Consider the following 72,089-nt stretch of genomic DNA (forward strand, 5'->3'; position numbering starts at 1 on the left):
TTTTGATATCTGTCCTCTGGCCTGTTTCGTCGAGCCCTTAAGGTTGTTTCTCTTGTTTCTCTGTCTTCTAAAAAGACATTGAGTACATACAGGTTTGGTTCTTAAGCTTTGCTTTTTGTATATTTATTCACGAGCATATTTGTGTTTAACATGCTATGCCTTTTTGTTTCTATTGCTTGTGTTAGAGATTCACCTGGCGGGGATAACTTTTATTTACACTGTCCCGTATCTTTGGAACATGGTGGGGGTAAGAGTGAGGTTGGGTGCGCACCATAAACCGGTTTAAACTCCCAAGTGGTGTTTTTGCCACTGACCTTTCCAAGGCGGTGCGTGCCACACTGTGTTCCCTTGTTTGTTCGTTTTGTGTGTGAGTGTGAGTGTGTGTGATTGTGAGTGGTGTACACGTAGACGTGTTGTGGGTTTCGTTTTGTGTAGGCTGCGTTTAGGTACGTGACATTCCCCGTTTGATATTTGTCTTGTTTGTTTTAGAAATAGTAGGATATAGGTCTGTCAGTCGTTCTTTTTGCGGAGAAATGTTCACTTCTAAAATCGACCAATATCTCTCCTACAGAAATCATGCATAATTTCCTATTTCATACTTACAACCTGTCACTTTACGTTTTCCTCTTTACTGTTTTCCCACGACGACAAGCTCAACAAGCAGTTCTAGAACATAAACAACTGAGTTCATATCTTGACCAAAGCAACTTAGAGCAAAACCAGAAGCAATTTAATTGTCACTCGCAGAGTCTACGACCTGGACATGACATTTTGAGCACTTATTGTTTACAAGCAAGTACATATATTTTTGAAATTGTATCGAGCAGAGCTAAAAACCTGGACTTCCAACGTTTTGCTGATATTGGAGGATTGCGCTACTCTCTAAGATCCTTGGAGAAATATGCAAAATGGATACGTCACGTGTTTGTTGTAACGAATGGTCAAGTACCAAACTGGCTGAATTTAGAGAACCCAAGAGTAACTATAATAACTCATGAGGTAGGTAAAAGCTTTGGAAAACCTGAAAATAGTGATCATGTCTGTTATAACCTAGGCGCTTGTTTGTCGCAACTTTTGAAATGTTAATTTAAAACCGACACGAAACAAATTTAAGTTTTATATGACTTTAAACAATTTTTATCACAAAAAAAGGGGTTTCAATTGTGTGAGCTAATAAGCATAACGATTCATGATTTGCTTGATGTTATCAGGTGAATATAAAAAAGCTGGCATAGAGCTTGATAACTATAATGTTAAAACATTGTTTTAGCAATTCATAATGTATGAAATGAAATTTCATATATAAGCTGCATATCTACATTAACAAATGATTTGTATCCTTATATTAGTCGAAACGTATAATTCTCTTAACAATGTTTCATATATAGGAAATATTTGATTATCCCGACGACCTCCCAACATTTTCTTCACCCGCGATTGAACACAACATTTACAAAATCCGTGGACTCTCCGAAAGGTTTATTTATATGAATGATGATGTTTTCTTTGGACGGAATGTTGCATTGGAAGACTTTTACACAGATAAAAATGGAACAAAGGTGACTTATATCTAGAATACTGATAGACATTGTATTTAGTAAATCATTTTGTTCAAATTAATAGTCGGTATTGATAGAGCTGACGTTAGAATTAATGATTCTGTCACTGAAAAATTTGTAATTTGTTTATTCTGTCAATCATACTAGTACCAAACTGTTCAAATTTCCAACATCTTGTAGAACTGTAGTTTCACCAGTATATACATGACATGTTGGTGTAATGCTTAGTAACAAAGATATAATATGTTAAGTGCAAAAGAAAATAATCGTTTACAAAAATGATAAAATATGATATACAATTTTATGCAGCTTCAATATATATAACTTTGTTCTATGTATAAAGGCAATTATGTTGTGACATGACGAACACTATCATTCTTATCACATTCCAGAAGGCTTTGCCTTATCTCAGAGATAATACAATAATTACAAAATATGACCGATTAGTCTTATTTTAGTAGAATAATGTAATTTAAAATATCGAAGATCCAGTATAGTTTATAGTATACCACAAAAGTTATATGTGCACATGCCCAGCCATAAGAAAATGTGCGTTTACGACAACATTTACGACAAACTAAATGTGTTTGTATATCTTCTGAACAGATACATAACACTCTCTCCGATGTCATGCTGAATGGTCTAATTAAACTGAATTAATGAATAAATCATATCAGGAAAATTGACAAACATTACTGTAAATGACGTCATAAAATTCATAACATTACATGTCAATAACCGCGCAAAGTTGATAGAGTTAATCTTGAAACTACACCATTTAGCAATTTTATTAAAGCTTACTTTGAACAACTATTATTTACCAAAATATTTATCATGCATCTTCTGTTTTGAATAATATTCTACAGTTTGTAGCTTTTAGTACTTTAGGTCTTTAATGACTGATGTTTTAAGTATCCCGGTCCGTTCCAATTAAAATGGAAAGTTTGTTTTTAATGCCTATTTTTCTTTGTAATTTTTCATTGATAATACGGAATCACTCCCTATACATCATTCTTAATAGTATCCGCCGCCAGTACGATATAAGAGAAAGAGAGAGGCCAGTCTTCTTTTAATGCTATTTGTCACGATTCGAATGATGCAGCCAGGGAACGAACCTACGAGGTCCCGAGATTGAAAATACAATGTATAAGCTTAACAGGTGTTTTAATGTGATATTGACAGTGATATATTCTTTCATTATATACCTTTATAAATTCTGTTAAAATATCGGCAGAAAATATGAACAGGCAGAAAGAAATTCGTATTGTACCTTTTGTATTGTATGTCACCGGACTACTTTTATTAATATGCATGGCCTGACACATTTCTATAAAAAGCGCACGTAAAACTTTACTTAGTTACATTACAATAACAAAGCACCAAGCAAAGAGGTGGAGGTACATAATAAAAAGGTCATTACTATAGTAGCTAGATATGGGATTTTGTATTCGGCTCTCGTGGATTTTGCAAGTTCGGATCGATATCACTCTCGAGCTGAATACAGCATCCCCAGATCAAGCTATGTTTATAATAACCCTACTGTATGCGTTTGTCATAGATGTACAATCCAACAGGTTTATTAAGCATCGCCTGTATCAACGCAATGCGGTGACAAATGCAAAATTGAGATGATAAAGAATGATGCATGTGATGAAGTATGCAATTACGACCACTGCGCATGGCATGGAGGTAATTGTAATGGCTTTCCAGAGCGGCTGAGGCCGAGGGACATAGACAAAGCTCATATGGATTACGTCACTTCAATCTTCTACACAAATGCAGTATATAACAGGGCGTTTAGGCAAAAGAAAAGAAGACAGTAGTTAAAGACTTGTTTGTTCTGAGCCAATCTGACCCCATTTGACCTTTTGACCCTTGGTCAGGACTGGTCAATGCCGGACAATTTAAAATACTTTAAAAACCACAGATTTTAAACCAACTAAAATTTTTTAAACATATATAATATAAGATGAGTTTACAAAATAAAATATATTGTTTGAAAGAAAGAAAATTTACAGATAATGTAAATCCTCACTATGTTACAACAAAAAACAGGAGGTTAATGATAAAAGCAAAATGTAAATCTTGCGGAAAAACGAAATCAAAATTTGTTAAAAGTACTATCAAAGCAGGTAATTTAGATATTCACAAAGCAATGTTACCTTTATTACCTAAGAAAGGTTTAACACTTCCAGGATATAACTATTGTGGACCAGGAAATCCTTAGATAATGGACCTCCTGTCAACGAACTGGATGCAGTATGTATGGACCATGATTTTTGCTATGACAGTGATGTAAAAAAGGGTACATGTGATAAGCAAATCTTTCCAATTTAAATAAAACTAAATCAAAAACATTTGGAGAAAAGATTGCAAAACATTTAGTTGTAAAACCACCATCAAAACGAAATACACACTTGGTCTCGACAAAAACAAAAATCAAAAAACGGGAAAAGGGGGTAGAGTATCCCCCCGGAATCACTGTACCAAGCTACCACTGGAGTGATGAATTAGCAGAAGAATACACAAACCAATTAAAAGAAAATTTAGGAAACGAAGAGTGATAGTTAATGATATTGATGATACTTGGTCAGCTGATTTAGTTGACATGCAAGCTTTTTCAAAATATAATAAAGGAGTAAAGTACTTTTTAACCGTTATTGATATATTTAGTAAATATGCTTGGGTTATTCCATTAAAGAATAAAACCGGAGATCTGTTACAGAACATTTGAAAAAAAATTTTAAAAGGGCGATTACCAGTAAATTTATGGGTAATAGAAAAAGAATTTTATAATAAAAAGTTTGAATCATTTTGAATAAAAATAAGATTAACAGTACCATACATTTAATGAAGGAAAGGCTGTAGTAATAGAAAGATTTAATAGAAGTTTAAAAAGATAAGTGGAAATATTTTACAGTCAAATAATACTTATACTTATTTAGATAATTTGCGGATATGGTTGATAAATATAACAAAACAAAACATTCTAGTATAAAAATGACACCACCGAAGCCAGTAAAAACTAAATAAAGTACTGTTATACTTTAATTTATATGGGTGATTAAAGATACCAAAGAGCAAAGCAAAATTAAAATTGGTGATCGAGTTCGCTTAAGCAAACTTAAAAGACATTTCGAAAAAGGATATACACCAAACTGGACAGAGGAAATATTTATAATTTATGAAATTAATAATACAAATCCCAGAACATACTCTATTAAAGATTTAAATAATGAAATAGTTCAAGGTTCATTTTACGGACAAGAACTTTTACCTACTACACAAGAAGTTTTTAGAATTGAAAAAGTTATTAGACGAGACTATAAGAAAAAACAAGCTTTAGTAAAATGGAAGGGTTATAGCGAAAAATTTAATAGTTGGGTTCCGTTTAGCGATCTTGAACAAATTTAATTTGGAAAATAAAAAAGTTTAATTATATAAATGAGTAATAAAAATCTTATTTCTAATAATAATGGAATAGAAACAATAGATCAATTAATTATTCACTTAACTAAACTAGCTGCTGCTTACAGAAAAAGTTATAAATTTTGTGGGAGAGTAAGTACCGGATTATATATTACAGCAGGTATTTTTGGTTGTTCAGCTGCATTAGCACTTGTTCCAGCTATTCCTGTATTTGTAGCAGTTGCTGGTGCTGTTCCATCAGTAATTACCATATTTACTAACAGACTAAAACTTGACGACAAGAAATTTATTTTAAAAACACATCATCACAAAATAAAACAACTTATAACAAAAGCACGGATTGGAAAAGTAAATAAAGAAGATCCAAATAAAGTTATTCAGGATATTTTTACAATACTATTAGAAATGCAGAAAGAAAAAAATTATTCAACACCTCTTGAAATGCACATGAAGGAATTTAAACTTAACGGATATAAAAGTAAAAAAGAAGAAGAGTTGTATTAACTTTAATTAAAGATTTTTTCTATAAGTATTTTATATAAATGAGAAAATTATATCAGTTGAATGTAATATTGCATCAGCACAAAGTACGTTGTTAGTTATTATTAAAGAATATAACCCTAATTTTAATATAATTCCAGAACCAATTCACGAATGGCAAAATGTTATGGATCCACGTGCAACCGAAGGTTCCAGCTTCGCAAGTTATAATTCATATAACCTTTTTGAACTTGCTGCTCAAGAACCTTCAAAATATTATTTCCTTTTCAGTTAACAACTTTAAACAGTCATATAAAAAGTTATCTTCTGCTAACAGTTTGATGGTGTTTCTGTCCTTGAACGTTGTTATTTAACTAACAGTAACGTTTTTACAAAACAACATCACGACAATGGGTTATAAATGACCCCGAGTGGGCAGTATACAATCTTTTCTTAACTGATCATATTATAAAACCGTACGGAAAAAAATCCAATTGATGGATTTGTTTATGTTAAAACCGACCCAGAAATATGTTTTAAAAGACTTCAAAAAAGAAACAGAACGGAAGAAAACAAAGTTGGTTTAGATTATTTAGAAAAAGTACACAAATTACACGAAGAATGGTTAAACAGAATGTTTCAAGAAGGTATTAAAATTTTAACAGTTGATAACAATTTAGAAAAAATGACTTTAAAATCTTATTCAAAAGATATAGATAATATAAACAAATTTCTCAAATCAATATAATTTCATTAGGTGCGTTTTTAAAGATTTTTTCTATAAGTATATTATATATAGATGGTTAATAGAAAGGTAGATAGAATGATTATGTCAAAATTATCTAGCACTTTAGGAGAAATAATGAATCCAGATAAAAGTTCATATAAGAAAGTTCTTAAAAGAAGAAATGTTATAAATCAAACTTGATCAAATAGTTAGCGATGAATATAAAAATCACGTTATTGATAAATTACAAAATGTTATAGATCCTTATCTTCGTAAAAGAACTTATTTGAATGGGACTGTGGTTGTCTATTAACTGAAGAAGAAAATGATGAAAGATTATGTGATTGTCCCAGACCAAATAATTATCGAAACAATCCTAAAAATGTTATTGTAACCGATTGTGATACTAATGAAGAAAAAATATATAGAAGCACTTACAAAGCATCTAAAGAATTTGGTATTAATGCTGGGTTAATAAAAATGTGTTGTGAAGGGACAAACCGAGTAAAATGTGGAATATCAAAAGTTAATGGAAAAAGATATAAATTTAAATATTTTATTTCTTCTAAAAGATAATTTAAAACTTTATTTATTTTATTATTTTTTTAATTATTTTTAATTCTTTTTGCCTGAAGATTTTTTTTCTAAATATATATATAAGATGGAAATCGAGAGATCTACAAAACAATATTATAAGAAAATTTGAAATTAAAATTACATATAGACAAGATCCAAAGAATCAATTATATTTAACTATAAACGACTCTTATGAAATACTTAAATCTGAACTTAAACTTAAAAGGTATAAAAATAAACGTTGTTTAAAAATAACTTTTGCAAAAATGGATAAAACTGATACAATATATAAATCAGCTTATTTTCAATCAAAGGCTTTAGAAATAATTAATACAAATGAAATAAAAAAAACTTTAACATCAAGCTTTTGATGAAATAATAAATAGAATAGTAATTGATTTTGAAGGAAGCGGCTGGAGAATAGAGTCAGTTGATGCTCATTATATAAATAGATATAAGTATAGTCCATTGGCTTGCTTCAAGTTATTTAGAATTACCAAAACCATTACAAAATCCAAAGAAAGGATTGATAAATATAAAGAATGATGATAATGAATGTTTTAGATGGTGTCATTTAGCTTACAAATTTCCTGTAACAAACATTCTGAAAGAGTTTCAAATTATAAAAACCATATAAACGATCTTGATTATACTGGAATTAAATTTCCTGTTACATTAAATCAAATACCTAAAATAGAAGTTTAAATGAAATATCATTTAATATATTTGGATATGAAGAACCTACGGGAATTATCCATTGTACATATCAAAATATCAATACGAAGAACACTGTGACATGTTGCTAATTACTAATGATAAAATAAATGATAAAATAAATGATAAAATAACTGATGATGACTGTAAACCCTCAAGAACTGTAGTCCCAACATTATGTTTGGATAAAAGACTTATAATAGATTAATGAATAACAAAACAAAAAATACAAACAAGAAACATTTTTGTAGATCTTGCCTGCAACATTTTACTCAAGAAAGAATATTAAATGAACATATTCCAAATTGTTTAGCTATTAATGGTATCCAAGGTGTAAAAATGCCAAAAGAGGGAAGTAAAGTACAATTTAAAAATTATCATAAAGGTTTAGCAGTACCTTTTGTAATTTATGCTGATTTTGAATCAATAACTAAAAAAGTTTTAACTGCTTTACCATCAACTGAATCTTCATTTACTGAACCATATCAAAATCATATAGATTGTGGTTACGGCTATAAAGTTGTTTGTTGTTATGACGATAAATATACTAAACCAACCCAGATTATAGAGGCCCTAATGCAGTTATATAAGTTTATTGAAAAAAATGCTTGAAGAAGAGGAATATTGTAAAGAAATATTTAAAGAACATTTTAACAAAGATTTGAGAATGTCTAAAAAAGATGAAAGTGAATTTAAAAAACAAAAGTTTTGTCATATCTGTGAAAAAGAATATATAGAAGGTGAAGTGCCAGTACGTGATCATTGTCATATAACAGGAAAATTTAGAGGAAGTGCTCACTCAGAATGTAATATTAATTTTAAACTAACACATAAAATTCCTGTTATTTTTCATAATTTAAGAGGTTATGACGGTCATTTTATTATGCAACAAATAGGGAAATTTAAAAAAGAAATTAATGTTATTCCTAACAATATGGAAAGATATAGGCATTTATGATTTCTGACTTGGTCTTTATTGATTCATTCCAGTTTATGTCTCAATCATTGGATAACTTAGTAAAAAATATTCCAGAATTTAAATATTATCTCAAGAATTTAATAAAAATAATAGAATTATTAAAAACAAAAGTGTGTTTATCCATATGATTACAATTGATTCATTTAAAAAAATTCAAAGAAACAAAATTACCTTCTAAAGAAGAGTTTTATTCAATTTAAATGAAACACATATATCTGACAACGAATATGAACATGCTAAAAAGTTTGGAATACATTTGAAATTAAAACAATGGGAGAATATCATGATCTATTTTTAAAAAACTGACGTATTACTTTTAGCTGATGTATTCGAAAATTTTAGAAAACATGTTTGGAGTACTACAATTAGATCCTTGTCATTATTTTAGTAGTCCTGGGTTAGCTTGGGATGCAATGTTAAAAATGACTGGAATTAAGTTAGATTTAATAACTGATATTGATATGTATCTTTTTATTGAAAAGGGACTGAGAGGAGGAATAAGTTATATTTCAAACAGATACAGTAAAGCAAACAATAAATATATGAAAGATTATAATTCAAAAGAAGAAAGCAAATACATTATGTACCTCGACGCCATAACCTTTACGGTTGGGCTATGTGTCAGCCTTTACCCTCTGGAAACTTAAATTTATATCCGAAAAACAATTTAAGAAATTAATTGCAAAAGTAAAACTAACTTATAGTTGAATGTGATCTTGAATATCCAAAAGAATACATAAAACCCACAATGATTATCCTTTGCTCCTGAAAAAATTAAAATACCAGATCAATGGCTTTCTGATTATGTAAAAATATTAAAACAGAATTTGAAATAGGAAAAAGTAATGTAAAGAAGTTGGTTCCAACTTTAATGAAAAAACAAAATTATGTAGTTCATTTAAAAATCTTGAACTATAATACACACTTAGGGTTAAAAGTAACAAAAAATACACAAAATATAACTTTTGACGAAAGTCCTTGGTTAAAAAAGTATATTGATTTAATACTCAAAAAAGATCTAAAGCAAAAAATTCATTTGAAAAAGACTTTTTTAAGTTAATGAACAATTCTGTATTCGGTAAGACGATGGAGAATTTACGCAAAAGGGTTAATATTAAATTAACTCATGATGAAAATATTTTATTAAAATACATATCCAAACCTTCATTTGTTAGTTCAACGATGTTTAACTCTAACCTTTTTGGTATTCATAGAATAAAAGAAAGTTTGTTATTAAACAGACCTTGTTATGTGGAAATGTGCATTCTAGATTTATCAAAATATTTAATGATATGATTTTCATTATAATTATATTAAGGAAAAGTACGAGGGTAATTGTAAATTATTGTTTACTGACACTGATTCATTATGTTATGAAATTAAAACCAAAGATGCATATGAGGATTTTTATAAGGACAAAGATTTATTTGATAATAGTGATTACGATAACAACTCAATATTTTATTTCGATAATAATAAAAAAGTAATTGGAAAATTTAAAGATGAAGCTGCCGGCATTCCCATTGTTGAATTTGTCGGATTAAGAAGTAAAATGTATTCATATTTATTAGAAAATGAAGTTAACATTAAAAAATGTAAAGGAATTAAAAAACTTGTTGTTAAGAAAACAATAGTTCATAAAAATTATAAAATACTTTGTTTAATTCAACCCAAAGTAATCACACCTTTAAAGTTATTCGTTCTAATAAACACAATCTTTCCAGTTATGTTATAAATAAAACATCTTTATCATGTTATGACGATAAAAGATATATTCTTGATAATGGTATTGATACATTAGCTTATTCTTAAATTAATTAACTCTTAAATTATAGAACCATAAATTGTTAACTGAATATTTTTAACGTTTAAAGAATTAATATAAATAACATCATTTATTTTAAATTTATTAGCATAATTAATAGAAATAGATTCATTTTTTCTGTTATTTTTTACATCGTAACTTTGAAGAATTACATTTTCTTTATTTTTTAATTGTAATTTAGCTTCTCCTTTATCTAATTTAATTGCATCAACAAGAATAATTAAGATGCAATTAAAACTAATTCTTACATTATTACCATTTTGAACTAAACCAGGACTAGCATTTACAGTTTTCCATTGAAATAATCCACCATCGGTATCTTGGGTATAACTTGTTAAAAACAATGGAGGTTTTCTTATTAATTGCCTTTCTATTTGTTTTTCTATTTTATTTACTTTTTCATTTATATTATTGAATATTCCCATTATATTAATTATTCCAGTTAAATAAATGTCCTTTTTTATTAAAATAATTTATAATAGTTTGTTCATTTACTCTTTGATTATGAATTTTTAGTATTTTATACAATAAATCATACAACGGTACTTTATCTTGTAACATTTTAATGAAAAATAAACAATAATATCCACAAAGCATACTTGTTTTGTCTTGATATTGAACATTGTTGTATTTTACATTTGGTATATACTTAATTACTTCTTTTGGTGGAGGAAGTCCAAATGGATCGAAGTATATATTATTAAAGTAACAAACCCAATGTGTTCCAGGACCAACAGAGTCATCCAAATTTATAATTCCACACTCGTCCTTTTCTTTTAATTTTAATAAATTATTTCTACTTAATACACCCTAAAGTTTTTAATTTTTAACTGTTTTACCCATTGTTCAATTTCAAAGTTAGAAATAGGTTTGTTTATAAATTTTATTTTTTTTTTTACTATAGCAATTCGTCTGTAAGGTCTCCGTTGTGAATCAATCTGTAGTCCTTTTCCACTTAACAAAGATGTAATCAAAGGTATTCCTAGACTAGCAGCCAACATACCTAAAAAGCCACCGTCTTGTTTTTGTTTTTGTGTTAATTTAATCACTCCAGACCCTACTAATTGCTTTCTTTGATTAGGTGTAAGATATGGTGATATCATATTTCTCTTATCATTAGCTACTGAAATCATACCATTTCCAAGTATTTTACTAACACCAGTACTGGCTAGCCCAGACAAAGCACCAATGCCTAAAGGGGCTAATATTTTTGGAGCTATTTTTGCTGCCATTGGAAGAATTGTTTTTCCTAACAAACCAGCCAAAGCTCCTAAATATCCACCATTTTTGCCTTGACTGGACATTTGTTTCTTTGAAATTGTAATTTCTAATCCCTTCTTATTTGCAACAGCTTTTTTAATTTGATTAATTTGTGTTTTTGTTAAAAGTAAAGGGAAGTTTTCCACGTAATTGTTCATGTTTTTTAAACTAAAAGTATGTGGAATTTTATTATTATAAGCTTGTGCTAAATTTTTCTTTTGTCCATCTGTAAGGTTAATTTTATATTCAATATAATTTGATGTGTGGTTGTTTACAACCCCAGTGTTTTTAATACTCATTATATATAATTTATATTTATTTTATTTAAACAATAACAAGTTCATTTCCAATAGTATTTATTTCAACTGTTTCCTCATATAATACAATTGCGTAAATACGATATCTTGCAGTGGGAAGTGCAGTTAACTTAATTGTTAATGTAATCTGCTTAGGATCTTCTGTAGTTACTTCCTTTTTATATTCCAAGTTAAAATGAACAAATCCAAATAAACTATTAAAGTTTGATCTATTTAGCAGACTTCCGGTAGTCTTATTATTTTGTTTATAATAATAATTAATTACATCATCATATATTCTTGATATACTTGTATATTCTGTTTCTGGATAAAAAACACCATTACCAACTTCAAGACGACAAGAACTCAAAATACAATTATAATCATCATCTGCTGCATTAAGTTTAAATGTATCTAATAAATGTGGATTATGTATTTGTGCATTACTTTTATCAGGTCGTTGTAAATAAACAAATACATGTTGTGGTTTTATTACACCAGCTGTTATTCTAAAGGTTATATTAGTTTGTTGTGTATCAGTTGATTGCGTCATCATTTCCCGAAGGTATGACCATCTTGCTTTTTTAAATCTTTCAGTAGTAATTAGATCAAACCCAAATTCATTGAAAATTAAACGTGGAACCCATAGAATTAATTTTGTTACAATTACCCTACCTGGATCAGCAGCATTAGCTCTAAAAATTAATTCATCATCATCTGTCAGCTGCAGTGTTATTTGAATTTGACTTGGAGGTAAAATATTAGTTTCTAAACCCTGAAAAAATGAATAATTATTTAATGGAATTTTAGCATTTACCTCTTTATTACCCTGGATTAATAACTTCCTAGAAGCAAACCCCGAATTATCATCAGCAACAGCAGTAGCAGTAGTATCTAAATAAATAAACTCATTTGTTCCAGTTGATTTTACATAATCTTCAGATAGTTCAACCAAACTCTTTACATTTATTACTTTGTATAAATTATTACAATCATAAACAATTTTTCCATTTTGTTTAACCACTAACTGATCAATTAATGAAGCTGCATTATTAATTAGAGCAATTTGATCTCCATCACCGTAATTATTACCATTAGCAAGCTTATTTACTTTAAAACTTACTTCAAAATAACCATTAAACCAATCAAAATATGAACTTCTATCATTAATTGTAAAGTGATATCCGTTTTTTTGTTGCTTAACATTATTTCCCAAGACAGATATTAAGCTGTATCTAATTGAATAGGAGTTAGTTCGTATCTTTCGCAATATTCTTTTGTTCTAAACATGTATATTTTATATATTATTTATTTTTTTATTTTAGTTTTTATTTTATTTTTTATTTTATTTTTTATTTTATTTTTTATTTTTTATAAATTAATCTGTTAATACGTTTTTGTTGAGCTGAAGTTCCAGCACGAGCTAAAGTCCCAGATCCTGACAATATTCTATTTATTCTCATATGAATATCCTCCTCCTCCTTACTATTTTTACTATTATTCTTTTCTTGTAATTCCTTGGCAATTAAATTACCAACTGCTGGAGCAGGTTTCTTTTAAGTTTTTCAACAATTTTAGCTGCAGCTAAATTCCACTTCTGTGCCAACCTTTTTTGTTTCCACTTTCCAGTGCTGCTTTTCCTGCTGTTTCCAAAGCTTTTTTTCCAGCTGTGCTAATTGAAGATGCAACTCCGCTTGAAAGCAATTTCGCTAAAGTGTCAAAGATACCTGTCCCGTGTATGATTTCTTCTCCTGTGTGAGCATCAACATAAATAAATATTCCTTTATTTTGTCAAAAACTTTTTTGTACATTATATAAAACTAAAATTTAATTAATTTCTTTTAAATTAGTGTAAAACTTGTTTCAACCTCATTAAAATTAATTATTCTACCGAATACATCTGTAATAATATTCTAATTGAATTTATAATATATTATTAATTTCAGAATATCCAATCTTTGTGGTTCTTTTGTAAATGATAAGCTCTTGTTAAATCTGCAGTACTTAAAGCATAGATAATATCATGAAATTACCATCAACAAGTGAATTATCAATAAGATCGCAATGAATGTAAATTGTATCCACAGAGTTAGTTATATTTGGTGTTTTAGTTCCCCATTCAGTTTTGTCTAATTTTTTTTTCTCAAATCCAAGCAATGTATGAAAATTTGACATTCTAAAATCCAACATAAAATTATCTGTAATTGAAATCAAAATCTTAAAACTACTTAAATCAAATTCCAAACTTATTGGAGCAATTTCTGATTAATCAAATTCATAATCACCATTACTTATTAATGTTTCCCTAATATAATTATTAATATCTGTGTAACTGTAAGAACCATTTGTAAATATAATATCTTTCCAATCCTTACCATTATGATAACGAATTCTTTTATTGTCATATTCATCACTAATATTATGCCAAGAGTAGGTCATAGTGTTAATACTATCCAAACCAACAACATAAGTTTTATTTTTATCTAAAATTAAAGAACGACTAAATCTGATTGTAAAATCACTCGGTTTATTTTTATTATCTTTAACTGTTTCAGAACTTAATACTATTTTTTGTTCCATTTATATATAATTAAAAACTAAAGTTTTAAAACTTTAACTAAAATTTAAATTCAAGAAAAATAATTTTTATATAACATTTCATGTTGTTCTGGTAACAATGTTTTCATTTTTAATAGTTCATCAATTATTCTAATACTTCATTTTTTAGTTCTTCATTATATTTCCAGCATCAATTGAACCACAAATTAACTCCAAGTCATTAACCAATTCTTTTGGATTACACGGACAAACGTCATAACCTTGTCCCCTAATTACTTTTATAAATTTCATAGATCTTTTATTGATAGGTAATCCTGACTTTTCTGTTAATTCTTTGAATATTTTTATTGAATGATTTGAATGTTTTTTTATTATTGTTATATCTTTTATTAATCAAATCAATTAAATCATCATCTACTTTAGTGTTAATTACTTCTTTTCCAGTTATTCTATCCTTAGCAATTAACTTATTTGACCATAAAGTTTATTTAAGTTAATAATTAAATTACCATATTGTCCATTGGTGAAACTTTATATGGATATGATATTTTATTCCCCTTCCAAATACCTTTGAGTCTTTAATAATTTTTAATAAGCGTTCATTGATCTTTTAAGATTTTCTCTATGTAATTCTAACTCCGAACATACTCCCTGCAGCCGTAGGTTCTGCATTTGTAAATTCAATTATTTCATCTGTTTTTCTTTACTATATTATTTATATCACGAGTAAAGGCCTTTAATTATTTCGGTAACCTCTTTCTTGTTTTTATCCAATCATCTTTATTTTTGTTTATTACTAACTCGGTTAATGTAGGCAATCCATATTCTGATATTATATCTTTATCGATATTTATATCTAAATTTGCTATAAATTCTTCTGTTAATTCTTCGGGAGGTTTTTTGGTGTCTCAAGCTCACCATCTTCATCATCCAAAACCATATGATCTTTCGGCGGTAATAATCGTGTTGGTTCTCGGAATAGCTCTTCCAAACCCATATCATCTTCCGGCGTAATAATCGTGTTGGTTTTTCCGATGGCTCTTCCACCATTTCTAGATTTTCTATTTCATGTCTTATCAGCAAACTGTTTTGGAAGTAATTGCTAATGTTGTTTTTTTCTAGTAATGCTTTACTGACTTGATAATTGTTCTTTTTGACTTTTATTTTTTTCAGTAATTGGCTTATAAATTCAGTGTACATATCCCGATTGTAGCTTTTCTATTTCTCTCTCATTATATTCTTCTCTAAGATCTCTCATCTTTGCCCAACTAATTTTTTTCTTATTATCATTTCATTAAGTTTTGATTGCATTTATATAATAATGTAAGATAATGTAAAATAATGTAAAATAATGTAAGATAATGTAAGATATTGTAAAATAATGTAAAATAATGTAATATTATATAAATGGAAATTCCAAATTATGATACAAAAAGTGATAAATCCAATAACTTTAAACAATTTTATCCTTTTATTGCCAGATTCATGTTTTAGAATGTTAATATGTGGATCTTCTGGATCTGGAAAAACAAATACATTAATGCATATACTTCGAAAACCTCTTATATATTATGATAAATTATACTTGTATGCTAAAAACTTAGAACAATCTAAATATCAAGATTTAATTAACAACTTAAGTCAATTGCAAAAAAGATTAAATTAGATCCAAATGAAATACTTGAATATTCAGCTGATCCCAACCAAATTGAACCTTGTGAAAATCTTGAATCAGAAAAACAAAAAGTAGTAATATTTGATGATTTTGTATGTGAAGATAAAAAAGTTCAAAATGAAATTACAAAATACTTTATTCAAGGACGTCACAAAAACTGTTGTGTTATTTATTTAAGTCAGTCTTACTATAAAACACCAAAAGATATTCGAATTAACTGTTCACATTATATTTTATTTAAATATCCAGATAAAATGGAAAATAATAGGATTTGTAATGAACAAAATATAGATCGTGGTTCTTTTGCTAATGCAACAAATCAAAAACATGATTTCTTATATATTGACAAACCAAGGAAGTTTTTAAGAAAAAACTTTACAGGTAATATATAATAATTATATAATGGGAGTTTTTAATGATGTAAAACAAATAAGTGAACCTGACAGTATAAGTAAAGTTAAATTTGATATTGATTTAAGTGATTATGCTACTAAAAAGCAATTCAAAAAGCTTAAAAAGGAAACGGAATCGTATCTTCACAGAAATAAGGAACTTGATAACACAATGAATAGAGCATTAGATATGGGAGGTAATGAAATAATCAACCTAGGAAATCCAGATAAACCCAACGATGCAGTTCCAAGACGGTTTGTGTATAAAAAAATTCAAAGTGTAATAGATGACTATAAACTTGAAGACATCAAAAGTATAAAACAAACACTAGAAGAAGAAGTAAAGAATATTGAAGAATTAACAAAAGATTTTAAAAAGAATTCATTATTAATAGTTGAATTACAAGGTAAAATTGAAGAAGAAATGAAAGCTATGGTTGATTCTATTAAAGAACTTGAAGAGAAATCTGATTTGACAGATGACAACATAAAAGAAGTATTTCGAGTTAATTTAAACATTTTATTCACCCAAATTCAAGAATTAAAAGATAGTATGATTAAACATGAAGAACTAAAAGACAAGATTATTGAAGCTGAGAAAAAGTTACAAAATATGTATCAGTTAGAAATCAGAACAGAAATAAATAAACTAAATACTGAAACTGAAAATAAGCATAAAGATTTATTAGAATTATTTTCAAATAAATTTGCAGAATATAAATCTGAATTGGAAAAAGCAGCTTCACAAAGAGTTGATGATCATGACACAGCATTAGAGAACTTTAAAAAAGAGCTCAATTCTAAAATAGATGACTTTAAAAAACAAATTCGAAATTGGATTAGTATTGTTGACAACCGTCACAATTTAAAGTATGCAGACTTAAGTAAATATTACAAAAAAATACAAGATGATAATAATGAATTATGCTAAAGTTGAAGAACATAAAAATGAACTGGACTTTGTAGTTGAAAAATCATTAAACAAGGAGAGTAATTACTGCTAATACTGAAGCAATTAACATAATTAATAATCAGCTAGAAAATTTGAGAAAACAACTTGTAAACATGATTAATAATGTCGATGCACATCACAATATAAAGTACGAAGAGTTAAGTAAACTTAAAGGTTTATACAAAAAGATATTAATGAAATTTAATGATGAATTTAATAATAAAATTAAAAAAAATAATAAATGATTTAGACTCTGTAGTTAAAATATCGGATAAACAAGGAGAATCAATCACTGCTAATACCCAAGTAATTACTGCTAATACTAAGCAATAACCGCTAATGTCGAAGAAATTACCACTAATGCTGAAGAAATTACAAAGTAAAAAATGTTTTCTTAAAACAAGAAACACAATTAGCTAGAACAAAAGGCGTTTGTTGACAATTTATCTGCTTCTGAAGTTGCCACAAACAAAACGACTTGATGATTTAGCTGAAATAATTCTTAAACTTAAAAAGAAAGACAGGAAAATAGAAAAAAGGGTAGAGGAAGTGAGACATGAAGTGTTCTCTTTGAATACTATTATAATCATCCTTTGATTACATACAAATGAAAAAGTATTTTGACCGTCGTGATGCCTGGATACATTCACATATAAAAATATGGCTGGTTTGAACTATTTAAATATATTTGAAATAAGACCTGGAATTTTCGTAGATTATGAAGATTTTATACTCATAGACCAAAAATATAAAAATAGATGTACTAGATAAGCTTTTGAGTGGTGTGTTTATAGTCAGAAAAACCGAACTTATATAATAGATATTAAATTTTATTAAAGGGTGTGAGCTCTTTAAGTGAACCGTAAAAACCGACTAAAAGCCCAATATCACATTTTATATTTAGGTGGCGGAATCATAGGCCTCAGGATGATGTTTTATTTTTTGATATATTTGATAATGTAAATATAACAGCTGAGGCAGCTGAGGACTTTGACACTGATAGGTTAATATCTATGTATAAGAAAAAAATTAAAATTTATCTAAAACAAGGGACAATGTTTGATATTCATCCTTATGACGATTCAACCTTTACAGAATGAATTAACATTTATGCTTTTGATGGGTAGTTACATCAGATTCTACATATCGGATGAACCTGTATCCTCTGATAGAAACAGACTTTTGGATTAAAAGTTTAATAACATACAATATCAAGACAAAACAAACACATTTTGTGGTTATTATTGTTTTTTTCATTAAAATGTTACAAAATGGTATAAACATTTATGATTTATTGTATAAAACACTGAGAGTAAACAATGTAAAAACATAATGAACAAACAATTATAAATTATTTTAATAAAAAGGGTTAAAATGTATCAAAAACATAATATTCTTTACTACTATCAAAAATGCACCCATAAACGTTATATTCCATACTACTCCCAAAAGCGTATATTCAATCATGCATATGCCTATGGCATACTCAAACGGTTGAGTGATTTCAACAACATCAAAATATCATAACATTAAGTCATGTGTATGATTATGGTATAATCCTATGGTTGAGTGATTTTCATAACATAAAAGTATTATGATATTCAATCATGCATATGCCTATGACATACTCAAACGGTTGAGTGATTCTAACAACATGAAAGTATTATGATATTCAACCATGCGTATGAGTATGGCATACTCAAACGGTTGAGTGATTCTAACAACATGAAAATATTGATATTCAACCATGTTATGGTTAACATTCTTTTCTTGAAGTCTTCCGATGATATATTTTGTGTTAAACGTTCGTTGTCTTTATAAAGTCTTGGATTTTTCACGTTGTAATTCGTCTGGCTAATAATATCTTTGTAGAATTCTTGAATACCTATAAAATAAACAAAATAACATTAAAAACCCATATCAACATACTTATTCTACAACGTATAAATAGTAAATAATAAAAAACTGGTAAAGAGTTAAACATATAATTATTTTCTTAAGCTTGTTAAAAAACCGCCTCGGTAGCCTAGTGGTGAGCGCCGCTTCAAGTGCGGGAGGTCGTGGGTTCAATCCCCGGCCGAGTCATACCAAAGACGTTAAAAATGCACAAGCAGCTTCCTCACTTGGCGCTCAGCATTATGGGGATAGTGCTAGGACTGGTGGGGTATCATGCCACGTGTCTACGGCGTGATATTCCAGTGGGGCAGCAAAATAAAGTTGGGTATTGTGCTCACTGCTACAAGCGGGACACTGTCGTTTATATGACTGGAAAATTATTGAAAAAGACGTTAAACCCGAACACACACATAAGCTTGTTAACAAATAAAAAAAATAATAAAATAAAACTTACATTTCAGTTGTTTAAATTCCACTTTTTTCGTTATAATACTTAAAACAGTAAAGAATGTTATGTGTATTGATAAAAACTAGTCGTAACCGCTGATGCAATATGCGAAATACTATAATGGAAACCCAATATCTGTTTACCGGAGGCTAAAACTATTTTGTGAATTGTTTTTCGGTCCGGGTGTAAAGTTTTTATTAAGGCTTTTTTAAGATATTTTGAAAGTTAAATATGTTTTTTCTCAGTACTTTATGGAAGTTAAAAGCTCCCAGGGACTTACGTTCATCAAACCGAAGGTTTTCACAATGAGTTGTCAAAACCTGTGGATTTTAAATTGGCCGGCATTGACCAGTCCTGACCAAGGGTCAAAAGGTCAAATGAGGTCAGATTGGCTCAGAACAAACAAGTCTTTAACTACTGAAGACGAACTGTTCATGTTCCACTGTTTATTGATAAAAGACTGAACGAAGATATGGTGAAAAAGTATAACATTCTTTTCAAATAAAGATTATCTTTAAAATGATATTCATAATTATCTACAATACTGTCAATAACTTCATTTATGTTACATCGATGCTGTACTCGACACACATATAGGCTTGTTAACATGTACAATAAATATTTCCTACTCAAGCGAAATCTGGAAATTCTACAATATTGTTAAAACTGAGTACGCTTAAGACAACATACGTTTCTAAATTAATGACAATTCTGTTGTGCATTATGAGCATTATGATAAATGATTTAAAAACTTTCCTTTTTATACTTTAGATTTCCCACTGAGATTTCAGAAACATGCAGACATAAAGTGAGAAGTCCCTTGGACTTACAATTTGGATTTTCGTACATGCACTTTCTTATGGAAGGAAACAATCAATCACACAGGTCAAGTTTGTAGATCAGTCTCTTAGCATCTGATTTGTTGTTTCTAAGCATACATTGACAAAATACAATGGTGATATGTCTTCGGATGTAAGTGGGATGCTCATGCCGTGGGACTATTTGGTATTCCTATGCTAACTGAAGATAGATTGTCGTCAGATGACATTAACTGTATCGAAGTGGTATATAGAATAACTTTTGTAACTCGTTGCACTTACCATAGAAGTATTTCCAATATTTAACATGTTTCGTTTATCCTTAACCTTTATAATAAAACTGTTCACTTTTTACCAAATATTGCCTGTTCTGTCTATTTACAAATTAACATATCGCTATTTGTTTTCAATTAGATTTGATCCCAGAATCAAGAGTTCAACCGGTGCATTTGTGACGATAACTATAAACGAATCGAAAACGCTCAAAGATTTAAATTTTCTGCAGAAACTTAAAAGGTAAGATATTGATACCGAATTGAGAGTGAAAAATGAGTAGTTTCTGAAGGGATACAAGGCTATTTTTCAAGGCATAAATCCATATAATATATATATTACATTACTCTGCCAATTAAAGGCTGTTTTATCTCATTACATCGAGCTATGATAATCACTATATGACTATGTGGTCGCGATCAATAATCTGAACATGAAACTCTAATTATCATACTCTACCCATATTTAAAATAAATTGCATTTAATGAGTTAGGTGAAAGCAATGTTTGAGTGTTCCTTACCTGGAATACGTAGCTCAAGTAAGCAAAATAATGACAACCACGAAGTTATATGGTCAAGGTAAGAAGTTATTGATCTTTCTTAAATTAAACATATCAGTGAATAGTAAAAACCTAATTTTCACAATAACTAAAAGGATCATAACTTTTAATCTATTATTCCGCCTTTGCATCCCTTTAAGATATAAATGTATTAATGTCAGAGTGAGAGTTGGTTGTAGTAAAATAAAGATAAATGGATTTCTGCGAAAATGAAAATTTCCACAATTCCTTTCTATTTAAACACGACAGATGGTATTTTAATGGGAGGAACTTGTTTAAATATCGTTCGTAATACCAGTTAAAATTTAAAATCAAAGTCCCATATACATCAACACTATATGTAACTTAGACTAATGAACAATTTCGGTTTGCCATATATTGTTCAAGTAAATCTACGATGCTGTTATTATGCCGAGCTGGTTGCAATATAAACAAAGTCTAACCTATGTAAAGTTGCGTAACAGAATATGTTAACTTAACAATGGTACAGGGAAAAATATCAAGTCCACAAATTTTAATCTTGAAATAAATTTTGTGTCACAACTTGAACGAAAATTTATTGATCTTCAAGTTGACTTTTTGACTCTATCTTTTCTACTTTTACATTTTGAATCAAATTAATGTATTTCTTTTTCAGTAAATTCAATTGTATAAATGACGATATAGACTACAGTAAGCCGGTTGCAGCTGAACGAACGATAACTTTACTTCAAGAATTTTATGAGTCGATGTTTCCAAACCCTTCTTCATTTGAAAATAACAGCTGACAAAAGAAAGAGATTAACTCTCTTTATTCACACTTTGACAAACAAAGCTATTTGTGCAATTTGTGTAATGACTGACCCCTTATCAAGTCAAACATTTCGTTCAAAGACGCCATCCGACATGAAAACACTGCCCATTAAAATAGAAAATACTGCAACTTTCATAAACAAATAATCTGATCAAGTATAAAACTGTGTTGACTACAAACGGAAACGTAACATTTTTATACGTTGCCAACTTCGTAGTTTTTTTTGTGATGCAATGTTTGTCGGCAGAACAGCATTCTGATATCTGTAACAATAAACTAATTGATTTCATTTGATGCTACAATAATATGATGGATGGACATGATCAAATTACTTTTTTAATTACTTTTTAATTATATATATTTTCATAGTAATACCGCATTTATATTTTACTTGTATTTGTACGTTTTAACCGGACACAACTTTAAGCAATCAGTTTGTCAGGCAGCATATAAGATTTCCATTTTTCCATTTTCAAAAGCGATCTATATGTCGTGAAAGACACGAATATTATATTCTCCTTTCTTTGTATGGATATTTTCCCGCCTTAATTTCAGGGTTTTGTATAATCTTTGCTCCAAATCACGATTTATTCTTGAATATTGTTCCCGCCTAAATTATGGTTACATAAAATGTCTTTTAACTAAATTGTAACTCCTTATTTCATGTTTTTCATGTTGGCACCAAAACTAATGTCACGTGATTTTCCTGTATATAAGTAAGATAATTTGGTTGTTCAGGGCTCGATATTGTATGAAAACTTAAAGCCTGTGACTAAAGGAATTATTTGTGGAATTATTTGGAAATGAAAAGTAATGTGGATATTTAAAAGTGGTGAAAATTCTTTGGTTATTAAAATTGGATTTAAACTGAAATTGTGATTGTGTTTTCACTAAAATTATTCCAATGTGGTTAAAATCGCCACACTATATATAAGTAGCAAGTTAATATAATATTAAGAAACTGAAACTGTTTCATTTGATTAAACGCCTATTTTTACGCAAAACATATTCAGTGGCGTTTTACAAATACATAAAAATACGACAAAAATTAAGATATTTAATGACATATAACATAAATGAGCATACATACCATTGTAAATAAACTATTTAGTAAACATTAAAAAAAAAGATCAGACATCAGATAAGATTAATAAAATATTAGAATATTAAGATACAGTAAGACAGCTGTTTGTTATTAAGTAAGAATAAGTGGGTATTAAGGAAAGGATAAAAATGAAAGACATGTCTTGTAGAATTCTTTTCCTTAAGATGACACTAGGTTTGTATTTATAAGATTACTGGAGAGCTTTATATTATTCTCGTAGTGGAACTGGTCATATAGCATTCTCTGTATATCAGAAAATTATAGCGACAAATAAAAAACGAATAGCATTTAGTTTTAAAGAATAAAGTAATTAAGAAAAAAGTAGAGTGGTAGAGGGGAATACTATCTCGAAAACAAAAGCAATGTCTCACAAAATTTCTTACTCCCGAACTTGCATGAATATTATAGTGTTTTCCTGGGCGCAAAGGAAATTATTTCCAAAGAGCACTGTGTTGAAGTAATAATTGTGTAGATTAAGTATTTGCAACCGTCCAAAACCGTTTTTAACCGATCTAGATGAAGTAAAACGACGTTTGTTTAATTCTGGACTGTTTAATGTATATACATGTATTTAGTAAATGTATGCTTTAACTGCTTTTAATGATGATTTTGCTCAGTCCCAATTTTCTTACAGTTACATGCTGTAGTATGTGTAAAATAAAGATTCTTTCCAGAAATTATATATTCAGGCATGTTTTTCATGTACTTACATTATAAAGAACATATTTTTGAACTTGTGGTCAGATATTTTACGCACGGAAATTAAACAGGACCATAAAAACATGTAATTCAACAAACAATAATGGAAGTTGAAATCACAATAGTGAAAATATGCTAAAATGTCAACTTCAGCCATTTGGGAATTGACTTTCACCATTGAAAATTGATTTGACATAAATGGTACAATGTATGTGGTTCAGGAATAAAATAAAAACTCAGTGGACACATTTGTAGCTGTCGTATTTGCTGGAAAACGAGTCAAGCGTTTGACGATGGAGTTATACCACATGTCCCTCTCCGGGCATTATTTTACATGCAAGAATTCTACATTCAAAATAGGTTCCGAACCAAGAGAAAGTTATTATTAAGACCCTGAATGGATTAGCGTGTAAAGCGCAATAAAACAAACAAGAAATCAAGTTGCGATATCTATTATCGTTATGTTCAAGAATGTTTTGTTGGTCTCTCTTACTTTTGTTATTTCATGATATTTTAACTAATTTGAGCTTTAATTTTTTTCAGCAGTTGGCCTATTTTATAATTATTTCATTATAATTGCATGAAGTTAAGATATCACATTAAGTTTATACAAAAGTGCTATATTACATGTACGCAGCTCATTTCTGCTTTTAAGCAAACCGCCTAATGATGTTTTTGAGACGAGAAACATGTATACATGTATATGCCAATGAATATTTTGACTAGACTTGATTTTATTTTAACTAATTTATCAATAAATGTTTTAAGAAGAATTGTAAAGAAAAAGATTTATTGTGCTCGGCTTTATATTAAATTACATTGAAGTGTTTATATATGGTATATAACCGCAATTCTCCGTTTGCCAAGACTGTATTTACCTTATGTAGCTTCGATCTGTTAAAAATACTTTATATGATACGAAAGAATTGTCTGAAACGTTAAGTTTGCTAGAAAGCTTAAATTATATAATGAATATAAAATCTCTATTTTGAACCGCTACACCGTTATAAATTTTATTTACCAACCATGACTTTGATAATTCTTACATACAACGTTATTGAAGAATTTTATCATACGAAATGTATCTATATTTTGAACTTTCTTTTATCATTAACAGATCCTCATATATAACCTGTCTCAGGGACAGATGCTAACGTCACAGCAAGTTATATATATATATATTTTGTTACCATCTGCTTTCACAACCTTCATATGTTTATAAAATGACAGCTTGATCTCAAATTTACAAGCAAGAAAGGGTACTTTAAAATAATTATATCTTAACTATTTCGATAAAGCTAGCTCTATATTATGCCGCTTTTAACATTCAGTCAATACAAAAAATGTCTACGACTTTCACCTAAATTTTAACAGCATTCATATTCACTTCTTCAAAGGCGAGTAAAATAACACATATAGGCAAAAATAAAGTGAATAAACTTCTGAGCAAAACAAAAAACAAAAAAATAAAAACGATTACAATCGTAATTGTCATTATTCTCTGCATCACTTTTTCCATTCATGCCATACGTCATGTTTCTTTGCAAATTGGTTTCCATAGAAATGTCTTTGACCTCTGAAATGTCTTCAAATGCACCAACACCTTGCTGTAGTAATGTTCCCATGATAAGTATAATCTTACCACAGTTTGAACAATTATTTATATCTATATCTAGAACGTACCACGATTGACTGAAAATTGTCTCACATTTTAGAGTTAGGATAAAATAAAAACACAGTAACGTCATTAGTGTTGTTTGGAATGATTTTCTCATGGTATCCATCGTACTAATTTGATAAATATGTATCTTATGTTCACCAGTCACTTCTAGTAATGTGTCTCCCTGGGCATGTGCAATATATAGTCATATTATGTTTCTGTCTATACTAGATGTGTGTCTTTCCATTCGATTCCAGTACAGATCCTTTCACATGAGCAAACATGTAAATGGACTCGAGTGTCGTTCAAACAAAATTGTCCTCCAAACAGAGCAGACTTACTCATATATAGTAAAATTAAAAGGCAACATATCAAACTCGTACAGTCAGTGTTTCATGCATAATATAATATCGCGCAATAAGAAAATAATATTCCAGTAGATTTTGTTGTATATATTTTATGCATACGTATTGCTACTTCCGTTTAAATTATTTATTGTTCATAACAAAAATAAATAATTGCAGTCATTTTTCTGTGAACATATGTGTCCTTGATAAGAATAAGAAGTCTTTTTGACATATTTTTTTTTTATATAAAAATCCCATTTTAAATGCCACTGTATGACCCGACTGATACGTTTAATGGTATAAATTGGGCTTACGATTCCTTTCCTATTTAATGTGTTCATATTACAAATCAACAGCTGTGTTCCTTTTGCAACAAGTATCTGAAAAGTATAAAACAGATTATAGAAAATACTCATAGCGTGTAATAATTAATCAATAATATTGTTCACATCTATGCCAAAATGTGATTCATGTTCGATAAGGTTAAAATGGGCTTTTTTTCGTGTACAATGGCAATTGATTTAGTTTAGAGTTATACCGACTCAATTAAGGTAATATGGTGACTTTTCTAGCTATTGTTCGTAGAGGAAGACCTCGGGTGCTCCTCCGGGCAATAGAAGAGAACCTGGGTAGAACCATTGACGTTCATTAAGCAAGCTGAATTGCTTCCTCAAATTGTAAATATGTATACACAACATGTTTACTTCATGCTTTAACAGAGCCTATAACACCATAGTTCTTTTTTCTAAAATGAAAATAGGGCATAATCAAACTGAGAGTTTGATCTTTTACATTAACGTCTATCTTTTCTTCTGACTTTTCTTTCTCCTATATCTCCCCATTAACTTTATTATTAATAGTTTATTCAGACGATCTGTCAGGCGCTCGCTAGACACCATCCCCCCCCCCCCCCCCCCACCCACCACACACACACGACACACAAACACACAAATATCTTGCCCTGGGTCATATTTTGTATGCCAGTATAGGAACTAGACTATTATTCCAGTCATCACATTGTTGCCAAATGCTCTTGCATATTACATTTGCAATTAAAGGCACACTCATTTACCTTTTTATATTAATATCCAGCAAAAGTATTTGCACGGAAGGATATGACACAAAACTGCAAACTGATTTAAGTGTCATCTTAAATTATTCGTTACTGTTTAAAGCTATTGTGAAGTTTTGTTTAATTTGATAATGTTCAGACAATCACACACGGAAATACCATAAATTGAATCGCAAACACCCCCGGGGATTTTAACTTGTTTTAAAATTGTTTTTACATGTATACATTATCTATCACCAAAATCAGAATGACAACTAAGTGACAATAAATTTTTGTCTAAATATTTCCAAGTTTTGTGATATAAAAATTCGATAACACTATCTTTTTTAAATAATGGTACATTCGCGTTAGAAAAAAAATAATAAAAGAAAAATAACTTTGCTGATGCATTAGACACATGCGTGCCGTTACGTTCATAAACTGATGTGAGCCTAAAATCTAAAATGACCACCGATCTTTAAGAATGCGGTTTGGTTGATTGTTAAAATTCAAAACAAAAAAGAACTGTTAGTGTAAGTGACATATGCTCCGGAGAAAGACTTGACACACAGTATGATCAAATGACAGCAGTACAATTGCAAACATGCAAAGTCTGAATTGCGCCAAAGGAATACCTTCAAGAACTGATTTTTAGCTCAAGGTTAGCCTGACTTTGACTTCTGACCTATTGACCATGAACTTAATACAAAATATCTGTTCTGAACAAATCTGCCTACCATTTTTGAGGTTCATAGGCCAAAATATTTTTAAAGGTCCAAACCAGGAACTAATTCTTAGCTTGGTATTTTTACCAACATATCTCAAAATCGATAGAAGTCATTTGCCGGTCATGATCAATCTGACTGCAATGTTTGACATTTCTGTTTCGAAGCCCTATTTAGTTATCGACTGGAAACCGATTTTCAGCTCAAACTCACCGCGGACCTTCACCTTTAAGCAACTGACCTCAAAATCTGTAGAGGACATTTGCCCGTCACGACCAGCCTATCCACCAAGCTTAACGCTCCTGCGCAGAGCATTCTTGAATTATTGATTGACAAACGGACGGTCTTATTACGATATTTGACGCCCTTGGGGGCATAAAGCATGTCAAGATATGCATACATATGAAAGTTTCTTACCTATAATAAACACACAAAATCATCATTTGGGAATATTCGGTAATTGCAGCAATCCTTTAGTTAATTTGTAATAAAGAAACAAAAAGTAAACATATTGCACCTTTTTAAGCAGTATGGTGATATTCAATGTATTGTCTTTCTCATCACTTTTGAATCTAAAAGTCTTTGTGACAAGCAGCGAATAGTTTTTCTTGCACACCGGACTGGCATCTCCGGTGATTTTACCCATGCCGGCAACACCCATCTGGCATCCCTCATGCCAGATGACTCTCGTGCTGTTAATGACAACTAATGGTTCATGCACTGATAATATATTGTTTATGTAAAAATACGAAAAAAAGCAGGTTCCTTGATAGTTTCTGTCCGTTGCTTATAGTATATTTCTCGATTCAAAATACGTTAGTTTACCGTAAGAACATAACGTTAAGCTACAAACGATAAAACTAAAGTGGAACTTTGTTACTGTACGTAACGCAAAAACATCATGACGTCACTTCTGCTTATGGACGTTATTTTCCCGCGCTCTACTATAAGAAAGAGCGCTACAAAGAAAGTATTTCTACCTGTTATTTGTAAAATACGGTATGCAAGAAAAATAATCTGCTATAATAAAATGCTAACATGTATACGATATGCAAGAAAAAAAATCAGTCATGTGTTTACGAATCGGATGGAAATATCCGTCCCTCGGCCACCAGCGCATGGGCGGTAATGAGTAATCCGGCAAGCCTCATTACCGCCCAATGCGTAGGTGCCCTCGGGACGGATATTTCCATCCGATTCGTAAACACATGACAGATATTATTAATCATTAAGACCATTGCAAATGGCTTAATAATCAATGTTAATTTACATGAAATTAGTGGAAGCTCCATAATCTGATTTTGTTTACATTAATTAACCGAAAATAAACAGCTTGAAGGAATGAGATTCAAATTTTCAAAAAGCAGAATTTCAAGTTCGCATCGAATTTTATGTTAGCTTAAAGGCTGTTCGAAAACTGAAAACTAAGAAACTGAATTCGAGCTTGATTAAATTTCGAGCCTGTTAGAACTTCGAAATTTTTCGAGGCGACATGAGTATTTGTTTCAGTTAAAGGATAAAATTCATAATCTCAAAGAGGTTTTTATTGAGCTTGCATAGAATTTCGAGCAAACATGAAGATCGAAATTCAAATTAAAAGAAAACACCTACTTCTGAGCTAGAATTGAAATTTTAGCCAGACGGAAAATCTTAATTCAAATGTTTTGAGTTAACATGAATTTCTAGTCAGTGTAAACTCTTTGACCGGCATTTTGAAAATTTGATTTTCTATCTTAAAACTTGCTTGAGATTCAAAGCCAGATATCCCAGCTTGCCTGAAATTCAGAAATAAATAGAGTTGAATTTAACTAGTATTTCGAAGTTTAAATTTCGATTTTCTAGCTTGATCGGTTGAAACTTGATTGTTCAGAAAATTAGAACATCGGCAAAGCCAAGATAAATGGGCACTTTCATATTCCCCTGTGTTATATGTTGATTTCTGACAATATTTAAGGAATACAATACCATCTTATTCTTTTTTAAAAAGACATTTATTAGGGCTTTCTGGTGATGTATGGTTTATCATACTTTTGTTCAGTATTTTTTTATTTACAAGGGTTGGAGAGTCGAAAAATGGCTCATTTTTAATCGTTATGCTGTTGCACGGAAAATTCATTACTTTTTGACCATTTATTTAATTACTATTTTAGTTTGTTACAGTTTTTATTTCAAGTTTTCAAACTTCAAATGACATTCAGGTAAGACATACTTTTTACAGATTTGAAATTGGTCCGAAAATATTGAAGATATTTATAAATAACTAAATCCATCACTTGATGATGGTTTTTACCTGCTCTGTTTCTACAAAGGGAATACCAAAGTTATTCTTTAAACTGGCAGATATAATCATTATAATCATGAAAAAGAAACACATTTGCCAGCATCTAAAAGCAAGATATTGATTTGCACTACATTATTTTCTGAAAAATGATAGCTGAATCTTGACATTTTTATGTAGAGTCCGTAGCCCCATTTTCAACAGTGTACCGCTTGCACAAAAACAAGAGCAATATAAAAATGAACCTTTGATTACTTTCGTGTTATCCCACATACTAACTACAGAAAAGACATTTCTTCAGAGAAGAAGCAGAAAAAAGTTTTGAATAAAAAATGGTTGTCCGTAGCCCTGTAGAGTCCGTAGCCCCACCATATTCATGCAACTAAATCAGAATTTTTTATGCAATAATCATATCTAATACTAATAATTTTTCTCATTTAGGATATAACAAAAGAGCGTCATTCTTTCAAACATCTTAGATGTTGATAGTAAACAGTATAATGGGAAAAAAATATAATTGTAATAAATTAATTATATTTTTGCTAATTTCCAACACTAATCTTACAGATCTAATGCATATTGATGTTTGTTTAGTATCATAAGTACAGTTAAGGATACACTGTATCAGACTTATAATAAAAATTGTATTAACAAAGTATTTATATATTGATAATAAAGTTAAAATGTTATACAAAGGGCCTACGGACTCTACACTTCCATAACGAGTCCCGTTTCTGTTACATTTACCAATCTATTTCCAGATAATGTAAAGAAACAAACATATCAAACATGAGACCTGTAACAAGGAACCAGATAGCTGAAGAAAGCATTTTTTTTGCATAATTGTTGACTGAAGCAGGGATGAAACATATTGTGTCCGTAGCCCTATATTAGTATGTATTTTAAGTATGCAACCATTCTATATTTGAATTCAGGAACTTCTTTTCTAGGTTTAAACATGTTTTACTTAAGAAATAATTTATAGCAAAACAGTGCTTTATCACTATTTATACACGATGGGCGGTTATATGTCGGACATAATTTCACGAGGGCACAGCCCTCGTGAAATTATTTCGGACGACGTATAACCGCCCGAGTGTATAAATAGTGATTATGATAAAGCACTGTTTTGCTATAAATTATTTCGATTCTAATAATTTCTTTATTGTAAAATTTATATCAAATATAATCATAATGGAACTGTTTCTTCGCGCAAGCATGGCGCCAATAGTAGGTCTTTGTTTATACACGCCAGGACAGGAAACGGTAATACGTCTTGCGGTAGAGTTCAGTTCGGATGAAAATTATTGTGAATTATTCAGCAAAGCGAATAACTAAGTATGTTTGTAAATTAATCAACACATTCGTGCAATGTGACATTTTGTTTAAAACATTGTTTGTTTGTTTAAAAAAAAATTAAATTAAATATTTCATGACATTTGAAAGTGCTATTTCTTGATGGGTACATGGCGCTAAATATCACATTGACGAGACGTCAACATTATATCGTTGTGATGATTAAAGCATTGTTAGTCATATTAGAATGTGATTAATCTTCCTGTTAAAACCAAAAGTGAGGTACACTGACACATTTCAATGATTTGTTCCTGTTCTTATGATGAAACAGTTTGTTCACTTGAGTCTTTACAAAGTTTAAATAATCAAAATGCAAAAAAAAATAAAATAAATAAAATTGTTAGTTATATAATGCTCTTAAATGATCTAAGAATTATAAGACTGTCAGAAAATATCACTAATTCTGGACACTGACTATAAAATATTATACTGCATCAACTATTTTACTAGTACCCATACATGGATGTAGAGTCCGTAGGCCTTGATATCAATTTGTATTGGGTTCTGTATCAGAAAAGTGTTTAAAGTTATTATCTGAAACCTTTAGTTCTATTTATATACATATTTCTTAATAGGTTTCAAGGAAGCTTGCCATACTCTTCTTAGTTTTCTGTTCAGAATGTAAATTGGAAGGCAGTGCATATTGTCTTATTTGATGGTACTTTGATATCCAGCTCTGGATATATTATGAAATTCATAAAATCAATTTTATATTCCATAAAGCAATATTGAAAACATCTTAATGCAACTTTTTAACTTATTTTCAACACCATGAATAACTTTTTCTGTGTTATCTAGGTATGTTATGCTTTGGTATGTAGAGTCCGTAGGCCCTAAGAGGTGTGGTTCCTTGAACATCTGTAACTTTTTTATTTCGCATAATTGAAGAAAACCCTGATAGATTCTTGTGCTCAAAGGATGTACCTTGAAATCACATGATAAGATATGAAATTTTGATTGAGTTTAAAATTCACCATATGTGCAACATCAGGGGTACCCATTATCTTGGCTATGCCGACATGCTCGAAATACTATACCAAAGGCAATACATGTAGCCTCTTGAAAACTGGATTTTCCGGTATATTTGAGTTTACACGGAACAAATTTTTTTTTTTTATTACCCTTGGGTTATGGCCTTGAGCAGGCCCAAGTTTAAATATAGTTTTTTTTTTGCAAATTCGAAGTTCGATTTTTTGAGCTGGTTCGACATTCTTTGATAGCTTGATATTCAATATTAAAAAATCTGTTTCCGAACAGAACAGACTTACCAGGTCGAATTTCAACTTTGAAAGATACGAAATTCGATTATTGTGCTTGCTCGAAATTGCATGCTATTTCAAAATGAGATTTTTTTTTTTTAAATGTTAATTTCGATTTTCTAGGGTAGCTCGGAATCGAAATTTGACATTCTATGAAAATGAATTTCGACGTTATAGTTATCACTAGTTAGAAATGGAATTTCGATATTCGATGACAGTGTCACAGGTGACGATTTCATAATAAATATTCAATCATTGTTATTTGGTAGTTCATAAAACTATTAAACACGTTTGTTTTATTATTCTTATAATCAAACAAAGTATTATCATAGCGGGCCTCTATCTGTGACTTAAACAGTATTCGAAAGTTTTGGCACTCATTAAGTTTCGCCTGTATTATTGGGTGTTTTCATTATTCTAAACAATATTTGTTTTCTCAAAATATTTATATTACTAATAACTAAAATAACTGCATAGAGAACCGATGACGCGTTTGCACAGTGGTAAGCTCTCTGACTTTCACACACGTTCAGTTCATACCATCTTTTAAATGTACAGTATAGTAATTTTATCGATTTTACTTATTATCATAAAATTGTTTGATTAATGTAAAATAATTCACTTTTCTTAAAAATATCCTGCATTATTTATTTTATGGGTTTTTTTTATTCTCGTCTACTGACGCCGGTTGCTTACATGTAAATTGCCCGTTTAATGAAAGAATGGTTTACTGGCATGTATATAGAAGAATGTTGCATACTAGTATATTTCTCTAAAACATCATGATAAGTGTGGCTATTTTCCCGCCTGGTAGGTCTGGAGACTACTTTTAGCGATACTCTTCAAAATTGACAGGACGATTTAAATACTACTAGACAGTTATTCTTTATATACCTACGAATTTTCTGTCTGAAATACAACATGTATTTCACTTACAAATACAAAAGCCTGTGTTTATCTCCCATTGAATAAAACATACAAAAATATTCCATGATTGGACTACTTGCTTTAGCTATGGAGTCAGATATGAGGTAATGATGGCGATTTGACGTTAAATCCGCCAAAACGTTCACCGTTCCTAACGTGTTTGAAAAAATCTAAAGTCAAATTTAGCAGCTGTAAAACTAGAAATAAGGAAATGTATTATAACAAACGGGTCATTAAAGCAATACCTTCCTCTGTAATGATGCAATAAGCTCTAGTGGATTTTGCCCGGCCAGATCACACCCGACGTATGCGCCTCGGGGGATCCAGGCTTGCCAAAATCCTTTGGAACCGAATACTGTCTTGCAGATCAAAGTACTGAAAATGACTATATGTTATATAAAGACTTTAAACAAGTTGTTATTAACGTGACTGATTGCAAATCATATATATCCGACCTTCACCTACGCGTTTCATATGTTCATTTTACAATAAAAATCAAAATTTCTTTCAAACAAAAAATAAAACTAGTCTTACTTAACATATGATATATTAACATATACAATGTGATAAATACCTGTATATTTTGAACATCCCTTCGTAGCTCAAGAACCCTTTGGTTCGTCTGCGGAAATAGTCTTAAACGAACCAATTCGTAATATTTACATATAATATGTTTAATGAAAGCGTCGGTTCCAACTCCAAACAGGCTATACTGACTAGAGAATAAATAAATAAATAAATAAATAAATAAATAAAAAAAAAAAAAAAAAATATATATATATATATATATATATATATATATATATATATATATATAACTCGCAGTTTAATAACATAATAATATTTTTATTCCTTACACGAGAAACGGAGCAAAGGAATTGATATTCGGTAGTAAAATTATGAAAAAGTATTAAAAACTAAAATGATTTTATAACTGTTTTCAATAGCATCGATGTGAATATTTAATGCGGCTGGTTAAACTTGAACATATTAAATACATAGACATTCAGTAGTATAAGTGAAATTTAAATGAAAAGTTAAAATGTAAAGAACATTACGTTTTCTATTAGGGACTTTGTATGAAATACTGATCATAAAACAGACTCCATTCAGTTATTAAAGAAGAAATCAAAGCTCACTTTAATCCTACTTATTGGATCATTTGCATCAGTGAATATTTGAAATAAACGATAAAATTACACCGTCTCTAAAATCTGGGTTCAGGAGAGGGTCCGATAATATTGTTGTATAACTCCTGATCCAATCCTTTTGTATATCTTTATTGATGTATTTATGTATACTTGCTGTATGTATGTGAATAATATACAATATACAGTATATGATGATGATGTCATGTATTGTGATCAAGTATCACTGACATCCTGCAGCATTGGTTTAAAGATACTGTGTATGCCTTTTTCGAGATTAAAAATGCAAAACGCGGTACGAAGGACACCGCCTCCTCCACTGATGTAACATTTAATTTCAACCATTGTAAAGTAACCTTAAAGTGTTACTGTTATTCGATTGCCACTGGGCAATTAGATAAAGGGCATAATGTTATTTATATCAATATTAAGAGTTTCGCATTTTCAGGAAACCTATTTGAAAATGGATATCCTTAACAACATACTCAGATGAACGTATGCATGAACGTATCCTCCGATATGAAGAGCAAATTTCTTAAAAAGAAAAATCCATGCAATGCGGAAAAGCTTATTAATTATAACCTTAAACATTATAGGAGATTTTTGAAACTACATTTTATAGAAAGTACAATTCATTTTAGTTTTGAAAAAAAAATCTTCAGGTGCTTATCAATAAAATCTGTAAAATGATCCTTTTGAATCATAAAATGCAACCAATCAGAATAATAGCAGACTCGGTTTGATTGAGTTTGTTCATGAGAGGTAATGAAATGTGCAACACCTCTCACGCCACTCTAGCAACGGCTTAAGCGAAACTCTATTACACAAATATTGAATGGACTCCATGATCCCAAAGGACCAGAAAAAATAACAATACTTTATCCAATTACGTGGAGACGTTTTACAGTTGCTACAGCGGTTATGTTTGATCCAATATAATATTACAAAATTCAAAGAGATTTCTGTCATTTGTGGACGGCTTTATTATATTCTTTATCTATATAAAGCCGGTGTAATGAAGTATTTCGACCCCCCATAGAATAACGACCCCCGGTCATTATTCTATAGAAAAAGTGACCCCCCGGTCATAGTATTATGACCTCCAGATCATAGTACTATGACTCCCCCACGTGAAGTAAACTGAACCTCACGAAGAATATTGACTCCTATAAAAAAACGACCCCCGGTCATTTGGTCAAATTTAGTGATAACTCATGTATCTAAGGCCTAATTGCTGCATTTTATGCCCCCACTCGGGGGAGGGGGGCATATAGCTTTGCCCTTGTCCGTCCGTCCGTCCGTCCTTCCGTTTGACCATTAGCCCCAGATACCATCACTTGACACAGATATCAGAGCATTCCGCAACGGGAAAAGGGATTCTATTTCTAGACGCTGTATCTTGGTGTATACATTTTTTTCAGGAAAATAACAATTCACAATACGTTCACAAAACACACCAGTGTCAATAATCCCTGCAAACTTCGGTATAAAGTAATTCTTCAGAAGAAAACTGCACAAGAAACTGCTAGCATAGAACTTAGTATTAATAGAAGTTGCAATACTTAGCAGTGGCAGTAAAGTACGGTAGCGGCAACAATAGAAAGTAGTAGTAGTAGTAGTAGTAGTAGTAGTAGTAGTAGTAGTGGCAGTGGTAGTGGCAGTTGCAGTAGCAGCAGCAGCAGCAGCAGAGGAATAAGTGACAGCAACAACAGCAGCAGGAGAAGAAGAGGTAGATGTACAAGACGTATTAGTGGAAGCAGGCATAGTAGTATCAGTAGTAGCAGTTGTAGTAGTAGTAGTAGTAGAAGTAGTAGTAGTAGTAGAAGAAGAAGAAGAAGTACATGTAGTAATAGCAATAGAAGTAGCGGCACCAGTAGTAGTACAATCAAAATGTTAACTATTGGCAATGGACGGTATTAGAGTTGTAGATCTAGTAAAATTGTCCGTTAGGTTTGGTGGGGATCACTTTTTAATAGATATTATCGTCGAAAGTCTTTTTAGGAGCCGGTGTTTTACACGGAAAGAGTAACTTTTTTAAATAGAATAATGTCCGGGAATCGATATTGTATGAGAGTTCGAATGTAGTAATTTCGGCAGTGAGTATTTTACATGGAATGAGTCACTTTTTCTATAGAATAATAACCGGGGTCGTTATTCTATGAGATTCGAAGGGAGTCATCTTTAGGGAGTCAGTATTTTACTTGAAGGGGTCAGTTTTTCTATAGAATAATGACCGGGGGTCGTTATTCTATAGAGTTTTCAAAGGGAGTCAGTTTTTTATAAAGGGAGTCAATATTTTACAGGAAAGGAGTCACATTTTCTATAGAATAATGACCGGGGGTCGTTATTCTATGGGGGGTCGAAATACTTCATTACACCGGCAACTTTGGGAGCAGACAATATTTGGAATGGGACATCAAAACTAATATGAACGAATTTAAGAGTTAGCTGGAAGACAGCTTGTGAGGGAGATATGTTTGATTAGTCACTAGTTGTGAAGCTCATGTAAGGAGATATAAACTATATGATTTTTTTTATAGAATTGTCATTTGATATATAGACCTGACTCTCATATAGATACCTGGTAATGCAAGTAAAGTGGACAGGTAAGGTTTGTTCCCTTTATTTGACGAAGTATCTCCTACTTCTTTTACGTGCATATAGCGTGTCACTTTAGCTGAAGAGTACCTAACGATAACCCCATTCAACAGCCTCACCTGTTTCTAATATTAGATGGACCACTAAATACACCGTTGTTTGCATCAGGTATAAATAAGTCACATACAAAAATGTTATATTTTGCTTCCTACTATTTAGTTTTTTAAATTTTCTGATATAGAATATAAGAATCGATAAAATATGAAATATCCGAAAGTTTTACATGATGTACCACCTAATCTCATCTATTACAATCACTAAAGCAAAATCATGTTTCTTTTGCAAAAATAAGACAAGCGGCGCTTCTGCGTGATCCTAATTTAGTCGACATAGGGATGTGCAAAACATTATGAGAGGGCCGATGTGTAACTAAATTTGAGACGGTCCTGTATTTTGTAAAGATTTAAGTTTGCACGGGTAGGATTTACAGAACTGACGTGTATACCATGTGTGAAACGTATTCGCTAACATTGAGGTTCAGGGGCCTTTTTGACCATAGTTCATGTTCTCTTATAAGTATGGACATTAAACACACATTCATTTCATTTGATATAACATTTATCATTAATGAAAAAACCCTATTAAGATCTTCGATATAAACAATACAAACATAAGACTAAGTATTGTCCGTAAGTATTGACCTGGCACTCATTAATCTTCGCCAATGCTTTCGGGCATTTTCGTTGTATTACGCGATATCTGTGTCCTAAAAATTCCTAAATTTATCAAAATAATCAACTAAGATAACCAGCCGCGCAGTGGTGTAGTGGCAAGTTATCTGATTTGTAATGACGTTACCATGGGCTCGAATTCATTTCTAGCCATTCTTTTTATATAATTCCTTGTGTTTGTATTTGTATCTGTTTTACATTATTTCATGAAACGATTCATGTTGTGTCGTTAACAACAGTTCTTTGAATTGTCCGTTGAATGAATGAATATCTGTCCGATCCTGAAGATTTTAAACTACATTTTGTAAAACTGTTTTATGTACGTAGAAGAATGTTAATGGATAGTAGAGTATTTCCTTGATAAATCATGATAAGAGTGACATTTTTTCCGTCTGCTTATTTTTACAGATAAAATAAAAAAACAAAAACAATATGGTCAGATAGAGGACTCGAACGCTAAACCCTGAGGTTAGTGGCAAAACGCTTAGTCGGCACGGCTATATCTGCACATGAAACATGATCGTATATGACTGGCTTTTCAATAGTTATATCGTTATTTAGGTTCGGACACCGAAAATTAATTTACGGAAACATACGGAATATTCATGAGTGCCAGGTCAATACTTATGGACAATATGAGATGAGATCTCTGCGATACACGCCCCTCGTTTTTACATATCACAACAATTATCTGAACAAACGACAGCCAGTCAGAACACAGTATATTGACATGCGATAATACGATTCGATTTTCGCTTTAATAGGGTTTACTAATCGCAAGCGGATAAAACATAGCATTTGTACTTGATTTGATTTGGATTTTCTGATCTTCTAAATGATAAAAACACATTCAGTCTACAAATTGATTTCTAACTCCTTCAAAAAACAAAACCAAAAAAAAAAAAAAAACAAAAAAAAAAAAAAACAGAAATTATTTTACAATTGAGAATTTTATCAAAGTAATGTTCATAGCTAAAGTTCAGGTATTCATTTTATACTCGTTTTGGCAAATAATGTCAGTTCTCATCTCAAGCAAGTACTTTTAAGCATAGATATCTATTAAGTTATACCATCACATACAATTAAGTGGAAACGACCCATTTTTCATAACAAAGACTATTAGAATATATTTGTATGTGAATGACTTACATTTGCTGCACTGATGTGTTTGTCAGCATATTGATTGACAAAAAACTTTAACACTTAATTAGCGATCAGAATTTTACATAGAAAAACACTGCACGTTTTTTTTTGCCTTTATAATAAAATGTAACAATAATGTACAGGTATTCTAATACATGATATGTAATTAATTAACTTTTAGTTATATTGCTCCTATGTAAAATAGCAGAAATAATTTCAGTCATAATGATTAAAGTTTTAAGCGTTTATATTCTGTACGATAACTAAAATTAAAAGGTATGGTACTTTTGGCATATATTGTACTGCAAGGCCAAATGAATTGTATGAAAATACGTTTTTGTTAAACCAGTACATAATCCTTTTTCTATTGAACTAAAGTTGAACTGGATGCAACGATAAAATGTTCATTAGAATGCAACGTATACATTTTCAATACATATGTTAATAGATATTGATGAGGCTGTCAATCAAATCAAAGTATTTTGACACGTTTAAACCTAAGGCTACATTTAATTTTCAAGAGCGGCGTCAATATTATTATGTACAAAAACAAAATGTGCGCATACCGCGTGAATTTGATGTCTTTTTTTCGGTCACACGACAAGCTGAATTGACAACAACTTCATTAATTCAAAACTTCAAAGCAATGTTAGTTCCTCATTTGTGGTTAAAATATGGCCAAATATAGCGCAGGCAAAGGCATAAAGTGAATATTACACTTACAAGTGATTGGTTTTATGAAAAGATGATTAGGTTTGCCCTGAAAACCCGGAAAACTGTTTTCTTTTGAAAATGTTAGTATGGTAAGACGACAAGTAAGTGTCCCTTTTGACAGAAAAACGAACCATCCATTAATAGACCTTAGTTAGAGGTAATGTAGCTAATTAATGGAAATCTGTAGAAAATGCTAAATATGCTAAGGTGGCAAGTCTGCTAATACGACAGGCAATTTTTGCATTATGTATTGTCCAACAGGTCGCACTTTTTTCTGCAAAAAGTCATCCGAAGTTCACCAGAAGCAGATCACTCTTAGATTACTTCTTACCAAAACCATATCAATCTAAAAAAAACAAGGCAAAATATCAAACAGGGAAAGCGATGTTCCAAAGACGCACCTCCCCAAAACGAGACTCACAGCACGCAGATGTGCACACTACCAACGTTAACACAACACTCGCATACAAAGCAAACACACGAGGACAAAACGAACAAATAAAGGAACACAGTGGGGCACCGCCTTGGAACGGTCAGTAACAAAAACCACTGGGGAGCGTAAACCAGTTCATGGTGCGCACCCAACCTCACTCTTACCCCCACCACGTTCCAAAGTCATGGGACAGTATAAATAAAAATAATCCCCGTCTGGTGAATCTCTAACACACGCAATGGAAACAAAAAGGTCTGGCTTATAAAACTCAAAAATGCTCCTGTATAACTATATAAAAAGCAAATCTTTAGAACCATAAACGTATGTACTCAGAAGACAGAGCATTAAGAGAAACACCCTTAGGGGCCCGACGAAACAGGCAAGAACAGTTCAGTCCTGATGGGCTTTAAAACCTGCTCATCTCAGAGTCCTCCACCTCTTCCGTCAGACAAAATCAAAGAAGAAAGCGTAGTGTGCAACTGTAAACGGCTTGAACATTAAACACGCGATATGTCTCAAAACAGTTGAGTTATAACCTCTTTTAAGTACAGATTTATAATTTTACCAAATGCAGTAGGAAGATTACCATGATCCAAGATCTTATGAAGTTTGTAAAGCACTTGATTTCATTTTGATATAATTGTGGCCAGTTAAAGAAAAAAGTATTCTAAACTATTTGACAGTAATATATGTACTCAGTTATTTTATGGATCTGGGGAATTTTAGATAGTACAGTATTATGAATGTAAATGTTACATGTGTCCTCTTATACGCGTAATAATGATATACGTTGTCACAAAATCTTGATATCTTTCGTAAATTACAGTCTGCAAGGACACGGATTTTGAATATATTTGGAATAAACAATCAACTGATTCGGAAACAGTATTTTTGTGTTTGTGTGAAGCTTAACAGAAATTTAAGTCCAGGAATGGTGCAGATACAAAATTATAGTTTTACATGAAGAACATATGAAAACAATTTAGATATATAAGACATCAGACAATTAAGGTTTGTGTACTGAAATTCCCGATCGTTTTGTCTTACGGCACTTACAAAATTATCTGTTTAGTTCTGTTTTATAAGAAGATCCTTTATAATCATAGAACGCATCAAAGCAAAATGATAGCAGATTTGATTTAATTGAGTCTGTTCATGAGGGGTAATGAAAGATGCAAATCCCCGTTCGTCTGTTCACAATTTCTCGTGAACACGATAGAGACCATATTTTGCAATCAATTTTAATAAAACATGCACACAACTTGTATTGGCATTATATCTCGGATTCTTGCGAAAACTGGCTAGATCCCTTCATGGGTTCAAGAGGTATTGCCCGTTAAAGAGCCAAAATGTGCTATTTTGACTTTTGCAGCAATATAGATAATTCATTTATGATTTTATATGATACAAACTTGTAAAATAGTTTTAACAACAATATATTTTAGATTCCATGATGAATATGTCAGATCCAATTAAAGGTTACCGAGTTGTGGCACCTAACTGACCCTGAAAGAGCCAAAATTAGTTAATTTTTACCTCATGAACACGATAGAAGTGACAGTTTACATTCGATTTTAACTACACTTAAAGGCAACTTAAGCCACAATAACTGTTTCTTTCGAACACCGCCTAGATTCCCTAATGGATTCTAGAGCTACTGCCCCTGAATGTGTCAAAATTTTCTATTTTGGCCCTTTCAGCCATATAGAGGTTTCGTTTATGTTTTGACTTGATACAAATATTTACAAAATATTTCCTTGATGTTCTGTAGGCCAAGTTTGAAACTGTGCCCTGAAGGGTCAAAAACTAAGTCACAAGGTCAAATCAAAGGAAAAGCTTGTTCACACCCTAGATGCCACATTTATAAAACTATCTTCAAAAAACTTGGTCAGAATGTTTATCCTGATGATTCCACGCAAAATTCGAAACTGGGTCATTTGGGGTCAGAAAACTAGGTCACTACTTAAATCAAAGGATAAAGCTTATTAACACTGCATCTTCATGAAATTTAGTCAAAATGTTTATCTTGATGATTCCAAGGCCAAGTTTTAACAGGTGAGCGATATAGGGTCATCATGACCCTCTTGTTTTTATTTTTCGCACTAGCATGTTATTTAGAAAGAAAGCTCTAAATTTTAATCTCGGATATTTCTTTTTGACTCCACATTAAATAAGACTCAAACAAGTTTCATTCCGTACATATACATGTATAACAATAGCTGTCCGTAATACAGCAAATGCTTGTTTATTCGAACTGTTGTCCCAGAAGCAGGAATATTACCCTAATTGTTTACGCATATATAAATATATAAAGTTTCAATTCAGTATCTGCATTAGGTTTGGAGATAGTTACATGCAAGCAAAACTTTAAAGGGGACATAATTTGGCCAAAATGCATGATGACATTATGGGACTTGATGCTATCACCTGTCCTTAAAAGCCCGAAGACACATGCGAAGTTTCAATTCAATATCTGCAATAGGTTTGGAGATAGTAACGTGCATGCAAAACTCTACCTAGGATGTTCTAAAATGCATGTCAAAGTTATGGGACTTGACCCAGTGAGGTTGATAATTGACATTGAAAAAGAAAATAAAGTATCAAAGCTATATGCCTTTACATGATAGCTATACATACTTGCAAAACCAAGGTGTGACGCCGACTCCAGGGGTGAGTAGAATAGGAGCCAAAAGTGCTTAAAGAACAAATCGACACAACAATACACCTATCCAGCTACAGTAAAGCGCCTAGAATGGTACAATCGAACATGCGTTTTTCACAGAAAGCCCACTTACCCAATACAATTAGTTTCGATGTTGCCTTATAAATACATACATTTGGACTGGTTTAACATTTGCATATATACTCAAATTTCTATTATCCTTTCTTGCACATTAGCAGTGACATTTTAGTAATTTTATTTGATTGGGATCAGAGACGCTATATATTTTTACTTTGAAACTTAACTGGATCTCACGAATACAATGAATTTAATGGAGATAGTCTGCATTAAGGGAGACAACTAAATTCAGAACCGTCGATTTTTTCCATACGTGCGATCCGCGAGCATTATGAATTATTATAGGTAGAGAGAATTGAAACGAAAAAAAATCACCACGGTGACCGCAATATACCAGGCCAACTACGGCAAAGCGACTACTTTTTGTAACTCCAAGCCAATTGGCTATTTTTTATCCTATAGGGCATGAAATGATCTATGAGTTTTCCTTTCCTTATATACATGATGAAGGTCGCCGACTCATTTGTATTTAGATAACTTTCAAATAGTGTTGTTTTACTGTTAAAACTACTGGAATTGTATTTCTATCAATCATTCTTTATACATATTTTGTCTTGTTCAAATAACACTTTTCTCAGATTTACTTTTTGATCTTATTCATCTATAAACGGGGCAAGGCAGTGTGAAAAAAAAACAGAAAAAAAGAATGATAAAAAGAAATGTGAAAATTGTTGTTATTAGTTGGATTTTGATGTGCTTGATATGGAGTATGAAGATAAATGAGGTAAGATTCTCAATGTGTGTTTGTTACATCAAGTCCTGCATAAACTAAACCCAAAGATAATACCAATATATACTAGATATACTATCTTTAAGACAAGTCTTGTCATAGTTAAAATGAAACGACGTTGGAACTGTTTACGTAATTACCCACACAAACTGTTGATTTGTCCACTCCTTTATTAAGCCTCCGACTGCATGAACCGATAATTTATAACTAATTCAAACTGATCTTTCATAAGCCAGAAAAAGTATAACTTGAAGGAAGAGCTAATTTGTGTTGTTTGACTTTTATATGTCGCTACTTGATAAGATAAAGCATATAAACGATACAAGAAATCAAGAAATTACACGAAAGAAAATAAGAATATGTCTATATTTATGTAATTATGATGAATCGTAAGCGAGAAAAGATAGTAAAAAGGAAAACTCTATATAAAATCAGCATTTGCAAAGTGATATACTAGTATGTGATTGTACATTTGTAATTAGGTGTGTCTTTTCGTTGAAACATTGCCATTACCAATTATGGCCAGTTTAAGTTCTAATAACTTAAGTGAGTGAGTATGTAAGTGGGTGAGATTTTACAATGAATCGACGCAAAAGGGTCATATTTGTTATAAATGCCAATTTGCTTTAAAAAGGATAAAATATTGTCGATTGAAGCTTTTTCAAACAACTATTTTAAAGATTTTACGGCATAGCATGAACTGCGCTGGGGGAAGTCCACAGTTGATTAAAATAAAACAAGTGGAAAACCACGGTTCGTCCAACACGACATAAATGAAAATGTTGCAGGCTTTGTTTGAATGTGCATGGACGGTAATGGGGATGCAAGCTGCCGTCCACGCTCTCTGGCCTCGGGTTGAGCAGAACTCAACATTTACACATGTTATAAGTTATAGGATGTAATTCAGAGACATCAGATGTATTCATACGGCGGTGCACATGGAACCTTTAATGATGAACAGAGTGCAATTCCGTGAAAAGCGGCGTATGCGTCCCCAGATAAAAATGGCTTTGTCCTAATCGAGAAAACACAGGGCAGAACTTAATAAACTGGAATTTAGAGAGACGATAATATATATTATATTATACCACATTTATATAGCACTCTTTTCATGCACAGGTACACGTTCAAATGTGCAAAAGTGTTTCACAGAAAAATTGCAAAAATACAAACAAATAAGCATACACAAATAATGCATTCCACATTAACAAAATCATAAATGTAAAACGTATAGATTAAACAAGATAAACAAACATACATATTTAAAAGTCTTTAAGTGACCCTAGGATAAGTTACTGTTCTACGCAGTTTTATGAAGAAGGAAAAAACATCAATGTATCGGTCAATTAACAAAATATTGTACAAAGAAGTGGGTTTTAGCAGGCTTTTGAAAGCAGCTAGCCTGTCAGTTTCCCTGATCTTGACGGGAAGGGAGTTCCAAAGCTTTGGAGCAATGCACGAAAAGCTGGGTTTGCCATACATCATGGTTTTAGTTTTCGTCATAACCAGTGACAGCGTGTCTTGTAATCTTAGGTTTATGACCTTTTTATACGCTTCTGTCCTATCCCTAATATAAGCAGGGGACTGATTGTGTAAAGCCTTAAAGGTGTGGGTCAAAACCTTGTACTGCATCCTATATTTCACTGGCAACCAATGGAGCTCCTTCAGAACCGGTGTTATATGACTGCGACGAGGCATCTTAGTGATGACGCGAACTACCGTGTTTTGGACATGTTGCAACATGTTAAGTGTGCTGTTTGGAATATCACTTAACAAGGCATTACAGTAGTCTAAGCGTGAAGTAACCAGGCTGTTGATAAGGGTCTTTGTGGCATCACTGGTAAAATACCGTCTGATGTGACCTATTCTGCAAAGTTGTGCATATCCAGCCCGGTACACAGAGTTGACTTGTTGTTCCATATCCATTGTGTTGTCAAGTACTGCACCAAGATTCCTAACACATTTTCATTACCTACGTTTTATCAGCATTGAGCTTCAGCATGCTGCAATGCATCCACGAGACACGAGGTCTGTGGTTATGAAGCCTGCATATCACAGAAACTGCCAAAAGACAAAATTAAAAAGCAGGCACCATTTCCAAAGGGTGGTTAAACAATACCCAAAGCTTTTAAAGCGGGAGTATAAGAAACCACCCAAGCTGAAATGTTCAACCTGTAAATTAAACTGTACACTTATACAACATAAATGTCGTGCTGAACGATCTGACGATATCTAAATATAACGATTGAAAGTACGGGTAGACATTTTACGGCCGCCACGCTGCTATGATAATAAAATAAAAAAGTTGAAAACCATAGGTCGTCCAACACTACATGACTGTTAAAATATGTTTTAGCGGTGCTTGACATAGTACACATTCAGGTTGATCTTCTTTATTTAAAAGATAAGAATGAGTCAGACGGGTATGACCTATTTGGTGACGACAACTTCCTCCCACATCTGTTCCCTTGATGCCGTTCACCAAAAGTTGGTTTTATATAATGAAGTTTATTGGACGAAACATTGTTTCATGACAATTGCCATTTAGACAAATTGAATTTATTTACACAAATGTTTACTTGATTTGATATCAGTTTATAGTAATTTCAAAAAGATTGTGATACTAATGAAAGAGCTTTCTTTGCTGCAGTTCCAGAATCCTTGTTTCCATTAATATCAACAATATTTGTAATCCAACAAGGTATGATAGTCTTTTTGAAAGATAGTGTATAAAACCTGAGAAGAACATTTTGGATGAAAGTATATTCCTTATTTCGGTTACGAATTGACTGTAAAACAGAAAGTGAGTCGAAATAGATGATAAACTTGCTAGGGGCGTTAGAGGTGTTGCACATTTCATTATCTCTAATGAACAGACTCAATCAAACCGAGTCTGCTATTATTCTTCTTGGTTGCATTCTTTGCTTCCAAAGGATCTTTTTACAGACTATATTAACTATCACAACAGCAATCTTTAAGTGCCGTGTGGCGGCAAAATGGCTGCATATTTCATTACCTCTAATGAACAGACTCTATCAAACCGAGTCTGCTATTATTCTTCTTGGTTGCAATCTCTGCTTCCGAAGGATCATTTTACAGAGTTTATTTCCAAATTCTAGGGCTAAATCAGTAGCTTTGCCTCGGCTGAAAATATTGTTGTGCTATTTGGCAAATGTAATTTGAACTGGTGAAGGCAGCTGATAGCAGAACATCCAACCTTTAAGTCATCTTTCGAACTGTCTATAAAACTTGTAAGTTAATTTAATTTCATTATATTACGATTCGAATATTTCAGGGTATGTAATTTATCATTTAATAAACAAAGGGCATTTTTGTGTGTGTGTTTGGTGGGGGGGGGGGGGGAGGAGGAGGGGGAAGGGTGTTTACGTCGCACCGACACAATTATAGGTCATATGGCGACTTTCCAGCTTTTGATGATGGAGGAAGACCCCAGGTGACCCTCCATGCATTTCATTCATCACGAGCCGCCACCTGGGTAAAACCACCGACCTTCCGTAAGCCAGCTGGATGGCTTCCTTGCATGACGAATTCAATTCAACGCTCCGAGTGAGGCTCGAACCTACATCGATGAGGGGCAAGTGATTTGAAGTCAGCGACCTTAACCACTCGGCCACGGAGGCCCCCACGAAGGGCATTTCTTTCAATAAATGTTTTAATACTTTGACCTCTAGTGTTGCTTTCAGAACACCCCCTAATCTCATGATGACCATTAAAACCTCCCATAAGAAAATATGGCTGTGGAAATTCTTTTATGAGATGGTCAAGATCTTCTAGATATAGTTTAAATTTAGTATAGGGAGCAGAAAGTAACTGGTCAATGCAATGTAACTTTAAATGCAACCTAAAGAATGTTAGTATTTAGAACATTTTTTTTTATTTAGAAGTCTATTTGTCAATTTGTCTGTGTTGACATACATTATTAATAATAACAGATGTCCAACCAGAAGCTCTTTCCATATTAGGATTAATAAAGTTATACATTGAATAATTCAAAATTATTTAGTCGGTTTCCTTTAAACATGTTTCACTTTAGCACGTAAGTAAAGGATTACATTTTTATAAGATGAGTAGAATTTCATTATCACTCGTAGCCCCCATCCACCGCGGAGACCAACAAGGGAACAGTATCCCGTTCCTACATGTTAGGTATACTCTAGTGATATACTCGACCAGGTACTTTGCAATCTTGTTTATATCATCAACTGTATTGCAGAAATGCAATAAGGCGAATCAAGGGATTACTTATTTACCCAAAGATTGTAACTAAGCCGCCGCTTTGTGAGAAACAGAAATTGAAATACATAATACGATAAGGTATTTTTTTTCAAATTTTTGTCTGAACGTGATGTGAAGTTTGCTGAAAGCAGTTGAATATAGAATGAAGTAATATTTTGTTTTGTGTAATGTTTCCTTGCCTAAATGCAGATAAATGTGCAATGTAGAAATGAAAACACATGATTATGCGATATAGCAGGAAGCCAAAGAAGATGCAAGCTTAATTTAAGTGAGATTTCCTAGAGCTTGGCATGACTAGTCGATTGATCATATCGAGCCGATACGACCTCCAAAAACGTATACTGTACATCGAATTAGAGGCCAAAATCATGTATTAGCACCCACAAACTGAATAGGGGATGCACACCTGAAAACAAGCATGCATCACCTCCCCTTGGTGCTATGGAGCACCTCAACATCCACGACACTCCTTCCGGCTTACAGGCCGTTAACCACGGCAACCGGGCCGCTCCATTTCAGGGGAGTCGTGCCCATCTGCATGGAGATACAGCCGGCAAGAGATATCGAAAAGCTGGACGATTTGCAAGTGATAGACAAAAACTAAATAAATGGATAGATAAATAGATAAACAGTTTTTACCGTAACTGGTCTGGAATATTGTGGAGGTGATTGTTTTGTATAAACACTCTCTACCTATAATAATTTATAATGTAAACTTGTATCTTTACGGATCTCACGTATGGAAAAGTCAACTATTCTGAATTTAATTATGTCCCTTAACGCTTACTTCATTGTATTTTCGATATCCAGTTTACTTTCATAGGGAGAATATCTAGCTTCTCTGGTCAAAATTCGTTAAAAAAACTAGAATTTCCAGGTTGATTTTTGAGACATGATAACAGAAATTTAAGTATATATGTTAATTTTGAACAAGTACGAATGTGTAGTACAATTTGTGTGTGTATATAAAGCAGCATCGAAAATAATCCGAATGGGTTAGAGGATTTTTTGTGAAATATACACGCTCGTTTGTACTGCTAGGCGCTTTGCTGTAAATCGTCTGGTAAATTATGGTTGTAGTTGGTTCGTATAAAATTCTCTCATATGTTTATATATGTGTACATTTGGCTTATAATCTCAAGAAAGAAAGAACAGTGGGGGAACTGTATGTATCTACTCTGTTTGAATATCAACCCGGTATATATGTTATCAGAAAAACGAATTATGCAATTGTTTTCTCTGTTTTCAGATCACATATCATAAACTAGAGCGTCTTATGTCAAATATAGCAGGTACTACAGATGGCTGGAAGTTTAAGTATGTATTGTAAAGACTTCCTTCAATCTCGTTAAATATCCTGGTAAAATCAAACATATAAGAATTATGTATTTTTCTTTACCTACTACAAATAAAAACTAAGATTTTTTTATATACATGTAAAGGCATGTGTTCTATTCTTTGTTAGGTTAAAGACACAAACTTCAAGACTTCTTCCTCTTTTTTTATAGTGAGCATAGAGGGCGGTTTCTATATGTTTATGTTTACCTTTTGAAATACTAATATCATATACATCTAAAAGGTGATGTCAGCGTTTTAAGAAATAGGCTGAAAATTGAATTTGTCCGGTCAAGGTCCTGTTTACACATTAATTTCTGCACATAGGCCTGCAAAATGAAACGATAGAACAAAACGAATGTAACTTGAACGAATGTTATTAAAACAAATAGGAACGTACATGCTTAGCTTGAACAACTTCGTAATATTCCAGAAAAGTTTTATTTATAAATTTATTACCAGTACACCTTTTCCTGTGGATTTAGTCTACACGTGGGTAAATGGTTCAGATCCAAGACACATGGAAACTTTGGAACATTTCAAGAAAGGCTTATTGCAATCAAATTTGCTTACAGCATCCAGGTAAATGTTTTTATTACACAATACTACATAAATACAAAATTATAAATTTATTGGCTAATTTCACATCGGATATTTGGTGTCATTTGCGGCATTATTTTATGTGTTTTGTTGAGTTAAAATGGTAATCATTCATATCGACTTTTTCTAAATAAGAACTGTACGTAATAAAATTAATGTAGAAACATATGCAGTGGTGTTACACCAAAACCACAGAAACATTAGGTGTATGTAATTGAAGAAAGTTAAGATCATTACCAGTTTTTCTGTTCCAGTAAGCGATTGTTACCGTACTATGGAAATTCCCTACTGCATATTCTATAATCCGAATCACTGGCACCAGACCTGAAAAAGGCCACTGTACATCTTATACCCTACATCTTGGTATATTATGTTTGTTTACATTTCGTCTTACATGTCGTATAGACCGGAAGTTCATTCGGGAAGTAAATCCAAGATTTTTTTCTGTGACGTTGACGAAAGCATGAAATATGCGGAGTATCTCTGGATATGATGTGTTGTGGCAATGTAACAGGTGCACGATGGAAGATTTGTATAATATGCATAGTACCCATTTATCGAAATACACGATTGAAATGTATTTATTTTAGTACATTTTCCCGTTCATGACTATGGTTCTTATAGTATACCTAGGGGAAGGGTATAACATGCACAGTGTTTTATTTTCTGGTTCGTAGCCAGTGAATTTGGTCGCAAAATACTGGTCCAAAATTCTTTGTTAACAGAGAAATAAAAGCCCGTAACAATCTATAGGTGGCGTAAATTTTGATTAGTTCTGGAAGAGAAATGATAAGAACAAAAATGATTATTTGACATTGGATAGTGAAAACTAGATATGGTTTTATTCACAGATAACTGAAAAATAATCACACAGAATTCGCCAATAGAATCACAATTATTTTATTAACTTCCTACTCGTCGAAATATAATTGTTTATGTTCGTATGGAACGGGACACTGTTGTGCAGATTGTTGAGTTGATTATTGTACCGATAATTATGTGCTTAATTTATACTTGATACATAAGGTCATTTTCAACGTCATTTTGCGTGTATTCAATTTAATTTTAGTAGCGCTTTTTAACAGTTTTAGTTATGTTACCTAACCAGTGTTTCTGGATTTTATACTACTAAACTGTACTCCGCGAGAAATCACCAACTTCACCACATAGATCAGGGTTTGAGGACGAATGATTTCAGACTTAATGACTTCACCAAACCGTCACAGAAAACATACGCTTTACTTGCAGATCGAACTCGCAATCTCGAAGTCTGTAGATTTGCTATCTCCTTATTGAACTAAGCGCGTCGGATTCAATTTAATTTTAGTTCTACTCAATAATATGTCTCTCAAGTGTTCACTATTAAAACTTTTAAACTATTTATATAGTAAATAGCTCATCCGCCATGTATCTAGAAAGATCTAGACTGACTCCCGTCACTATGTTTATTCTTTCTCAGCTTTCGCCTTTAACAGTGGCGGAAACTCCAGCAGGTTATTTCAATATTGACATTTTTATTGCCCCTAGCTCCAAACATACATAGGATATGGTTCAGTTATCAGACAAAAATGTGTTATTTTAGAGGCTTAGAATTTACTTATAAAGTATTTGCAGCATTTATAAAAATAACCATGCAGCCCGGAGCCATGTTAAGAAAAATCGAATGAATCTTCAGAAGACATGCATATTTCTCAATACAAAGCTAAGAACCTATTGCCTGTGTTCCTGCATTTATGCGAACAGGTAGTTTTAATTAAAATATAATGATTCTGTTATTATACTGACCAGACTTAGGAACCTCAAGTTCAACCGTTTCGCTGATATTGGTGGATTGCGCTACTCTCTAAGATCCGTGGAGAAATATGCAAATTGGATACGTCACGTGTTTATTGTCACGAATGGCCAAATACCAATCTGGCTGAATGTAAAGAACACAAGAGTGACCATAGTTAATCACGAGGTAGGTTTCTTAGTTTGAATATAAACAATTAATTTAATACACGTCATTTCAAAATTACTTCAAAAACTGTTAAAAGATTTAAATTATATCAAACTTCCCCGTGACTGGTTTCTCATCCTTTATGAAAATTATCTTTCCAGACCAGCATGTAAATAATCATGAAAAACGGAAATTGTTTCCACTTGATGATAAAAGCATGTTCTTCCTATTTGATATGATTTAAGTCACTAATGAATGTACTTGGTTTAGATCTGGGGTTTCAAGCAGGCAGACTTACATTATCCTTCTTTCTATTCAACTGTGATTTTTCTAATATAAGATAAGTCGCCAGTTCATGTCAACTTAAGAGGGCATTATACATGATTTATTACTTTAATTACTCTTATGAGTTCCACATGGGCGTAGGAGCAGGGGGGGGGGGGGGGCAGGGGGGGGCCAGGCCCCCCAAAGCTAGGAGGGGGGGGGCAAAGTATAGTTTGGCCCCCGAATATTTTGGAAAAGAGATATAAATTGCAGTCTAATATAACATTTACTAAGCATCATATAATTCTTTTCAACTTGATTTCTGATTTGCATTTGGCCTTCCCTTGTATTCTGACTTGTCTCTTTCCGTAGTGTGAGTACTGAAATCTGTACGCGCCACGCCAAGAATTGTTCACATTTTATAAAAATAATATATCATTGAGCGCAATCACTACAGTTCCGGTTTGAGCGTCTGCAAAATCAATGTAGGCCTAACTATTAAGCCTGTTTACGCATGTAAACGTTATGTATTTTTTTTTGGTTTTTCATTGTCCATTCAAGGGAAATGATATTTCCACAACTTTATACCACAATTAGACAAATGCGGTGCTAATTGATTGTATGTCCAGGGCTTCAACAGAAGAATGTAAAAAAAAAATGGCACACTTAATTAGAACAATACATAATATGACTGATTAAGACAGTTCAGTGCCTAGTCGTATGTGTATCATCAGAATAACTCAATGATTGCTAAAACATAAAGGTTTGAGGGGGCCTATGGCCCAATTAATCCCCGTACAAGGCTTTGAGGCTTTGTCACGAATAATGCACCGAGGATACCTTGCCGCTAACACCTCCCCCCCACCCCAACACACACACAAACAGCCGGTCGAAAAGGTTTGCTCCCCCCCCCAAAGTTAAACTCACTCCTACGCCCATGTTCCATAAAGCAAAAGCATGTTTCTTTTGCAAAAGCACTTATATGTCCTTCCATTTAGTAGACATGTAGTACGCAACAAAAGTATGAGAATTCTCCTATGTAGGATCATTTCTGTTATTGAACATGATACTTTAAAGGTAGTCAGTCTCCCTTAAAGGCCTAGATTTTGGCAGTGGGCCAAGGGGTTTTTGTCTTCACCAGCACAGTTATATACTTAAGGAGAAAAAAGACCCATTTCATAGCGTTAGATTCCCATTACAAACAAACAAGTTTCATTAATTGTTTATATCTTTAATTAATTCCATGTAGTATGAAATTATTCAAAAGTTGTGCTGAGAATTATTCTACTCTTACACTGGTATATTGGTAGACATCGGGATGTATCAACAATCTTAACCACGAGACAAGTTTTCAACTGTGCAGACGGGTCAAATTGCACTTTTGCTGAATTTCAATTAAATACAAATGCATATAATTGTTTATGCAAATCTTTAGCAAATATGTTAGAATAGGTTTATATTTCTCTATAGGCAAAGTATGTTTTATGCTACAATAATCTTTCGCTGGGAACCAGGATAGAAATATCAAATATCAAAAAACACCACTAGTGAAAATCGAAGTTGTATTAAGACATAGTTAACACAAATGAGCGTAAATGATCAGATGCTAAAGTTTCGAACAAATTCATTATTATCCAACAATCTAACTAACACCTTTAAAATATTTGACGTGTGTGTTTGGTGTATTCAGTATAATGTATATACAAAAGAAACTTATTTAGTAAAAATCACATTTTGTTTATAAACTTTATTAAAGAGTATCTGTTCCTGAGTAATATGAGCAAGGTTGTACAAACCAGTTTGAAAGCAAAGTACACGAAAACATTCCAAATGAAAATGTTCCTGCTATTTTAGGAATAAAGACGTCATCGTTTATTTTCGTTTTTTATGTAGGGATAACGCATTTTTTCGTGTTATAACGTCTGCAGAATCCCGAGGGATTGGTTGGTGCCCGAGCCTGTATGGCGAGTGTACCATCGTATCCCGAAGGATTCTGAAGATGTTATACTCGTAACTCGAAATGAACATGCGCTAACGCTATTCTAGCATAAAGCACGAATAAAAATGATTAAAGAATAGGCTACATTCTCCCTCAGCGTCATTAAATTTCCATGAATGCGCGGGAATATTTGAGTTGTCTTTTCATGTTGACGTTATTTCCATTTGAATTATCCGTTTTGAAGCCGTAATACGTTTACGCTTTTCCCACGAAACGCGCATATATAAAATGGTGTTATAACAGCACGTGAGCGCGAGAATCTCTTTGTTAACACACGTTTTCTCTCTTGTTAAAACGCACCCGAAATCTGATCTGACAAGAACAGCACTTTTATGCTGGAATGTAGTTGCAGTCTAAGGTCAGGCGGAGGTTTCTGGCGTCCGTCTGCCTAAGGTTTCGACATCTATGCTATTCATTACAAAAACACAGAAAGGTAACAGTAGAGTCTAAGGAAGCATTAAGCACAACAAACGTAGGCAGAACTAGAGCTGCACATCGCAAAGTTAGAAACTGTTGTGGATAGATATAATAGACGGGTTACATGTAATACGCCTCAAATACATTTTAATCACAGATATATTTCAACTTTGAAGATGCCCATCATCAAGTTAACAAAGATGCACCATGCTTTACGACTTTTGCATTATATCCTCTTAAACAGACTTTACCTTTAGTTTAATAAAACAAGATTTGCGTTCAATTTTCTGTGGTATAAAAGTTATATCCATATAGTATACGAGATATAGAAGTAAAAGAAATGAAATACGTCGGAAAATTTAGGGAATCACTAATGTAATAACATATTTGTAATATTTGCTCTTGCAAACGGATATTCAGACATCGTATATTATTGCTGGAGGGACAACTTCGTCCGAGTGAGGGAATTGACAATTGCAGAGTTGAAATCGTCTCTTTTATAATTAACTTCTGGTTCTTAATTATGAAGGCAGACAGGGAATTAAACCGGTTACGAAATATAGAAAGTGTTTTGGCGCTACAAATTACGCAAATGACGCCGTATAACGTGAATCCGGTCTATTCAGTTCATTTTCTGCAACATGTCTATAATGATAAAGGCAGCTGGCTTCAAATAGGCATTCTTGCATAAAAACTACTTTTTTCACTGGTTCCGCCCATGTATAAACGGGAGAAAAATCGTGTGCAAACAAGGCAATTCACGTGCTGTTAATACATGATTTTTATTTTTGAAATGCTTTGCCAGGGACGTATGTATGTATTTCTGCGCAGACTGATATTTGGCATTTGCATCTTGTTTCTTCCATAATAACATCTTCTTGTAGCATTATAGATACAATGCAATTCATAGTATGTTTAGCTGTATCAGTTTCCAACCCCAAACGTACCGCCCCCATCAATGTACGCACTAGCTTCTCTTAGAGTTTACTCCCTTTACAAAGCGTCTGTTCAGTTATTGTAAATAACTGTGAATAAATAAGTATCGCGTGTAACTTGTGCTATTTCCCGTTTTTAGGTATTATATTAATGATTTTTGTTAGTATTAGTCGGTTTGTTTTTACCTGATTTTTCGCAGAATTCATATAATAAACATCGAAAGCTAGTCACTAGCTTCGTACTCATCCGTACTCTGTTTGTTCGTACTCAAAATAATTCGAATGTAAAGTTGTTATTCTTAAAATAATTGTTTTCCTGTTTATCAAATTTTTAAGTTATATGCAAAATTATGTGTAATGTAACGTTTGTAATAACTAAAAATAAAAATGAAATGCTCAAAAACCTTCAAATCACGCTTTTAGTAGTGTTGTTGTTATGTGTGCCCCGGTTATGGATATTTAAAAACATGTTTACCGTTTCCAAGAACAACAAGAATGGTAAATAAAAAATGTACCGGAATCGTCAAGTCATCACATAAGAAAAAAATGCATTTAGTCGTCGTGTAATGTCTTTTTATGCAAGAATAGCGACAATACACGTTTGTTTTGTATAGTAACATATTTAGCTTACTGCATTAAAGTGCACAATTCTAAAAAAAATAAACTAAAGACCATTTGCAGAAAAAAATATTTTACCTGAATAAAAAAAAAGATCTACTGAAAAATATTTGGAAAACAATGGAGACAACTCAGCCAAAACTTTATTGTAGGCTTAGGTGACAACCTTCAAACTATGATCTGTTTTCCTTTCTGCATTATAAAAGCATGCATAACTATTTCAGACTAATTCTAACAAAACTATTAATTTGTTGGTGGTCGGCGATTTGAAAACAAAGTTGTTATTCATTTATTAAGCAAAATATAAAACTAACATAATTTCATAAGGTGAAGTTGATCTATGTTGACACAGATACTACCGGAAAGGAACAACTTCTGCTTTATGCGAAATATCTAGGAATATGAGGAAATCAAAGAAAGTAATTTAAAGACTATTAAATACATCACTGTCTTTTCTTGTATGATTTTCTTGTAGGTAACATAAATAGATTACTTTTCCATTCTGTTGATATAACATGGATAATGATTTTCTCACTTATCGGACAGAAAAATCTCTATTTTTAGCAATGCTGGAAAATCTTATCTCACATGGGTTATCCCACACTCCTGTGACGGACTACTTCATGCACTGAATATTCATATTACTTATGTAAAATAATTAAAAATCAGGTACCTTTATCTTTTCTCTCCGTTCCTTATAGTGTATTTCTCCATTCAAAATTCATTACTTTATGATAAGAACGTACCGTTACGCTACAAACGATAAAACTAAAGCGGAACTTTGTTATTGTGCGTCATTGAAATGCCACGACGTCACTTCTGCTTACGGACGTCAATTTCCCGCGTTTTAAGTAGATTCATATTTTTATGCTTGTTTTTATTGTTTCTGTTGTGGTAAGTGAGAAATAGAATCCATCATTGGTGTTCGGTGAAGATCGGAAATCCCAACCCTCGGGCGCACCGCTCAAGTCTTAAACTCGGCTCAGCCTCGTTTAAGACTTGAGCGGTGCGCCCTCGGGTTGGGATTTTCTGATCTTAACCGAAGATCAATGATGGATTCTCTATAACTCGCACACATGATTCGTATGAACACCTCAAAACTGTGTGTGTCGAAGCTGTATAGAATGAAGCGAAAATTTGCTTGCCTGTACATGTTCAAATAAGATGCTTAGTTATAACAAATGACCTTTTGAAGTATTCATTTCATATTCAGGAAATATTTGATAATCCTGAAGATCTTCCAACGTTTTCTTCACCTGCAATTGAGCACAACATTCACAAAATCCGCGGTATCTCAGACAGGTTCATTTATATGAATGATGATATTCTCTTTGGACGGAATGTCACAATAGAAGATTTCTACACAGAAAATAATGGCACAAAGGTAACCAATGACATTTGTTTTATATATAGAAATGTTATATATTTAACACGTTTTCTAAATTATTTCAGGTATTTTTTTAAACTTCAGAACATTGATAGGCACTCAATAAAAATAAACACAACCTTGTACCACTTTTCTATACGTGAAACTGTCATGTGCCACACAGATATACAACTATCATTTAATTACCTATCAGTTTCTACTACATATGTAAACTGTCGCTTCATATGTAAGGTCACCTTTCATGGTTCATTCTCATGGACTGATTTCTGATACTTTAATCTTGGGTTCGTGAGAGGCACAGAAACAATAACAATGCTTATTTACTTTGTTACAGATTATACTTATGTATTGATTTAAAATCTATAAGTAATGAATAATGATACTTCCTTGCTAAAGTCCGCTAATGATGCTGAACATTTCATCTGTATAAGACTTGCGTAAGGATTTCGATATACCCAACAATTTAAAAAAATAATCTGTAAAAAGATCCTTTGGAAAACAAGGAATGCAACAAAGAATAATAGCAGACTCGGTTTGATTGAGTCTGTTCATGAGAGGTAATGAAATGTGCAACACCTCTCACGCCCCCTAGCACCGGCTATCCTAATCACTTTAATATAACTTTTTCAATAAATAGTAATAAGATAGATAAGCATAAAATCATTTTCTAGTCCTTTTTATATTCAAATTCATTTTATGTCCGGTACTATGACTTTGCTTTGTCAATATTATGGTGTCAAATCGTACATGATACAGCATTTTCTGTGTAAAAGTAAAATGAGTCCGCCCTTCATGATTGTTTCAATGATTCATCAGTAAGGCGTTTAATGTAGTTGCGATATAAATTAAGGGAAGCGGCTAATAATTTATTACCGATCATCCATGATGACACCTCTGCCCGAATTAGGCGTGAAATGTAACCATGTTTCAAAATAGACCAAATATGTTTCTTGTATGTGGCGCTGCACATTGTTGTTCTCAAAAAAATTAGACCGGGTGTAACGTGATAATAGCAGCAAGTAGTATACAATGCATTTATCTTTATGGCAGTGCACTCGTTTTCAATTATATCTATTATCCCGATTTAAAGTGCACTGCACTTTTACATATTATATAATTGAAATGTTGCATTTTATCAAGTCATTATCGGTAATCAACGTAACAAGATAATGTTTTATTAGAGGGTTTGAGATTTCAAACTTCGCCTTCCCGTTCAACGTCTCTCATATACATTTTGGGTAAAACGTCACCGATATGCATGTATTTTATTTATATCACACGTTGCTACTATAGTTTTCCATGTAATATCACGTAAGCCTAAGACTTCTCTTTATTACTATGCGAAATAAAAAGCTTAGTTTCAGGATTTCTGCTTATTAAGTTATTTGATTATCCATATATATAATTAGACTAAATTTGATGCGAAACACTATCAATAGGTATAAGAATAATGAAGTTTTGTATGGCTAATGATTTTAACTAAATACATTGAATTGAACCTGGAAGTATGAAGTTATCAACTGATTTTGAGAAACTTTGAGATTTTGTTCAAACTTTAACTTCTACGGCATATTTGTGTCCCCAGGCGGTATCGATTTTACCAGATGGGCCTTTTTATCGTATGAAGTGAAGTTTTGAACGTCCGAAGATGTGATATCACAAAAGTCGAAACTTCTTTCTTTTTACATCTACTCTGTCCACATACTCGGCATCAAAGACTGAAATCTGGATGGAGGCACATGGCATGACAGTCATTTTACTTGAAAAATAAATAATTACGCGCGATTATCATTTGGTGGAACATTTTATTTTCACATCCAAATAAAATCAATCTGTTTCTGTCGGACACTTAATACGACAACTGTGTTTTAATTATAAACATAAAATGGTACTAGGAAGACGGAAGTATCAGACAATTTCAGATCTATGATATCATGATGAGAGACTTTCCTGTTAGCCGTATGGGATAACTCCATTCTTTGAATGCACGGAACCAGAGCCTGGCAGAGGGACATTGTGGGTTAATTCCCCCTTTGATTCTTACATTTTACAAAGAAAGTCGTCTTGAAACTCGGTGTGACCCTACCCTACCCCTACCCCACCCCCCCCCCCAGCTAAAATGGGTGACCCCCTCTATAATGTTGGTGTCCCTCTAACCAAAAATCCTGGATCCGCAGATGCTTTACTTATAAAATAGTATATTAAAATCATATTGTGCTGTCTGAGAGTTTGGCATTGTACAGAGTCATACAGAATGTCATTATCACGTTGATATGATCATTAAAGATTATTATCTTTGTATGTGGATATATGCACGAGTTCTGCAGTGGTAATATTGCGCGACTTTAGGAGCGCAATATTGTCCGCAAAAGAACGAGTGCACATATCCACATACAAAGTTGAAAGTCTTTTTATTACATATCCACTATCAAATGATTAATTTATATCTAAGTTATCGTTCTGTCACGAAAGACAGGAAAAAATACGGGGAAAAAATTCTCCGAAAACGCAATAAACAAATCAAATTGATGCGCATTAATATTTTCCGCGAAATTACTACGTGCCAGTATCTAATAGGTCAGATTAATCTACGTGTAAAAGTAAACAAAATGTTGCATAAATTACAAATTAAACAAACACACTATAGCAACAAAAATCTAAAGAAACGAGATCCGCAATGGACGGATCGTCAGGGGAGGTAACTAGAGTCACGGATTGGGACTAGTCCGATATGAAAGCGTTCAACGTCATTATATGGAAAAATATTGCACGATCGCGGTCCATTGAAACCCAATGGAAAATAATTTTAGGTATGTAATAATCATTTTTATTTCCTCTCATGTATGATTTACAATCGTGCATTGTATACTGACTATACTGACAATTTTATATAAAATCTAAATATTTGGAGCTCAGCTGCAAGACTAACGAGTTTTTACATTGTTCACATTGTTTTATCGTTTTATTTTATTTTTATTTTTTTATTTTTTTTTGGTAATTACTCTAATATCCATGCTGTGATTATATTAATTGAAATGTTTTTTATTTAATTTTCATTTTTTCATTTTTAAAACCTCTTGTAAAATTCCTGCCCTTTCGGACAACTGGTATCAAAACGCACGAAACAAAAAAACGATCATAATTACGGATAAATTGAATTGGCGGATTAAAAGAAGTAAGGTTCATTCTAATGTTTGAAATCTCAAGGAATTTTAATCGAACTTCAGCTTCATACGTTAACTTCGCAAGAGACGTTGAAGGGGAAGGCGAGGGTCGAAATCTCAAACTCTCTATTAAAACGTTACGTACGTTATTTTATTTCATGTGTATCTTAATCAAATTTCCAAAATAAAACAGTAAACTATAATTATGATTAACAATTATTATTATGTTGTCATACTTATTTTTAAAAAATCGGCCTACGGTTTATGTACTCGGATATAGTGTCAGTGTACTTATATAGTACTCTTATCAAATACGCGTTTAAGACAACTTGAAAGTGTCCACCTTGGGAATAAAAGGTACAACATTCCGAACTGGAAAAGACAAAATGAATATCAAAGAGAGGTATGGACATGTATGAATGCAATATGTATTTGAATTGTTAAAACCATGACGGCACGTCGAGAAAATCGACACAGATTATGTAGCAAAGCAGGCTGCAGTGTTTGCCTCGCAAATGTATGCATGGACTTTCACAAGGTAAACTGTAAATAATTGCTTGCATTTTAAGGAAAGATTGTGATGCAAATTTCAAACTGATTCTGTTCCAAAGAATATTAATAAAGAATCATCAATATATTAGTGTACAATTTGCAAGAACAAATGTTTCGCCATAACGACCTAGCATTTTCATTTTCTTTCAGTATATAATCTTTGTAAGCTTTATCCGTGTCATATTAACAATGGTCAAATAATCTTTCGTTTTTTTTTTTCACATGAAAACTCGAATTCAACAGATTTATCTGTCAAAGCCTGTAGATGCGCAATGTAGCGAAAAGTGCAAAACGAAGATGTTAGGGAATGACGTATGTGATTACGTGTGTAATTATGATCATTGCGCATGGGACGGGGGTGATTGTTTCCACTTACCAAAACTGCTGAGGCCAAAGGACAAAGATGACAACCATTGCGATTTTGCCACTTCTATTTTCTACACAAATGCAGTATACAACAGGGCATTTGGTCCTAAAGAAAGACACATTTCCTCACATGTTCCAATGTTTATTGACAAAAGAGTGAACGAAGATATGGTTAGCAGGTAACACCTATCTACAATATAAAGTTCTTTTTAAATATAAATATTGAAAAGATAGTGTCCACTAAAGTTTTATTAAAACTAAGCCTTTTTTATGACAAATAGAATTCGTTTCATTTATTTAATATTGAATGCACATCATTGAAGCTTTTCAAATGCATTTCAGTTTGGGTTTTAATTTACAGTTTAGGTTAAACGGTCGTTTTCTAACTTAATTTGTGAAGGAAGACTCAAGGTGCCCCTTTGGCCAATGAAAACAGGCACTTGCGGACACCTTTCTCAGAACCACGAAAAAAGACCCGAATCCAGGGCCGGACCAAGGGATGGGGCGGGCGTGTCCCTTACTCCGAATGCCCGAGGAGTGATCTATACTCATCAAAAGTGCACCCAACTATTTTGGAGAAGGAATTATATTTTCTCAAAATTAAGACCCTAAAATGCAATTGAGGCCATAATTTCTTACCTAGTTTTACATTATAAAAGACTGGGCACCAGAGGTCAAGAATTTTCAGGGGTGTGGGGAACCCCTGCCCCCACCCTAAATGATGGGAGTTTCCCATCCCGCACCCGAAACTTTAGACAAAAATGCACAATTTCATAACTATATTTTTAAAAAAATGTACAGGGGAGGCCGCCCTGACCCTCCTATCACGAGTGTATGGCCCCGTCCTGTATATACCCCGCTCGACGCAATGAGTCTCGCCGGTGACGCATTCGTTCTAAAAAGGTGCCCCATCCCTTTTCTGGATCCGGGCCTGGAACCTTCCACTAGTCAGTTCCATTTTATCTCACATGATAACCTGAGCAGGACTCAAACCAACACAGGTTGAGTACAAGTAATTCGAAGTCTTTAAGCGACTTTAATGACTTAATCGGGGAGGCTTCTGGTTCTGGAGTACAATTTACTAGTATCGACAATTTGCGTCATCTCCATGAAACAAATATATTACTTCAAAGGTAGATATTTCTTTCCAGTGGAAATTCTTAGTTGTTTCCTCAGATAAACAATCTATGTAGTATGTACAACAAACACATTGATGTCTGCGCTGAGTATATAGCACGTATCGTTTTTAACATTAAATTCGTTTTTAACTTGAAATAGAATAATATAAACCTTGACCGTTAATTAATTCCAAGTAATGTCATACAGTCGGCTACAAGTATCTCAAAAGTAAGTATACGGACTTTCAATTTATTTGAGCAGATAAAATGTACTATGTGAAATTTTAAGTTCGCGAAAATGTCATCACCATCGAAACTGATTTTCTAATAGACTCCTATCATAAAAATTTGCATAAGATCCGTTTAGCGAAAAAACTCTTTTATATTTTGCCTAATTTTCTTTGTCGCATTTAATAAAATTCTACAATGTAGAAATATTTTATTTTGAACTTGCAGAACTATTTTTTGATCTTTTTAGATCGTTCATTACGAGATGTATGTTAGTGTTAGTGATATTGTTCAGTTTTTCAGCTTGAATTTTTCGGCTTGGGCACTGGTTCCATTATACCCGTTTCATAGCTATAGGTATTATATAACCATCCCTTGGATATTGTGCCCGCTTTTTATTTTGTCTTTTGGCAGTTTCTGTGATATGCAGGCTCCGTAAACACAGATCCCACTTCCAAATTCCATTTCGTTTAGTTCTTCCAGGGTAAGCCCATTATTTTAGGCGGGTCATACAGCGCTCCTCATGGAATTACACCCAAGTGTATCTTGTGCACTGCATATCGATTTCTGCTCAACCAGGGGTAGAGTGCGTGTGTGGTAGCATGCATTTCCTTTACCGTCCTTAAACAGTCTTAATAAAACCGAGCCTAGAACATTTTCATTTTTGTCATGTTGAGTGAGCTGCAAATGTTATATACATGTAGTTGTTGTAACAGGCCTTTATGCCTATGTTCTATATATGTACATTGAAAATGTTGTCAGAAATAAGAAGAACTAACGTTTGTTTAAAACAAAAAATATCAATGCCTGGCAGACAAGAAAACATTCATTTTGTCGTAGGTAATAGTTACTTTTACAAATGTTAAGCTTTTTACTTCATTAAAGTTGAACGTACGAATATGCAATCATATCGTGAGTAACATGCAATGCTCTAAAGTTTGACTTCTCTGACATTTACTGAAATGAAAGAAGCAATCGTTATCGTACTCGTATCCGTACAAGTATGAAATCATAAGCACATTTTTACACGGTAACACTAATATGCCTAAGTGACCATTAAAACTTATTGATCTGTTTTAGGTTTTCAGCTGAGATAAAAGAGACATGCAGCCATAAAGTGAGAAGTAATATGGATTTTCAATTTGGATTTGCCTACATGAACTTTTTCATGGAAGGCAACAATAATTCAAACAGGTCAGATTAATCACTTAAGAATTATTTCATAAAAATTCAGGTCTAAAAGCAAGTAAAAAGATTCTAATGAAAGCGACTTATTCGACTTCTTGAACTTAGTTTACATACGAATTTAGCTGAATATGTGGCAGGTATCAGCTTTGAAATGTCAGGGAATAGCAGCTACATGTTATATCTGTTTATTGTATTATTAAACAAAAATTGAATGCAAGAACAAACTTAAGAATGAAGCAACAAGCTATGTCTCACCACTCACACTTGTGGCTTTGAAACCTCACTTGAAATGTGTAACTGTTTCATGTGATTAAGGTATAGGCCTGTGGTCCTACTCATGAGCGCTCCCGTGTCTTAGAAGTGTCATGATATGTTTTTGGTTATTAATCCGACATTGATAGTTGGAAGGTTGTCATATGACAAAAACATATGTTATGTGTAACATTTATTATAGGAATATTAATAATCTTTGGCATATTCAAAACATCTGTAAACTCTTCAATTGCTTTCTTATATATTTTTTCTTTTATTTTTCAGCAATTACAGTACTTATTATAATTTTCAATTCATATAACATTATTTTTCCTCGATTAGATTTGATCCCATAATCAACAGCAAAACCATCATGTTTCTGCAAGTAGGTTTAAACGAGGGCTACACAATCTGGAATTTGAATAAGCTACAGAGTCGTACAAGGTAAATCTATATTTAGTATACTTAGAGTTCATTCTTAATGTTTGTTATATGAGCTATAAATAAATTAACCTCTGTGGCTAGAACAATTAACAGTTTTACCTACGGTATTATTAAGTGATTCGCGTCCTTGGTAAGATGGTTTTCAGTAGAGGCATTGAAAATAAAGATGCAACTGACAACAAAGTCAGTATTTAAAAAGAAAAACAAATTGCTGATCAATTTGAGAGCTGTAATCCAGAGCATTGAGTTAGAGAATTTGGCATAATTCAAACTGAGGCAAGGACGCGTCAGTTCAAGAACAGTTGAGATTTATATTTTGGGAATAATTCTAGGGCAATTGTTCCGAAAACAAAGTTCTCGAACTGTTCTTGAACTGAAACTGTGACATTTTTAAGAACAATTGTTCTTGACAATTTGTCCAATTTAACATTTCGAAAAATGCACTTGAATTGTTCATGCACACTTTAAGACTAGTTCTAGTACAGCTCTTGAACACTATTCAAGAACAATGCTCGAACATTACTAAAAGTGATCTTATCCTTTTCGCATAGGCACAAACAATACTTTGTTTTTGGTCTAGAAGACTGACCATAGCCTAGGGCACATCCTATGAAATCTGAAAGCTGTATGTCAAAGTGTTGTACAGTTTGTGGCCAGAGACTGTTTCTTGAATCTCAGTCACTGTGACAACGGTATTTTACCCCTTTAAAATGACGCAAGTGGAATAGTAATCTCGGAGTGGGTTGGGGGAGGTTGTAATAAGAAGTAAACGATTGCTGCATAAAATACAAAACATAAAGTTAATATCATAATTTACTTTATCTCAAGATTAAAAATCAGATACTAACCTTTCTTCGGGGTCGTGAAATTTTGTGACATTTTAAAAGGGTTCTGTATTTCTTAAAATGAATTATTATGACAATTAACACCATAATTACGAATAATATTCAGTGTCCTAATGTTCTAAACCATGCCTTGCTGTCGTGTGATAAATGTGTCCTTTTTATTTGCTACACAAACTTCTCATAACTTGCTGAATGACATGTGCAAAAAATCTCCCAGCATGCAACAAAATGATGGAAGCTGATCGCGTGACATGTTTTAAAATGTGCAAGAAATGTTTATAAAAACACTAAAGAACAAATGAAGAACACCAAATATTCACAAACTGTTCTTGAAATGTGCAAACATTGTTGTCAAGTCACTTCAGTAAATATGAAGAACATGAAATGTTAAAACACTGTTCTTGATATGTTAAGATTGTTTATAAGAACATTTAAGAGCATTTTAAGAGTAAATTTAGTTTGTGAACTGTTCTTAAATACGCTAGTCTTCTTTAAGGACTGTATAAGAACACCAAGGATTTTCAAAAAGTTCCAGAACTGTTCTTAAACAAAGTTCTTGAACTGTTCAAGTACGACTGTTCTGAATGGTTTCAGTTACAGGTCTGTTACAGTTTTGCAGTTCATTAACACTTCTTAAGCATAAGAACATCATTTCAAAGGGGATCTAGGTGAAATCTTGACATTTTCCATGCACGCAAGTTTATTTATAGCTTATATAAGAAAACAGTAATGAACTTTCCGGCTGTGCAGAAAAATATTAATAATGATCTGCTTTGCCACCCCAGTCAATGTTTTATGTTCTGGTACGGTCACATCAGCCTTTGCTCAGCTACAAAATCAATAATTGTATTAAAGGGGCCTCCGTGGCAGAGTGCTGAAGGTCGCTGACTGACATCGAGCCTCACTTTGGGTGTTGAATTCTTCATATGAGGAAGCCATCCAGCTTGCTTACAGGAGGTTGGTGGGTCTACGTACCCAGGTGCCCGTCCGTTATAAAACGAGAGCTATCACTGAAGGTGATGAATGTACCCCCAACGCCCGGACACAGACACAGTACATTGTAATTTGACGTTCACAATATTGCATAATTATGTGGATATAGTATATCAAAGTCCCATAACTCTGCAGAATATTTTTTTTGACAGAACCTAACATGCAACATGCACAATTAAGGTTAGTTCTTATCACTTGTGTTAAGTTTCATTAAATTGTGTGCAATTGTTCGGGAGATTAGGTGCGCTCAATATTACATATGCAAACTCTCTATATATAGCATGGTAACAAAAACAGAATGTCCCATAACTCTGCAGAATATTTATCTTAAAGAACGTAACATGCTCCATTCACAACTAGGGTTGATACTGATCATTTATATGACGTTTCCTGAAATTGTGTGCAAGGGTTTGAGAGATGAGGCGCGCACAAGTTGCATATGCAGACTGTATGTATATAATACAAAGACAAACAAACAAACAAACAACAAGTCCAATAACTGTTCAGAATTCTTTATTTGAAGGAATCTAACATGCACCATGCACAACTAGGGTTACTACTGTTCATTAAAGTTTCATTAAATTGTGTGCATTGGTTCAGGAGATTTGGCGCGCACAAGATTGCATATGAAGACTCTTATGTATACAGTATAGTAACAAAAACAAAGTCCGTAATTCTGCATTATTTTTTTCCTGAAAGAACCTAACATGCACCATGCACAACTACTGTTGTTACTGATCACTTTTGTGAAGTTTCATTTAATTGTATCAAGGGAATGCGGTGAGATGGTGTGCTCAAGATTGTGTCTACGGACGGACAGACAGACAAGCGGACAGACGGACGAATAGACAATCTGAAACCAGTATACCTCCTTACAGCTTCGTTGTCGGGGTGGGGGGTGGGGGTGGGGGGCGTACAATAAGAGATGGAGGGGCCCCTACTACGACAAAGCTGGAAAGTCACCATGTCTTATAAATGTGTATGGGTGTGACTTTAAGCAATTAATTTGCTACTGTCACATAAAATGTTTACATGAGGTCACAAATGAATACAAATATATACAATGTAGTAAGACCTATGTCTTCAAAATTACACATATAATAGTGTTGAAATATGTTTGTTACAATTTGGAATACGCATTTACGTAATATTATAATTAAGGTGTTTTTAAACTTAGACTAAATATTTCTCAGCCGTTCCTGATTCTTTATCATTCATGCTTAAATTAGCACATACTGTCATAACACTCGATATCAATTATGGACAAATTTAATTGTGACTTATAGGCCCATTTTGTGTCTTCTCGTAAAGGTGCGCTATGATACGTTTTACCTTTTCACTGGCTAAACTCTTCAACGGTTTAATTCGGTTTTTAAATTTTCAAGCCGTATGTAAACCTGAATTTGTTGGATTTTGAAAGGTCTTTTTGATCTCAGTATAGATAAACAGGATTTATTGTAGAACTTATGGCTACAAACAAGATATGTCTCTTTTATCATAAAATTCTAAACAGTAATGATATATTTCAAACAGGGGAAGAAACACGTACCAAAAACGCAAGTCTTACAGCTAGCGGTAACCCCTTTACCAAAATGTGCTACGGTGTTATTCATCTATACATATATATTTTTTCAGGGAATATAAATTTGTATGCATTAATGACGATATAGACTACAATAACCAAACCACAGTTGAGAGGACGACAGCTTTACTTCAGGAATGTTATGACTCTTTGTTTCCCAACCCATCGTCATTCGAAATAAGTACATAAACCGACAAGTATACAAAACATTTATAAAACATGGACAACAAAGTGCCAGTACTTTTTTCCACATTTGAAATATGTTGCTGAACTCTGTCTACTTAATGAATGACCACAGGCTACGCCAATACCATCTCATCTAAATCACCCAAGAAAGGACACAGCAATCAGAATTCGAAATACATTCTGGACTGTTTATAAATGTGTCAAATTCTTATCTGCCTACAATAAAATGTTCTCTCGTAGTAGAAATTTTTAATGTAACAAATACATATGTACATTTAGCGTATGTTTAACTAATCAATACGTTGTAATAATGCGAGATAAAATACAAAATGTTGTAATAATGCGAGATAAAAGCAATTATTCATATGATAGTATGCTGTGAATAATATACTATCAAACAGAATTTTACTGGCTGCATAGTATCTGTAATTAACAATATTTTAGATAAAAACCTACATATGTTTGGTAAGCATTATTACGTTTTTGTATAAAATTCCAAACTATGAGTAATATTCAAACTAACCCAAGGTAAAGCCCTACATTTTCGTTACGATGTACATAATATTCATCAGAAACTCTCTGTAATCTGATATAAAAGTAAATACATGAATAACATTTAACAATTTCTATGCTGCATCGACGCTGCTTTGATCGCATTAAGATTGAAAAATTTAATGGATTACAAGTGTAAATCGATGTAAATTTGATTATGAAAGAAAAGTGAGATGATAAAATATTATAGTTATTAACATTGGGCTGTACAAGACGTATTTGTCGAGATCCAGCTGAACCTATTGGACAAGCGCTAGGCGAGTCCATATGTTTACCCAGCTGGGTACGAGTCCAAATATATTCGTATTGTACATCAATGTTGAATACCTTTTTATCTTATTATTTTATTTTAGTTTAATTAATGATTACTGATGTGTATTTCTGTTACAAGGCTCATTATAAATTTATGTCATAAGAGCGCCTACTTCCCCGATTACATCGGAACTTTCAACGTTCGTGCTTTATCGTATGTTTAACTTGGACTTTAGAACACGTCAAAAATACGAAAATACAGATTTTTCCATTGGTCCAAAGTTTTGTACGGACCGGAACGTTTACGATAAGATAGAAATAAATTAGAATAATTCGTTAAATTGCATATAAATATAAATTGTATTTTAAAGCATTTTTTTTTTTGAAATATGTTAAGTGACGAAAACAATATTGATAATGGTCACTGAACAATGAAAGATCTGCTGCTCAACTTAATTTGGTGAGGTCTTGGTTTATCCCAGATCTATTAATAATAACTTGTTTCTGCCAAGGCTAAAAGATACATGTATATCTAGCAGGCTTGAAAACATAAACAGTTATCCAACTTTATACCTGTATAAAGAATTGAAATAGACGTTTGAAATGTCTGGATATCTAGAAGTATTAAACTGTTTGAAATACAGACATGCAATTGCTAAAATAAGACTAGAGTCACACGATTTGTTGGTAGAGAAAGCTAGACATAGTACCAATCCTGTTCCTCGAAATGAAATATTGTGTTCCTTCTGTGCTTTAAATGACATAGAGGATGAATTTCATAAAATGTACATTGAATGTTACGTTATGTTAAGTTATTTATTCATAAATAGCCCCAAAGGAAATAAATCACAACTTACAACCTACAAATATGTATGAATGTGTTTTTTATTTCACCTGTTAAAATGTAAAATATGTTTTATTAAAGTTTGCTCTACTATGCTATCCAATTAGAGGGCCAGGTTTTTCAAAATATTTGAAACATATAGATATATCACATAAAATACGTTTTGTTTATTTTATGGCATAAGATATGTCATGTTTTTCTATTAAAGATGCGGAGAATGTGACGTCATCGGTCGTATCACAATGGGGCGGGATGTATGCAAATAAACAGGTTACAAAAAAAAAACATAAACAAAATGAAAAGATATGCAGACAGTTGAAAGTAAACACATAAACAGAAATGAACTTTATTCTACATGGCTACATATCCAGTGAAAACTGAAAACAACTGTTGAGCTAGTATAACAAAGTTAGTTTGAATAAATGTCTGCAACTCTATGAATTCGTTAAAAATAATTAACTAGACAGTAGAGTATGTAACCCAAATCTAAAGCTACCATAAGCAGTTTTATTCTCATATTGATAATACACCAAAAATTCACAAAATAAAAATGTAGTCACGCGACAAATGAAATTTCCTTTCACGCTGTTTTAATTTGACACTTTTGTAATTGTTATTACAATATGTTTGTTTATTGCTTCATATTTGAATAAGACTCAAACAAGATAACGAAAATCCCTTAAACCACATGTAAAGTTGCATGTTTCACTAAAACTTTCTTGTTACTTTATTTAAATTGATTTCAGTCCAAGTCTGCTATTATTTCTATTTGAAATTTGTATCTTAATATTATTATCATATCTGCTTTTATTCTGCTTCACAACATAATAGCCTGCGTCGATTGAAGGATGCCAACAACAACATTATTATTCGAATTCTACTGATTTTATTTTGAAAGGACCTCATCGTTTTGTATTAACCACCACAACAACAGTTTTTAAATTAACATATATTTAAATGTCCTCTGGACTTGGATATATTAAAGTTACTATAATGCATTCAGTAAAAGCCAGTGGTTAAAGGTTAGGTATGTGAACTAGCATTCAATTTAGTCAGTCAAACGTTAGATATTAGAACGTTTCTGATCATTCTAACGACTTGCTGATCATTTCATTGGTCTTGATGTTTTTTTAAAGTATCTCCTCATAAATTGCATCAATAAATAAAAAATTACAACGAACAGCAAATCAGGTGGATTTGGCAATATCGTTATCAAATGCAAAAGTATCACAAAAGTCATTCAAATGTTGACATTTATTACCATCCAGTAGGTCACATTACAAATTTAACATTATCATATCATAAATACGTTTTGTTCAACTGTAGCATCAGTTAGTCTGAATATTTTTGCAAGTGCAAGAGATGGGAAGTGTGGTTCAATCCCGGCGTCGTCATCCCAATGACGAAAAATGGTATAGTAGCTTCCTCGCTGGGCGTTCAGCATCTAAAAAGGATAGTGCTGGTTGGTCAAGTCCGGTGTCAGTATATTGACTGGGTAAGTATCAGCAGTGTTAAGCTTGATATTCCAGTGTTGCAGCACTATAAAGTTGGACATTGTGCTCACTGCTAATAGACACCGTGTTTATATGACTAAAAAATTGTTGAAAAAGACGTTAAACCCGAACACACACATATATTACATGTACAAGAAATAACCATTTTATGGCATTTAAATTAAAACTCTACTACAATAGCCTCAAATCGGTCCGCTTCAAAAATTGTTTTCTATTCCCGGCAATATATGGATGTAAATGTGCTAGAACGTAATCAGCGTCAACAGTTCTAACAGCTCTCTATAATGCAACTGTCTGAGCAAAAAAGGGCATCTGTAAAAGGGTTCTCAATGTTTGTCTCCAG

General features: G+C 32.3%; 1 protein-coding gene and 1 long non-coding RNA gene across 2 annotated transcripts; one reads left to right on the top strand and one right to left on the bottom strand.

Moving 5' to 3' along the window:
- Positions 1-19,245: 19,245 nt before the first annotated feature.
- Positions 19,246-19,860, bottom strand: LOC123555291 (uncharacterized). The gene is made up of 2 exons (XR_006687223.2): positions 19,774-19,860; positions 19,246-19,308 (listed from the first exon to the last, which is right to left on the bottom strand). It is a non-coding gene; the product is annotated as an uncharacterized LOC123555291 (long non-coding RNA).
- A 225-nt stretch (positions 19,861-20,085) lies between these two features.
- On the top strand, positions 20,086-25,488 carry LOC123555292 (N-acetylglucosamine-1-phosphotransferase subunits alpha/beta-like). Its single transcript, XM_053548713.1, has 4 exons — positions 20,086-20,250; positions 20,539-20,652; positions 21,000-21,101; positions 22,056-25,488. Exons 1-4 carry the CDS (start codon positions 20,240-20,242, stop codon positions 22,183-22,185), a joined length of 357 nt encoding a protein of 118 aa, XP_053404688.1. The 5' UTR covers positions 20,086-20,239; the 3' UTR covers positions 22,186-25,488.
- Positions 25,489-72,089: the final 46,601 nt, after the last annotated feature.

Source organism: Mercenaria mercenaria, chromosome 7 (genome assembly GCF_021730395.1).
Source record: "Mercenaria mercenaria strain notata chromosome 7, MADL_Memer_1, whole genome shotgun sequence".
Lineage (NCBI taxonomy): Eukaryota > Metazoa > Mollusca > Bivalvia > Venerida > Veneridae > Mercenaria > Mercenaria mercenaria.

Bases quoted from the DNA above. Each gene is read 5' to 3' on its own strand.
- LOC123555292 (XM_053548713.1), top strand. The intron at 20,653-20,999 runs GTCAAGTTTGTA...GTTTTCAATTAG, and splicing joins GGAAACAATCAATCACACAG to ATTTGATCCCAGAATCAAGA. The intron at 21,102-22,055 runs GTAAGATATTGA...TTTCTTTTTCAG, and splicing joins TTTCTGCAGAAACTTAAAAG to TAAATTCAATTGTATAAATG.